The 72,089-nt window shown below is 48.1% G+C and overlaps 2 protein-coding genes across 2 annotated transcripts; both read left to right on the top strand.

The window, feature by feature from the left end:
- The first annotated feature begins 27,794 nt into the window (after positions 1-27,794).
- Positions 27,795-29,930, top strand: LOC125518957 (L-type lectin-domain containing receptor kinase IX.1-like). The gene is made up of 3 exons (XM_048683839.1): positions 27,795-28,560; positions 28,655-29,189; positions 29,297-29,930. The coding sequence occupies exons 1-3, from the start codon at positions 27,795-27,797 to the stop codon at positions 29,928-29,930; spliced, it is 1,935 nt and encodes a 644-aa protein (XP_048539796.1).
- Positions 29,931-36,860: 6,930 nt separating this feature from the next.
- Positions 36,861-37,803, top strand: LOC125525567 (replication protein A 32 kDa subunit B-like). The gene is made up of 4 exons (XM_048690572.1): positions 36,861-37,022; positions 37,105-37,218; positions 37,285-37,382; positions 37,489-37,803. Exons 1-4 carry the CDS (start codon positions 36,906-36,908, stop codon positions 37,532-37,534), a joined length of 375 nt encoding a protein of 124 aa, XP_048546529.1. The 5' UTR covers positions 36,861-36,905; the 3' UTR covers positions 37,535-37,803.
- The last annotated feature ends 34,286 nt before the right edge of the window (positions 37,804-72,089 follow it).

Below are 72,089 nucleotides of genomic sequence, written 5' to 3' on the forward strand. Positions count from 1 at the left end.
ACTATGAACGCCTTCAAGGCCTAGAATCAGTGCACGCGGACTTGGAAGTCGAATTCCAGCGGCAACAGGAGAAGATCGACTCACTTAGCCAGCAAAGGGGGTCTCAGCAGCTACAGCAGCTAGCGGATGATCCAGCATTGGATAGCACCGCCCCATCCATGCCGAGAAGCAGCGTGGGTTCCACCCCGGGCGACGCAATGCTGGATAGATACCCCATGGATGACATCATGGAGAACACTAACTGCGAGCTACACTTCAAAATGAAGAACATATCCATGAAGGTGGCGGACGCCGTTGCTTTTACAAATCCCCCCGAGGCAACATTCCATTGCAACTCAATTCCAGCGGGCTATGCTCGTGTCTTGGTTGATGAGGTGGTGGACCCATATTCGGGGCTACAGCTTGACATTCCTGGAGGTGACGACGAGCACACATTGGGAGAGGCCATACATCGTATCATTCTATGGAGAAAGGATTGCATCATATTTCGAAGGCCACCGACATCGTGTCACCCGACTCCTCGTCGAAGTCTGCCACCGAGTTAGCAGACTCCCGCTCCTCCAAGTCCACCAACGCGTGAGGCCACTCCTCCTCCTCCAAGTCTGGCAAAGTGTCAGGCCACTTGAAAGTGCGTTATATCGACTAGAGGGGGGGTGAATAGGTGATTTTTATGAAAGTCTTCAAAACGTGGAAGTTATGAAGACAAACGATAGAAATAAACCTATTACCATGCAGCGGAAGGTAGACTACACTAGGCAAACCATAGTCAAGTATTCAATGGAGTGAAAGCACAATGACTAATAGTAGCAATGTAGTAAGGATCAGGTAGGAAGATATTATGAAGCCAAACAGAACACGCAGTCACTCAGTGAAGATAAAAGATAGTGCAATCATACAATGACTTCACAAGGACCAACAGTAAGTAAAGGGAAGGAAAGGATGAAACCAGTGACACGTTGAAGACAATGATTTGTTGGACCAGTTCCAGTTGCTGTGACAACTGTACGTCTGGTTAGGGTGGCTAGGTATTTAAACCTGAGGACACACAGTCCCGGACACCCAGTCCTGAACACGCAGCTCAGGACACCCAGTCCTCACCGTATTCCCCTTGAGCTAAGGTCACACAGACATCGCCCAATCACTCTGGTAAGTCTTCAAGGTAGACTCCCAAACCTTCACAGACTTCGTTCACCGGCGATCCACAATGTCTCTTGGATGCTCAGAACGCGACGCCTAACCGGCTGGAGGATTCACAGTCCTCAAGTGTAATAAGTCTTCAGATCACATAGACAAGAAGACTTAAGTGATGCCTAATTCTCTTTGGCTTTGGATGGTTAGGGCTTTATCCTCGCAAGGAATTCTCTCTCAAAGGCTTCGAGGTGGGTTGCTCTCAAACGACAAAAGCCGTACACTAACTCTGAGCAGCCAACCATTTATGGTTGTAGGGGGTGGGCTATTTATAGCCACTAGGCAACCCGACCTGATTTGTCCAAAATGACCCTGGGTCACTAAGGAACTGACACGTGTTCCAACGGTCAGATTTCAACCTCACACGACAACTTTACTTGGGCTACAAGCAAAGCTGACTTGTCCGACTCTGGACAAGATTCGCTCTCATAGTCTTCACTCGAAGACATAGGTTTTGGTTAAGCATCACTTCAGTCATTCTGACTGGTTCTCTTGGACCCCACTTAACAGTACGGTGGTTCCTATGACTCAATAAAGAAGAAAAAGAACCACGAAAGATCTAAGTCTTCGAGCTCCATAGGCTTCATGCGATGTCTTCTCTTATCATAGTCTTCAATGTGAATATCTTCATATACCACCTTTGACATCAATGTCTTCATACATTTTTAGGGGTCATCTCTGGTAGGAAAACCGAATCAATGAGGGACTTCTACCTGTGTTATCCTGCAATTCTCACAAACACATTAGTCCCTCAACTAGGTTTGTCGTCAATACTCCAAAACCAACTAGGGGTGGCACTAGATGCACTTACAATCTCCCCCTTTTTGGTGATTGATGACAAACTAGTTGAAGTTTTCAACGGGGAATATAATATGTGAAATTGTAAAGGATAAGGAATTGTCTTCATAAGTTGCAAGGGCTCCCCCTGAAGATGTGCATATAAGTAATTTGCTTTTGGAATGCAAATGCACATGGCAGGTTGTGCTTGTGGAGATCCTCTTCAACTTATGATGACAATCCACTATGCATGTGAAGGTATGTGAAGATAATGACATGCATAATGGAAAATGGACGTCTGCAAAATGATCTAAGTGCGGAATTTATCGTCGCACATGCGGAATTTATCATCGCATCACAAAATGGCAAATAAGTAGCAGACGACCATCGAGTTTAAGTGTTACAACTCAAAGAACCAAATGTATCAAAACAAGAGTTGTAAACACGAAGCAAAAATATGAAGCACCCACCCATATGGACCCGCTTGAAGACTATCAAACTCATATGCTTCTCCCCCTTTTGTCAGTAAGGACCAAAAAGGTTTGAAGACATAGAGTATCTACTCGTTCCCATGAAGAGTAGGTGAAGCAGCAGGGTCGTCGGTGGTGTTCGGCGGTGCAGAAGAGCTTGGAGCAGTGTCGAAGCGTGCGGAAGGTGGTGGCGGTGAAGTAGCATCGTCTTCATCCTCGATCACTCTGGCATTCACAGTTGCAGCAGAGGAAGAGAACTCAGAGTCTTCAAGAGATGGAGTTCGTCGTAGCACTGCCCTTCGAGGAGGTGTGGAGTCAAACTTGAAGCGCTCAGAGAAGCCATCCTCTTGAAGATCATCTTCAGAACACATCAGCGTCATCCCTTTCCATGTGCGTCGAGAGGTTTCATGAGCAACAAAGGCATTCCTGGTGGCAAGATTGCGAATGCGATTAACATCCACCAAGAGGCTTTGCATTTGACGCTTCAGCCAGTCATGATGCCTATCTTGTTTCTGATGAAGAGCCACAAGAAGCTCTCGGTCATTGAGAACACGAGTGCGCTTCTTGGGTCGTGGGGCAGTTGTACTGTCAGTGGCTTCAGTGAGAGCAGGATGCGGTGCACGTGTAGTGCCAGCCAAAGGATACACACGAGTGACTGCTTCAACTCCTTCAATGTTCTGAGAAAAACTTTGATGCTCTGCATTCTGAAGACTTAGAGGTTCCTTGGCAGGCTCAGGATAGATGGCTTCAATAGACATATCCACATCAGGCAGAAAAATCCAATGATTGCGAGAAGATGGCTGATATGAGATAGCGGAGTGAAGTTTGATCAGCCGCATTACCCATGGGGCGTAGAACTTCAAGCCAAACAGATCAGAGCCTGATGCAGCAAGTTGGCGAATGAAGAAGTCCTGTGTATTGAAGCATTTTCCATGAAGAATATAGAAGACCAAAGTCTTCATTGCACCTTCCAGCTTGGCATGTGGAGAGTGCCCTTTGATGGGCCAGAGAGTTCGCCTTATGATGTGATAAATAGTCCTTGGCAGATACTCTAGGTCTTCAACAAAGAACTCTTTGGGATATGCAGCATCTTGGGGTAATGGCTTCATCATACTGAGCATCTGACTCATGTTAGGTTCAGGCTTCTGAAAGATGCTCTCCGCAGCTTCACTGTGAAGTTGACAGCCAGATTCGTAGAGATCGCCGGGAGTGGGTAGACCAGTGAGCTCAATGATGTCAAAGGCTTTGGCTTCGTGATGAACGTTTCCTGTCATCCACTCCAGGACCCAAGTCTTCGGATCTCTGTTATACCCGCGGATGTGAAGTGTGGCATAGAATTGGAGCAGCAACTCTTCATTCCAATGCTCTTGGTCAGTGACGAACGGCAGCAACCCAACCTCTTTGAAGCAATCCAGAGCTTCTTTCAGACAGGGCAGACCAGCTATTGCTTCAATGTCAAAACGCTTGTGTGGGAAGATGCGACCTTGATTGTAAAGAATGCAGGAGTAATAGCTTCGCTGTGGATAGCTCCAGAACCGATCAGATGATATTCTTTCCCTTGGGTAGGGGTTCCTGGAGCTATTGAAGAATGTGTTGTCTGCTCTGAAGCCATTGATATTGAAGGATCCAGGTGCTGATGCAGGACCTGGGAACCTGGGCAATCTTGGGATTGGCTTCTGTACCTGAGGCCTGTGCTCAACATGATAGTCGAACTGAGGACCGGCAGCAGGCGCGGGAACAGAAGCAGTGGGATCAGTGGCTTCGCTGACTTCTGGTGCTTTTGTTGGTGAGGGCTCCACATTAGCTTCAGCCATGACAGCGTCAGTGACTTCAGTGGTGTTGGTGGTGGCAGCCTCAAGATTTTCAACCTCCACTTGACGAGCTGGAGGGTTGGTCATAACCACGTTCTCCTCGAGAACCGCTTCTTGGTGGGACAGGGGAGTAGCAGCTTGTGGGACTTCTTCTTCATCGGCTGATGCAGCCAGAATGTCTTCAGCAGCTTCAGCTTCAGACGCAGAGACTGGAGGCCTTGGTCCTTTGCGAAGCTTGCGCGACGCAGGCGACGCCTGTGTAGTTAGAGTTGGCTGGGCCTCAAAGTCTTCTTCCTCTTGTGGGCGATCAGCCCATGAAGCATCCTGAGCAATTGGCGTCAGAGGACGACCAATGCTGATGAGTTCGTTGTGCTCGAGCTGAGGAAGGACTACACCATCTTCTACATGGTCATGGTGACCAATGTCTTCAGCAGTGATGGGATCAGCTGCTAGAAAGTCTTCAGCTTCATGAGCCTCTGTGAAAGCAGGCTCATGGATTGTCAGTTGACGTTCTTGAGATTCAGCGTCAGGTAGAACCATGGAGATGGGTTCAACAATCAAGGGCTCTGTGGGAGCAGCCTGTTCTTTCTTGGTCTTCCTCTTCTTCTTGGAGGGGGCAGTAGGAGAGGCTTCAGGGTGTTTCCTCTTCCTGGCTTCAGCCTCAGCAGTCCTCGTCTTCTTCAGCTCTGAAGCGGTTGACCGGGCTTTTGGCTTCGAGCCAGTCATTCTAGTTGGGAAGACAATGGGATCTGCTTCCTGCCTTGGTGCGAGAGGTTCGGCCACAATGGGCCTCTTCTTCTGCTTAGCAGCCATCCTGGGATCAATGCCCGGACGCCCAAGGGTCTTGCGCTTCTCAACTTTGTTGTAGCCTTGCACACACTTGTCAGCCAGGCTCTTCATACGCTCCCGAGAACCCTGAGCTTCTGCACGTTTCTTGAGAAAGGCTTCTTTGAACTCGTGCAGCATAATCTTGAAGTTTTTCACCTCTTGCATGCTGAGATTGGACATATGCTTCTTGAACTGAGCCTTTTCATAGTCAATCTTTTGCTTCAGTTCGACAATGCGCTAAGCGAGGGCTAGCTCTGAAGCAATGGCGCCATGGAAGGCGACACTGAGGCCAATGGGTAGTTGCAGATCTTCGAAGCTGATGTTTGGCGTGTCAAACCACTCATCAATGAAGTTGTGGATGATTGTTACATCAAAGAGAGGCAGATCATTGAAGATTTCTGCTTCTTCTTTGCTCTTGATGAGTTGCTCAAGAGCGTCATCTGCAAGATCTTCATCACTTGACAGATCAACGGCATCATTGCACAGAATGGCAGCAGCTGTTAGCTCTTGGCCGGTGTGTGGCAGAGGCATCTTGACCTTCTGGGGCTTGGAGATGCGTGACAAATCTTCAGACTGCACACTGTCTTCAGGAGGTGCAGTTGCCAGTGGCTTCGCCCGTGAGATTTTTGGTGCAGAGGCCGGCTTTGAAGCTTTTGGCTGCTTCAGCTTCTTTGGCTTCGGCGCTGCAGGCGCTTCATCTGATTCAGCGTCATCTGCAGGCTCATTCACGGCTGTCCCTTGAACCACGATGTGAGTGATGAGACCTTCAAGGTTATAGAAGGGCCCAAGAATATTGGGTTCAGCTTCGCGAGTTCCATCGGCACGGGGAGCAGAGGGACCAGGGTTGAAATCTAAACCCAAAGTCTTCTTGTTCTGCTTTGCTGAGTTCTAGGCAAACTGGAAGTTGCGCTTAAACAGATTGTCGTCACGACACCATAGCAGGGACGATGGGTCAGCATCCGCAGGCTGTAGTCCACGAACCATGCAGGGATAGAAGCCTTGTTCAATGGCTTCATCTCTGGTCCTGGGTTGAAGATTTTTGTAGAGGATGTCTCCCCATGGTCGCTTGATGGCATTCTTTTCAGCATATTCCTTGGTCACAAATCTGTACTTGAACCACTGCTTTTCCCAATAGCGTCGAATCCATTGGATTCGTGTCTTGCGCTGATTGTAATCCTCTTCAGGATCTGTCTTGTACAGCTCTGAGAGGTCATCGGGCAGATCTCTTTGTCTTGTACAGCTCTGAGAGGTCATCGGGCAGATCTTCTTTGATGTTTCTCCTCGACGCTTTCTGCCACCTTCCTTGCTGATTTCTCTGAAGCATGAACTTTAAACTGAAGGCCTTCAATACGTTCAAAGGCTTCAAAGGTTTTTCGCTTGCTGGACAAACAGGAACTGCTCGGGAGATTTATGTGATGCTGTAAGAATTCTGCAAATGAATGCAGACTATGAGAACCAAGGGATTCACGGACATACCTGTGACAGCATTAAGGTGCGAGGGAAGGGGAAGAGGTCATATGCATTCAGGATTTTGGATAAATCAGTTTAAGACAGATCTCATCGCGAAGATATTCACTTAGATAAGGAGTTGGTTCCAGATTTGTACGTACATCAGTACAAGTGAGGTCTAACTACTTTGTGAAGCATGTGAATATACTAGGCATGTTATGAGATGCAGTATGAAAGAGATCCAACTTGTGTGTAGAAACTGCTTGTGGTAGAAAGTGATAAAGATAGGATCAAAGGCCGTAAAAGAAGTTTTATTTACCACACGAAGAACTGCTAGACGAAGTGGAAGAGGAGGCCGAGCAGGAAGAACTGCTAGACGAAGTGGAAGAGGAGGCCGAGCAGTTCGATCGTCCGTGCCCTAACTTGGCGACGGAGGACACCTACGGCGACGGCGGAGAAGACGATGTCCGCGGTCGGCGTGAAGACGGCGTCGGAGAGGTTGCGGCAGCGAAGCGCTTCGTCGCCGGCGTCGTCGAGGGCTAGCGGTGGCGCTAGGGTTCGTGCGAGAGTGGAAGAAGAGATAATGACTGCTGTGAGGTGTGTATTTATAGGTACAGGGGCGGCACTGCGTTATTACACAGGTGCCCCTGGCGATTCGCATCTGAGGAACACGTGGCCATCATGCAGCATATTGGGGTTTGTTCCACGTCCCACGCACGCCTGGATTGTCGGGTGGTCGTTCCCATTTCTCCGGGTTTCAGGTGGAGGAATGAGCATTGAAAACAGACTTAATGGTTGTCTCTGTATCTTCTGCTGACAAGGACGCAGAGAAGACATTTGACAGTTTCAATAGAATGCATATGATTTGGAGAGATAGAGTTTGAGATAGAAAGCATAGAGAGGTTAGGGTCTGATCACATTCACTTAGTTCAAAAGATTCAACAAGAAGACATAACTATAAGTGAATGCTGTAGAGGACAGAACACTAGTATATATATATATATATATATATATCTATATAATCAACATAGTGAAGATAATCATGAAGATATGTTGAGATTGAAGCCAAACCAAATGTGAAGACATAGCAAATGTAACGCCATGAGTGAAACACTTCAAACAGAACATTTGGTGGTGGCGTTACCCACCGTATAGGAAGTATTAGACCCAGACACGGCGCAAAATTATCGTGGCGCTCCGAAGTCAAATTCCACATTAATGTATTCACACTTAGAATGTATGTCTTCATTGATTGAAGATATACTTTAATTCGTGTGTTGCACATCTAAGTCATCAATATGCATAAGTGTTAGGATGTGTGCCTGATCACAGGACATTTGAGGATTCCAGGATATTTAGCTCACATCGTAACTTGCAAAATCTCTTCTCATCCAAGGGCTTGGTGAAGATATCTGCCAATTGCTCTTTAGTGTTAACGTGCATGATATCAATATCTTCCTTCACAACATGATCTCTGAGAAAGTGATGACGAATCTCAATGTGCTTTGTCTTCGAGTGCTGAACTGGGTTGTTGGCAATCTTGATGGCGCTTTCGTTGTCGCACTAGAGTGGCACTTGCTTCAGATGAATGCCATAGTCCTTGAGTGTTTGCTTCATCCACAGAAGCTGAGCGCAGCAAGATCCAGCAGCAATGTATTCAGATTCAGCAGTGGAGAGAGATACACAGTTCTGCTTCTTTGAAGACCAACATACAAGTGATCGTCCCAGAAAGTGACATGTGCCTGATGTAGATTTGCGATCCACTTTGTCACTAGCATAATCAGCATCCGAGAATCCAACCAGATCAAACTCTGAGCCCTTTGGATACCATAATCCTAGAGTTGGGGTGTGAGCCAAATATCGAAGAATTCACTTCACAGCTAAGTGATGCGACTCCTTTGGTGTCGCTTGAAATCGACCACACATGCAAACACTAAGCATAATATCTGGCCTAGATGCACATAGATAAAGCAAAGAACCAATCATGGAGCGGTATACCTTTTGGTCGAACTCTTTACCATTGTCGTCAGGACCCAGATGATGCTTGGCTGGCATTGGCATCGTGAAGCCTTTGCAGTCTTGCATACCGAACTTCTTCAGGCAATCTTTGAGATACTTCTCTTGAGATATGAAGATGCCGTTGCGTTGCTGTCGTATTTGGAGACCGAGGAAGAACTTCAGCTCTCCCATCATGGACATCTGATATTGCTCTTGCATCATATATCCAAACTCTTCACTGTACTTCTGATTGGTGCAGCCGAAGATAATGTCATCCACATATATTTGGCACACAAACAGTTCACCATCATATGTCTTCGTGGAGAGAGTGGGGTCTAGGGAACCAGGTATGAAGCCTTTGCTCTTCAGGAAGTATTTGAGTGTGTCATACCAGGCCCGAGGGGCTTGTTTGAGGCCATACAGTGCCTTGTTGAGCTTGTATACCATGTCAGGATGTTTTGGATCTTCAAAGCCAGGCAGTTGTGCAACATACACTTCTTCTTCAATCTTGCCATTGAGAAAGGCGCTCTTCACATCCATTTGATATAGAAGTATGTTGTGATGATTGGCATAGGCCAGCAGTACGCGTATGGCTTCAAGTCTAGCCACAGGAGCAAATGTTTCATCAAAGTCAATGCCTTCCACTTAAGTATATCCTTGAGCAACGAGACGAGCTTTGTTTCTGACAACTTGACCATGCTCATCTTGCTTGTTGCGGTATATCCATTTGGTGCCTTTTATGTTGTGCTTCCGAGGATCAGGACGCTTAACCAGTTCCCATACATTATTCAGCTCAAACTGTTGAAACTCTTCTTGCATAGCTTGAATCCATTCAGGTTCCATGAAGGCTTCTTCAACTTTCTTCGGTTCTGTAATTGAGACGAATGCGAAGTGCCCACAGAAATTTGCTAGCTGAGTTGCCCTTGAACGAGTGAGCGGACCAGGTGCATTGATGCTGTCAATTATTCTCTCAATCTGCACTTCATTGGCAACACGAGGATGTACAGGGTGAAGGTTTTGCTCTTGCTGATCATTGTCATTGTTAGTGGGATTGTCTTCAGGCTGAGCATTGTCTTCAGGTTGATCAGGTGCGGAGATGATAAGTTCCTCTTCAGGTTGAGCTTCATAGGGTATGATTTCTCCGGTTCCCATAAGCTTGATTGATTCACTGGATGGAACTTCATCTAGCACATTTGGGAGGTGCTCTCTTTGTGAACCGTTAGTCTCATCAAACCGCACATCCACTGTTTCAACCACTTTATAATGAAAGAGATTGAAGACTCTGTAGGAGTGCGAATCCTTTCCATATCCAAACATAAAACCCTCATGTGCTTTTGGTGCAAATTTTGAAGTGTGATGTGGATCTTTGATCCAGCACCTGGCACCAAATACTCTGAAGTAACTGACATTTGGCTTCTTGCCAGTAAGGAGCTCATAAGATGTCTTGTTTAGAAGCTTGTGAAGATAAACACGATTGATTGTATGGCATGCAGTATCAATGGCTTCAGGCCAGAATTTTCTTGGAGTCTTGTATTCATCAAGCATCGTTCGGGCCATCTCAATGAGTGTTCTGTTCTTGCATTCGACGACGCCATTCTGCTGTGGTGTGTACGGGGCTGAGAATTCATGTGTGATGCCCAAGGTATCAAGATATGTATCAAGGCCGGTGTTCTTGAATTCAGTGCCATTGTCACTTCTGATGTGCTTTATCTTGGCGCCATAGTTGTTCATTGCTCGATTGGCGAAGCGTCTGAAGACATCCTGCACTTCAGTCTTATAGAGGATTATGTGCACCCAAGTATATCTAGAATAATCATCAACAATAACAAAGCCATAGAGGCAAGCAGTAGTAGTAAGAGTTCAGTGATGAGTGGGACCGAAAAGATCCATGTGGAGCAGTTCAAAGGGTCGAGTGGTTGTCATGATTGTCTTCGAGGGATGTTTGGCCCTCGTCATCTTCCCTGCTTCACAGGCACCGCATAAGTGATCTCTCTTGAACTTGACGCCCTCGATGCCTATGACATGCTTCTTCTTTGCAAGGGTGTGGAGGTTCCTCATGCCAGCATGCCCTAGCCTCCGATGCCAGAGCCAGCATTCTGAAGCCTTTGCTAGAAGACATACGGCAAGATGTGGTCCTGCCGAGAAATCTACTACATACAAATCATCTTTCCGATACCCTTCAAACACTAGAGACTTGTCAGATTCCATTAGTACAAGGCAGCGATATTTTCCAAATATTACGATCATGTTCAAATCACAAAGCATTGAGACAGACATTAAGTTGAAGCCAAGGGATTCAACAAGCATGACTTTATCCATGTGTTGATCCTTTGAGATTGCAACTCTACCTAGACCCAGTACCTTACTTTTACCAGTGTCAGCAAATGTGATGTGACTCTTGTCGGATGGACGTAAGGTTGAGTCCATAAGAAGGCTTCTTTCTTCTTTTGCCAGTCATATGATTGGTACACCCACTATCAATAATCCATTCTGAAGACACTAGTGTCGTACCCTTGGCACCGCGTGCCATGAAGCAGTAGGTAGGAGCGGAGTAGTCCTTGTCATTTGCATCGTTGTCGGTGATGAGGTCATTGTCTTCAGTGTTGAAGACGGACTTGGCAACGTATGCTGTAGCCAGACTTGCGACGCCAGAATCGGACTCCTCCTCAAACTCCACCTCCGCCTTCTCAGAAGCGGACTCCTCCTCTGAATCCATTTCCTTGCCAACAAACACACGTGCCTTGCCAGATGAGCTCTTCTTGTGTGATGAAGACTTTGAAGAAGACTTGGAAGAAGACTTTGAGTATTTCTTGTTCTTCTTGTCGTCAGAGTCATATTCCTTGCTCTTCTTTTTCTTTTTGTTCTCATTGTCCCACTGAGGACACTCAGAGATGAAGTGGCCAGGTTTCTTGCACTTGTGACATGTTTTCTTCTTGTAGTCATGAGCAGAAGCTTCATCATTCCTTGAGCTTGATCGTGAAGACTTTCTGAAACCTTTCTTCTTGGTGAATTTTTGGAACTTCTTTACAAGCATAGCAAGTTCCCTTCCAATGTCTTCAGGATCATCAGAACTGCTGTCAGATTCTTCTTTAGATGAGGAGAAAGCTTTTGCCTTCAAGGCACGAGTTCGCCCATAGTTAGGACCGTAGATATCTCTTTTCTCAGAAAGCTGAAACTCATGTGTGTTGAGCCTCTCAAGTATGTCAGACGGATCGAGTGTCTTGAAATCAGGACGTTCTTGAATCATCAGGGCTAGGGTGTCAAACCCACTGTCAAGTGATCTCAGTAGTGTCTTGACGACTTCATGCTTGGTGATCTCAGTAGCGCCAAGGGCTTGAAGCTCATTCGTGATGTCAGTGAGTCGATCAAATGTGAGCTGGACATTCTCATTGTCATTTCTCTTGAAGCGGTTGAAGAGGTTGCGAAGGACACTGATTCTCTGATCTCTCTGGGTTGAGACGCCTTCGTTGACCTTGGACAGCCAGTCCCAGACTAGCTTAGATGTTTCCAAAGCACTCACGCGGCCATACTATCCTTTGGTCAGATGACCACAGATGATATTCTTGGCAGTAGAGTCCAGTTGAACGAACTTCTTGACGTCAGCAGCAGTGACACCTTCTCCAGCCTTGGGAACGCCGTTCTTGACGACATACCATAGGTCGACATCAATGGCTTCAAGATGCAAGCGCATCTTATTCTTCCAGTAGGGATATTCAGTTCCATCGAAGACGGGGCACGCAGTGGAGACTTTAATTATCCTCGCAGTCGACATAGCTAAAACTCCAGGTGGTTAAACCGAATCACACAGAACAAGGGAGTACCTTGCTCTGATACCAATTGAAAGTGCGTTATATCGACTAGAGGAGGGGTGAATAGGCGATTTTTATGAAAGTCTTCAAAACATGGAAGTTATGAAGACAAACGATAGAAATAAATCTATTACCATGCAGCGGAAGGTAGACTACACTAGGCAAACCATAGTCAAGTATTCAATGGAGTGAAAGCACAATGACTAATAGCAGCAATGTAGTAAGGATCAGGTAGGAAGATATTATGAAGCCAAACAGAACACGCAGTCACTCAGTGAAGATAAAAGATAGTGCAATCATACAATGACTTCACAAGGACCAACAGTAAGTAAAGGGAAGGAAAGGATGAAACCAGTGACACGTTGAAGACAATGATTTGTTGGACCAGTTCCAGTTGCTGTGACAACTGTACGTCTGGTTAGGGTGGCTAGGTATTTAAACCTGAGGACACACAGTCCCAGACACCCAGTCCTGAACACGCAGCTCAGGACACCCAGTCCTCACCGTATTCCCCTTGAGCTAAGGTCACACAAACCTCGCCCAATCACTCTGGTAAGTCTTCAAGGTAGACTCCCAAACCTTCACAGACTTCGTTCACCGGCGATCCATAATGTCTCTTGGATGCTCAGAACGCGACGCCTAACCGGCTGGAGGATTCACAGTCCTCAAGTGTAATAAGTCTTCAGATCACACAGACAAGAAGACTTAAGTGATGCCTAATTCTCTTTGGCTTTGGGTGGTTAGGGCTTTATCCTCGCAAGGAATTCTCTCTCAAAGGCTTCGAGGTGGGTTTCTCTCAAACGACAAAAGCTGTACACTAACTCTGAGCAGCCAACCATTTATGGTTGTAGGGGGTGGGCTATTTATAGCCACTAGGCAACCCGACCTAATTTGTCCGAAATGACCCTGGGTCACTAAGGAACTGACACGTGTTCCAACGGTCAGATTTCAACCTCACACAGCAACTTTACTTGGGCTACAAGCAAAGCTGACTTGTCCGACTCTGGACAAGATTCGCTCTCATGGTCTTCACTCGAAGACATAGGTTTTGGTTAAGCATCACTTCAGTCATTCTGACTGGTTCTCTTGGACCCCACTTAACAGTACGGTGGTTCCTATGATTCAATAAAGAAGAAAAAGAACCACGAAAGATCTAAGTCTTCGAGCTCCATAGGCTTCATGCGATGTCTTCTCTTGTCATAGTCTTCAATGTGAATATCTTCATATACCACCTTTGATATCAATGTCTTCATACATTTTTAGGGGTCATCTCTGGTAGGAAAACCGAATCAATGAGGGACTTCTACCTGTGTTATCCTGCAATTCTCACAAACACATTAGTCCCTCAACTAGGTTTGTCGTCAATACTCCAAAACCAACTAGGGGTGGCACTAGATGCACTTACACCACTCCTCCTCCAAGTCCGACACAGCGTCAGACGTACACTCCTCCTCCAAGTCCGGCATAACTTCAGGCCACTCCTCCTCCAAGTCCGGCACAGCTTCAGCCACTCCTCTTCGTCCAACTCAGCCACGTCAGCCGTCTCCGGCGCCTCAGCAATCATGGAAGAGAGCCGCCGCAACTATGGTACGTAGCAGTACAAGTCGAGGTAGTACGGGAGGTACAGGCGGAGGCAAGCGATTTCAATATGGTCCAAGCAGCCTCGCGCCTCTTCCGCAGAGGCCTTACGACAAATCCGAGGAGGAAAACGCAGCCATATCGAAGGCTGAGGTGGAAGCCCATTTTGCACCGAAACCGCCACCGCCGCCAAGGGAGAAAGTGCCTGAGGAAAAGATTGACCACTTCATTCGTATGGCTAGACCACCAGCTCCCAAGCCTGTTGACACAGACTATGAGCGCCACCTTAGGAAGTTAAATCGAGCACGTCTACAGAAAGAGGCGAGCTTGAGCTCGAGCAAATCAGTTGGCAAAAAATGTGGTAAACCCGTTCCCCAGCTGGGAGAACAGGTGGCGCAATCAATCCCCCCGCTTGTTGTGCCAACAACACATGAGAGTACACACGCCCAATATTATTGTGGGAAAACCATTAACGTTCCCGGGCTAGGCGATGTGGTAATAACTGAGGAGCATATTGAGCAGGCTGAAAGGCTCATGATCACTGTTGGACAACTCCTCGATATCGAGCCCATGTCTCTGCTTAGAGAGGAGGAAATAAAACGGAAATATGTCCGGGGCCAACCTTTGGTCGAGCCAGACGAGGCCAAGAAGCTCCAAACGAGAATGTATGAATTGCATCAATGGTACATGGACATACCAAGATTTCCAATCGAGAGTCCCTCATGATGAATGTCAAGAAGGATCATTACTACCATGAGAAAGCTGTGTCCGTTGAGTATTCAGAACTATTTTAGTTATACAATCAAGACGCACTCGACAAATCTATCGTCAGTTGCTATTGTCTGTAAGTGATTTCTTTCTGTAATTTAAGTCTCAAGCTAGCTGTAGTGATCATTTTGATCAATCATTACCTGTAATTATCCTCACTATATTATTTTTTGTGGTATTATGCAGGATGAAGATGTATGAAATGAAAAAAGGTGGACGCTATGGCATTGGGTTCATTGACCCAAGTACCGTTAATGAATACACATGGAAATTAGATGCATATTATGAAAAAAGTGTAGAGGAAAGCATGCTAGAGTTCTTGAAGCGCCTCAATACCAATGAAGATAAACTACTTCCTTACAACTTCCAGTGAGTCACACTGTCTTATACTACAAATTCTCTATTTTTGCTTACTAGCTAGCTACATGTTTTTGCTTACATATGCCCGCTTAATTAAGACATGCAAACGTGTGTGCATGCAGATTTCACTGGATCTTGTTAATCATTAAAGTTGATGAAGGAACAGTTGAAGTACTAGACTCACTACTTAAGAAAGCAAGTGACTACACCATCGTGAAGGGGATAGTCAACAGGTAATTTCAATCATTATTAACTATATCTCGGCCTATTTAATTAGTTCGTCATTTCCTGATAACAACTATTTAATAACCCATTTATTCATTTTCTTTGTCGGCGGGCAGGGCTTGGGCAAAGTTCATCAGCGTCACTCCAGGCCAATGGAAAAGAAATCTAAAATGGTATCGACCCAAGGTAAGTAATTAAGTAGTACTAGCTAGCTGCCATCTCTTTAATTATCATGCTTGATTAATTATTATCTGATCAAATTCCATTCTCGTAAAGGCCCTGAAGCAGGCGTCGGGGAATAATCTGTGTGCATACTACGTTTGCGAGAACATTCGCATGATGACGTCCGAAAGGAGCAGATCTCAAAGACAGGACTGGGTACGTTTGTCAGAACACTATTCAAATTTTTTACACCATTATCGATATATCTAGTCACACAACTAATACACATGCATATTGATCTCCTTCTTAACAGTTCAGAGAGGTGCGGGAGCAGCTCCTACCAGAGGAGCGCTGTCGGAGTCAAAACCGACAGATCTCGGGTAGGGGGTCCCGAACTGTGCGTCTAAGGCGGATGGTAACAGGAGGCAGGGGACACAATGTTTTACCCAGGTTCGGGCCCTCTTGATGGAGGTAAAACCCTACGTCATGCTTGATTAATATTGATGATATGGGTAGTACAACAGTAGATCTACCACGAGATCGGAGAGGCTAAACCCTAGAAGCTAGCCTATGGTATGATTGTTGTATATGATCTATCGACTAGCCTGGCCTCGGTTTATATAATGCACCAGAGGCCTAGGATAACAAGAGTCCTAGCCGAATACGCCGGTGGGGAGGAGTCCTTGTCTTGATCACCAAGTCTTGTGGAATCTTCCATGTATGCGGCAGCTGTCCGAACTGGCCCATGAGTATACGGCCATGGGGGTCCTCGGCCCAATCTAACAGATCGGGAGACGACGTGGTGAGTACCCCCTAGTCCAGGACACCGTCAGTATCCCCCTGAACCATTCTTCAAGTTAGGGACGCTCCTCGATTCTTTCGAACTGTTCTTCATCTTCGGTTGTCGGTCTTGAAAATTGGTTCAACAAATCTTCTCATCTTCGATCTTGAGGATCGCCGAGATGCATTCAACGAGTTTACACGTCGGGTATCCGAGGAGCCCCTTTAAGTTTCCGTCCTTTATCAATGCCTTGTTATTTTTATGCCACACCTCGGGTTTGAAGTTGTTCCCGGGAGGCAGTGTCCTCTTGCGTCCGAGCTCTAACGCGGGACTGCATTCGAGGTATCTTTTGCAGCCGAGCACCAACGTAGGACTGCTTCCGAGCTCCAATGCCGAAATGTATCCGAGCTCCAACGCCGGACTATGTCCAAGCTCCAACGCCGGACTGTATCCGAGCTCCGACGCCGGACTATGTCCAAGCTCCAATGCCGGACTGTATCCGAGCTCCAATGCCGGACTATATCTGAGGTGTCATAAATCACCTTGGTTCAAAAAGGTTGAAGGAGTTTAGCCGAGCTTAATACCGGAAATGCCCTCTATGGAGCCAGCCACTAGCGCCCGATCTTTGTGCCGGAGTGCTTCCGAGGTGGTGCACCACCCCGACTGTGGGCCGATTTTTTGTCAATATTTTTGATTGGTGCAATTTATTCTCTGCCAAGATATATAGCCAGTAGCCCTCAAGGTGTGTATCGATTTAAAACCCGAGATGCACCTGAAGGATGACGTAAGACCGCTGATCCCAGTAGCCGGTGAGACTCAGGTTGATTTGTAAAATCGGCCTGAGGATCAAGTCCTAGCTCGGCAGGATACTTCAGGACACAAAAAGCGGCATGCTTAGTCCTCGAGACTCAGGTTGGGTGCGGCCGACCAACCCGAGGATCAAAATCTCCTCGGAAATTGTATTGCACTTAAAATTTTCTGCATTGGATAGGCAATGTAGTAGCCCCCGAGACACTAGTCGGGTGGCAACACCAGATCAGGGGATCGATGTGCCCCTTTAATATTTGTAAATAATAAGCCTGAAGCCCAGTAGCCCCCGAGCCTTAATGCGGGCACGGGTGGCCGAATTAAGGATCAATATCCATAGTAAAATCACAAATTATGTGTAATGACTCTATGTATCCAAGTACTTTACGTCATTAATGCTCGGATCCGCATTGTACAAAACTTTGTAGACCGACCATCGGCTTCCACCTCCTCGGCCAGTAGCCGAGGAGTGTTTGTCCTACTTTATAAAGCTTTTATGAGGGCAAAGATTTACGACAAACAAGGCAATCTGGTCATGCGGTTTTATAAACAAAGGTACGCAGAGAGATATGTTATATTACTGTTTAACATAAGAAATATCTTCCAAAGAAAATAGTCCCGCTATCGGTTCCTTTCTTTGGGTTGTCATGCTAAGCATGATCATGAAACCTCACCTCTAATGTAAGAGAAAAATATCAAGGATTTAGTTTGGGAGGCCAGTTAATAACCCACGGTAGTGTTGGGCGACAGTCGAGGTCAAGCCGTAAACACTTCGGCCATTGTTATGAGTGGCCCGTCATTTAACACAGTCATCGGATCGCTGACCAGTTTACGCTTATTGTGACAGTCAGTTTTCGCTTTCTCCACTGAGGTGCTTAACCGTGTGAGCTGGAAGCACAATCGCGGTGGTTCTCCCTTTGCACGCCTAGCTGAACAAAGCGGAACATAGGAAGCAAGTGCAGGAGCCGGGCAACCCAACTATTGACTGAAGACACAATTCGAAACCGATGCATATATAGCAATATCCAAGAATATTTTTGCCGAATCTATAAAGGTGTCCGGCATTGCACTGCGAGACTTGTGCTGAAAACACACAAATAGTTTAAAAGTGCCATAAGCTTGGAAAACCAAAAAACGTCAGGAAAAAACTTGACGTCCGAACAAGATCAAGTGTTCGGTGCCAATCCGAAAATTGGTCTTAGAAAAAAAGAGTGCTTCTGTCGTGCTTTAACATTACACATCCGATCTCAAGACTTCAAGCGGGTCAGCCTACGACTGCAGCCTCCTATCCCGAAGGCAGAGTGCTTCTCGTTAGACTAGTTTAGCGAACTAAACTCGAGCGGTCACTAGAGAGCAAATGGGTTATCTGGCTATTGACCACACACTCACGTCGAAAAAGGAGCGATAGAAAAAGTCTTTGCAACGACCAAGAAGAAAACACATTTACTATAAAATAGCTCGTATAAATTTTAAGAGCCCCCCAAGTGACTTGGGTGAAAGATTTTATGTATAATGATTGTATGTACCGAAGTACTTATATCATATCTTTGTTCAACCGAACTTTAAACGAGTCTTAACCGACCGTCGGCTTCTCCCTCTTCGGTCAAGGACCGAAAAGTGTTATGTACTCCACCTGTCGAGAATATCGACAGTGTTTCCGATAATCAGACAACCGGACCATAAGGCTGTAACAGACAAAGCGCGCTCAGGGAACTTATGCTATATTACAGACGAAGTGTAAGAAGCATCTTCGAAGAAAATAGTACCCCCACCGATACCTTTCTTCGGTGCTCATTATTACTATGAGACTTGTGCAATAGATTTTTTGTACTCATGACTTCCATTGTGTGCCGACCATGATTGAAAACAATAAGAGCGCTAGCTTTCGGCTTCACCCAGTCTGAGGTCAGAGCTCGGAGGCCCCGGTCGTGACAATCGCAGAGGTACTCCCTTTACTCCCTAGCCGAACAATCGGGAACGTAGGGGTAAGCACAGGAGCCAGGCAACCCAGCTTGCAAATTGCTTAAGTCAATATGGTGCATATTGTGGCGTAATACACGAACAAGGAACGAAGCCGTACAAGTATAATCATATGCAAGAGGAAAAGCTTCATAAAGGAAGCCCCCAAATAAACGGGGTATTTGAATATGTGTGTCACAAACAAAGTTTTGACAAGGAAAGTTTTTACAAGCAACTTCTTTTCAAAAAAGTATAATGCTTGGTCGAACCGAACACAAGTTAAAAATTAAAACTTTGAGCATGAAAGCGACTTAGCTGGTTAATGTGTTCGGCATTGATGACGCGGTCCGAGCTTGATGCGGGACGAGGTTCCATCCCCCAAGCCAGTCCCGAGGTGGCGGAGCGGAGAGCTCGACACGCCGAAGTGGTGACATAGAACGGTCAATGCGGACCGGCAGAATGATGTGAAGTCCCCGGATCATTTTCCTGTGCATAAAAAATAGTGCAAATCGGAGATGATAGTAATAATAATTAAAAAAATTATTGCATAATAAATAATTTATGCAAAGTGAGTAATAAAAAAATATGACCTGCGCTGAAGTCAATGTCGATGCAGGGCGTCGGCGTGATGCGGTAAAGGCGTGGCAAAGCCTGAATTCACAGGTCTGTCCGAGTTCCGGATGCGGTGTTCGCCGGACTATGTACGGAAACTGACCGAACCACCACGCGACCGTCGTTAATGCGGCCATCATTTGATAGACCTGTGTACAGATGATGGACGAACCAGAGTAATAATTCCTTGGGAAAAATAAACCCAAACAAGCAAAAAATACTAGAATTAATAGCACCTGGTTTATTTGTTGTAATAATCTGAAGAAAGGTGATTCCCAAAATTGGGACTCGATCCGCACACCCATTGCCTGATGGGCGATAAAGCGACGGTATGGCGATGCTGGCCAAGGTTGCCTCGCCGAGGCAAAGCCCTCGGTCCAGCTATCATGACGGAGCTGGTCGGCTAGTGACGCCGAAATTTCCGGAGTAGGTGATGAAGAGATGGCGAAGCCCCCGGTCCAGCCGAGATGTCGAAGCCTCGATGTCAGCCGATGAGTCGAAGTAGGTCGGCGTGATGGACACCAGCTTGAAGAAGCAATAGTGCGGCCCTGCCGATGCAGGTCGTGACATGGTCGATGTCGGCTTGATGAAGTGACCGTGCGGCGATGCCGGTATGCCCGCTTCGTGTAATCCGTGGGGCGGCGATGTTGGTGATGATTTATCCTTCGCGATGCCGGACTCTTGTTCGGCTTGCCGAGATGATGATCCAAAGAAGTTGAGCTCGGCTCAACGAAGTGACGACGTGTCTAGTGCAGGTCGGCAGCCGTGGAGCAATATTGCCGGACTGGTTTGACACCAGCATGATGTTGAATATCATGTTCAAGAGATCTTAAAGTTGGTGGGATGTGTTTGGGAACAAAACACAATACCCCATACAAAACTTCCTTCAAAAGGAATGTCTGAAATCCCATTTATAAAAAAGATGAACTCGGGTCGGATTCGTTTTCGCGCAGAAAATAGATCCGAAAAGTGATGCACTAATCGGAAGGTTCCCGGAGTTTGGACGGTCAGATCGAGCTGAAATTTTGAGAGGTGGTAGATATAGGAATTCTGCAGCCGATCAACGGTTGGATTTTCCAAAGGACGTCCGAGCTAGAAGCTGGACACCACGACCTAAACTCGTCCAGATTCCCGTCCAGATTCGACGGGGCTCCGGTATATCGTGGATTGCCAAAGATTCCTCCATCGAAACTCGACGAAATTTTCCAGGGTTGTTGTAGACTCAATTCCGCACAATTCCACTGAAGCAATCGTTAAAAAGACACTTGAGGAGGCGGTGGCGGCGGACACAAGTTTGCTGTCCAGAAAAACAATACGGTCGCCCGAGGGCAATGTTGACATTGAGCCCCCGGGCTCCCTGGATGATTCCTCCATGATCTTGATAGAGATTGGAGTTGATGTTTATAAAGGCCCTCATCCGAACATGATGATCGGAGGTAGGGCGTAGTCCTTGGTCGAACCAAGGTGACCAGTCAAGCTGGTGACGAAGATGCCGAAGTCGCAGTTGATCTGCAGGCTTGCCATCAACCTTTTGCCGAACACACGGCGGAACTCTCAATGAAAGCACCAATGTCGGAGTCAAAATCGGCGGATCTCGGGTAGGGGGTCTCGAACTGTGCGTTTAAGGCGGATGGTAACAGGAGGCAGGGGACACAATGTTTTACCCAGGTTCGGGCCCTCTTGATGGAGGTAAAACCCTACGTCCTGCTTGATTAATATTGATGATATGGGTAGTACAAGAGTAGATCTACCACGAGATCGGAGAGGCTAAACCCTAGAAGCTAGCCTATGGTATGATTGTTGTATATGATCTATCGACTAGCCTGGCCTCGGTTTATATAATGCACCAGAGGCCTAGGATAACAAGAGTCCTAGCCGAATACGTCGGTGGGGAGGAGTCCTTGTCTTGATCACCAAGTCTTGTGGAATCTTCCATGTATGCGGCAGCTATCCGAACTGGCCCATGAGTATACGGCCATGGGGGTCCTCAGCCCAATCTAACAGATCGGGAGACGACGTGGTGAGTACCCCCTAGTCCAGGACACCGTCAAGCACATAGAAGCAATTCAAGAGGAAATAGCGGGATTTTTGCTCGACCAGGTCATAGATCCCAAAGGAGAATACATTTAGCCGCTATCGCCCTCATGAACCACTTCTAATTGTCATCGTGCTCCGAAGGCACGAATTAGGCTAATGCCACTGGCTCCGAAGACACCAATTAGGAGAAATTGTATATAGCTACCTAATTGTATACATATATACATGTTTGTATATATGTGTGAATTAATGGTGGTTGTGAGACATTCGATGATATATATATATATATATGATCAGTTCTACTAGAAATTCTATTTATATATATGCATAACGTGTACAATATGTAGCATCGTAAAATACCAGCAAACGAAAAAGAATTAAATGGAAAACACAAAATTAAATGAAAAAGAAATCATAAACCCAAAACCCCCCAACCTTTTAATACCGGTTGGTGTCACCAACCGGTACTAAAGGGCTCCCTGCCCCCGGAGCTGGCTCATGCCACGTGGTTGCCCTTTAGCACTGGTTCGTGCTGAACCGGTACTAAAGGGGGGGACCTTTAGTGCCCACACTTTAGTGCCGGTTACCGAACCGGGACTAAAGGGCCTTACGAACCGGTGCTATTGCCCGGTTCTGCACTAGTGTACATAGACAGAAAAAACCACTTAACCGGACCTGACATACTCAACCTAAATGTCCGTGCTGACTGACACTCCAATATCCAACCCATATGTGGGGCAGATATAGGGACACCCGGACATGCCGCAATAGACCCGACAGGCCGGGCCCATCCAAATCGACTTCAGATTGACCAAGTCCCCCAAATCGACCGCACTCCTCCCGTGTTCGTCCTTCATGTCCCGCGTTTGTACTGCCTCCCTCCTCCACCCTTGCTCCACCTCCACACCGCCACCCCTGTCCTCCATCGAAGATGTCGTCTCGAGTACCATGTCCGCCACCATCGGCATGGATGATGCCTTGGCGGAATTCATGGGGCTCCCGACCGAAGCTGCCAGTTGCAAGCTAGAGAACGTTACCTGAAGGGAGCACCGCCGGAAGCAGTGCGAGTGTGAGGCCATGGGAAGGTAGTAGCGGAGAGTGTCGGTGCGGAGATAGACTTGGGCACATCAGGTCTGGCGAGTGCAATCGATCTGTCTATCGTATCCTCAGGAAGGAAGAACTCGTCGACAAAGCCCGACTTTGTTCCGGAAGGAAGATGCTGACGGTGTAGTACACTTGGGTTGGCCTCTCCAAGGGGAGCTGGGTAGCCTGCCTACCACAGGGCCCAGAAGGCCCACCAAGGAGCTAGCGACATGAAGGAACCCAACGGATAAGATAGACTTCTGGAGACCATCTTAGCCTCCAAGTCAAGATGATGGCGGCCAAGATTGGATCTACCTCTTGTAAAACCCTAGCCCCCCACCGTGTATAAAAGGTGGAGGCTATGGGTCTCTCAATCCCATCTAATCTTGTAGACCTAGACTCTCGGCAGCAAAACGCATCATCCCATTGTAATCCCTTGCACGAGGTATCCCACCAGGAATACAAACACAAAGTAGTACATAGGGTATTACTCCTCTGCGGAGGCCCGGACCTGGGTAAACTGCCAGGGTGGTCTTCGTTCTGGTACTTTCGGCCATGTTCGCCACCCTACTAAGGGTATTGACGAGTTTCTGCTCAGTCAGTTGGCGCACCAGGCATGGGTTATGCTGGTCAGAGAATGAAAACCTAGATCGGAGAATTATACATGCCTGAAGACTCGTGACAGGGCCAGACCTTCATTGTTGGCTCTTTCGAGCTCGAGGTTGACAATCAGGGACTACTCTACGACATGATGCCCCTCCCTCCATCAACTACATCCGCTTCGGGAACATCGAGTTCCTATTCGACGACCACGGCGACAACACGGCAAAAAGAGCTGCGTCGATCTCGACCGATCTCGGGGTGGCTGGACCTTCATCAACTCGTGAGGCCGCACGAACAGGAAGAAGGTTGCTCTGGTATTGAACACTTCAATGGTGAAAGTAGTAACTCCGGCAGTTCTGGAAAGAGCTGAGGGCCTTTTCTCCCCCCCCCCCCGGCGCTGCCGTACATGAAGGAGCCATCGTGATCGGCCGCCTCAACCCTCAACATCCCAAACACGTTTGATGAAATGACCCAAATGTAAAAAAACTTTCTCTGACTTTTCATTCTTTGTCATGAGATTCTACATTATGCAATTGTGATGTGATTGCGTGTATGTTCTTCAAATTTAGTGTATGTAGTGTGGATGATCAAACTTTTTTGGAGTTAACAAATGTTGCATCTCAAAATTTTGCCTCTCAAGAATATGAAACACAAGATGAGACCCTTCTTGACATGGATGATGAGAGTTTACTTGATGCAACTCCAAAGGGACGAAGTGGAAACTACGCTACAAAAGAGGACAAATTGTTATGTGAAGCATGGAAGAAAATGAGTCTTAATTCGGTCGTCGGTGTTGAGCAACCAATGTCAACATATTGGCACTGTATCCATGTGCACTTCAATGCACACAACAATAGTAGCATCCATCGAAAGCAAGCTTTGCTCCAACATCGATGGACAACTACATCATCAGATTGTCAAAAGTGGGTAACTAGCTTGTTACACCTTCAACGTATGAACCAAAGTGGTACAAATGACCAAGATGAGGTGATTGTATGTTCAAATTCAACAATTATTTCTTCATATCTTGTATTCCTAACTTTTGGTCTCACTTGTGGTTTGTAGGTTAAGATTGCTCAAGAATGGTAGAAGGGGCGAGGAAAAAAGGCACAAAGAAGGAAGGCAAACCATTCACTTTGCACAGTTGTGATTCCTAGCTTGAAAATGTAGAGAACTAAAAGAACCGCGAGTAAAACAAAGTTCCTCACAAGAAGAAAAAGTCTGTTGGAGATGCAACACAAGTTGGTGATGATGATGCATGAAGTGGCGAGGATGAAAAAAGAAGCCCCACTCCCAACTCGGTTCCTCCTAAGAAGAGGCCAGATGGAAGAAAGAACAACAAAGATAAGTTGAATAAGGGAGGAGACAATGACGTGAAGGAATGGACGCTATCACGATTATTAAAATATATTGCCGAAGAAAGGAAAACATTGAAGGTTAAAGAAATAGAAGATGGGAGGGCGACTGCCCAGGTGGAGAAGAGGAAGGTGGCCATGGAAGAAAGAATCAAGAGTATTGATATTGAGCAAGAGCAAAAACATGTTCATCGACACAATATCATACGTCGATCTTTGTCACAATCAAGTGTTGGCGATGGGGTCTATGGGAGGCTTCACGATGAGAGGATTAATGGGAGGAGGCACGGGTGGAGGCATGGGAGGATTCATGGGTGCCATGGGAGGCATGGGTGGTGCCATGGGAGGAGGCATGAGTGGTGCAATGAGTGGCAATGAAAACAATGGTGGCAATGGAGAGGAAGCAAGCCATGGAGACAATGCAAGCACTAGTGATGGCAAATGGAGGCAATGACATTTTGACATTTGAGAGGCTACGCATTCATGTTCTATTCACTTCTGTTTGTGGTCGTGGTGCCCAAACTTGCAGTTTGAATTTGAATTTGATTAGTGGATTTAAATTTGAGTTTGATATGTTCTGATTATGTGTGTTGTGTGATCCTGCAAAGTTTTACTTGTGTCATGTTATGGTTTTTGTTTTAATATGTATGCAATTGTTGATTACATAAGAAGAATAATATTTTTTGAGGCACCAAATTTTCATCATCTAGAAAAAAACAGCAGCTGCGGTGCCCAAAAATCTTCTGTCTCCTACCCTAAAACCATTTTTGGGCACCAAACTTTTTCAGCATATGTGGAGATGCTCTAAGAACGCGGGTCGGAGGAACACTCCTATATTTGGGCTCAATAAACCTAGTAGAATAAAACATCTTGGACGGTTGCTCGAAAGTTGTCCGTCTAGTGGTAGGAAGCGAACACCCATGGAAACACACACTTCTATTGGCCCAGTGGCTCGATGCGGCTCAATCCATCGCCGGAGGGGACGTGCTGCTCTAGCTCTGCTTCTCAATCTTTTCATTTGATGAAAGTATAGTTTTCACCCTAAAATCAATCAAGATGGATCCCTACCCCTTGAACTTTGTTGATGCATTTTACGGTTGGGGCTATTTTTCGGGTGTTAACCGGGGTGCATGTATGAGCCGACAACCTACCTGTTGTTGTTTCTCCGTCTGTTAATCATTTGAATCAAGAGTAGAAGGCTGATGATTCCACGCCCTTTTCTTGAGACCTCGAAACATGAGGACAAATTACTTCTCTTAGGAACACATACAAGAAAAAGGATAACGGTAACGCAAGACTCAAAATCTCGTGCTGAAGAGCGTGGAGGTTCGAGTCCTCTTCAAGGCAAATGAGCATTCCCCGTAGAAGTATTCCGGAAATCTGGGCCTGGCGCTCTCCTCTATATTTTGAGGTCCTTAACCATCTCCCTGAGAAAAGTAGACCTATCTATTAAAAAGAAGTGAATTAGCGCCAACAGATTTAGTAATGTGCTAGGAAAAATTGGTACAAGAAGCCGTGGATACACTTCTTGATAGTGGGTCCCGCGGGCAACCGACGAGGGCAAGAATCTTGATGAACCAGATATGTCTTCCACTAACAGATATGCTATTTGCAATTCCATTGATTCTGCTAGTCTAGTAAAATCTGCTGTAGATAGTGGTCTAGTGTTGGGCAGTACACAGGAGGAAATTGACAGGTCTATAAATTCTATTAAAGCAAGAGAACTTGCTCAAGCATTGCTTTATGAAGCTGCTCAGAAAAAGAAGTTAGCTGCTCATGAGAAGGAGCAGTCTTCCAGTGTCGAGTTAAGCTCCTTTCTTTTCCTCTGGCTACTAAGATGTTTCAGTTCGCCAGGTTGTCTCTTGCCTGCTCATGGATTCAGCAGGCAGTTCAAAAGGTTGACCTATTTGGGAATCTCCGGATCTATGCTTATTTTCAAGAGACAACCTGGCGAACTGAAACATCTTAGTAGCCAGAGGAAAAGAAAGCAAAAGCGATTCCTGTAGTAGCGACGAGCGAAATGGGAGCAGCCTAAACCGTGAAAACGGGGTTGTGGGAGAGCAATACAAGCGTTGTGCTGCTAGGCGAATGACTATTCATGATTCCATCACTTTGCAATGAAAAGAGGAATGTTTGTTATGGTAAAACTTCGTTTAAAATGATGTGGTAGAAAGCAACGTGCGACTTGAAGGACATGATTGATTGTGGATTTTGCTATCCATCATTTTTCATAGTAATGAAAATGCTCTTGGTTCGACATAGCCATTATAATAAAGAGTAGGTGAATCAACTTACTAATTAAAAAAATTAGTAGAACTTCCTCTTTGGAATAGAAATTGGCTATTTCTACATAGGGAAAGTCGTGTGCAATGAAAAATGCAAGCACGATTTGGGGAGGGATTTTTCTCTATTGTAACAAGGAAGAATTATCTACTCCATCCGACTAGTTCCGGGTTCGAGTCCCGGGTGATCAGGGTTGATGCTGTGATGCGAAGGGAAGGGGCCACTGAATTCAATTCAATGTCGTAATCCGACCTGGCTTCTCCTATCCGCACTTGGGACAGATTGATACTCGTTTTTTGCTGGATTTGAACTTGCTTAAAAAGAAAGGGCTCAGCTTCCGCAAAAGTGATCGATGGAGAAGCTCAAAAGTCTCGAGGCAATGAAGTAGAAATTGTTATTTCGGTTTTAGTTCTCATATTATTACCCCAAAACTTTCATGTTTCATACAACCAAATTTTATTAAAATATATTGTAAAACATTCCGTCAATGACGTGACGGTATCTAGTAAAAAATAGTAATCACCACCTTCGGCAACGACGTCCATGTAAATAGATGTCATGGCTTACACTAGCAAAGCAACCAGCAGGCAGCATTGGTGCATCCGTCACCGGAATAGCTGCATGCATGCATTCCTCACAGAACGAATACTAAACGCGCATTGTAGTGTCCTCCTACGGCTTGCTTGTTGATTTCTTTCTTAATTTGATCCAAATTCTCTTCTTAGAAGGAAGTAGTATAAATAAAAGACTCGACTGTCAATGCCAGCACCAATTCCAAAGCCTGGCGCTCACTGAATTTCGATGTCATGGCAATGGACAAGCTAGAAGAAACACACTCTGGCCAGCCAGCCATGGCTCCGCGCCGCTTCTTGCTCCTGGCCGTGGCCGCCTCGCTCGGCGCAGCTAGTGCTGCCGCCTCTGTTGACTACACACCGTATGTCCGGGCTTCCGTCTGCTCGGACAGCAACTACACCGACGGCAGCCCGTACGAGGTCCAGCTCGACAACCTTCTCCACGACCTCCGGGACGGCGCAATTGGGAATGGCGGCTTCTTCCAGACCGACAAAGGCCACTGGCCAACCCATGTATACGGCCAGGCCATGTGCTACGTCGACTGCGACTGGTCAATGTGTGAGCTCTGCCTGCAGGTGGCGCCGTCCTACGTGATGACCAAAGGATGCCCGAACAACAAAAGGGGCGCCATCATGTACGACTGCTGCTACCAACGCTACTCAGACGAGCAATTCTTCGACCACGGCGACTTCTTCGAACATGGGATGAGCGCACAAGGTGGGAGCAACGGCGACGACGCGGTCTCCATGAACCAGACGATGTGGGAGCTGGTGACCGGGCTCATAGCGGAGGCTGCGGGGTCGCCGCGGCGGATCGCCAACGGGAGCCAGACGTACGTGGACTCGAGAGGTAACTCCCAGGTGATGTACGGCCTGGTGCAGTGCGCCCTAGGCTTTTCGCCGAGCGAGTGCACCAACTGTCTTAACACCACACTGGCGAGCATGCCCGGAACCGCCACCACCGCTAAGTTCAGGAGGTACGGCTGCTACATCACCCACGCGCCCGATCCCATCGACGTCTCCACGCCTCGTCCGCAATCTGCAGGTAAGGTCCTTGTTCAAAATGTACCTTGTACGGTAATCTTCACAGACGCCTTCATGCATTTTCGTTGAGCTCTTTTCGTTTGTGCATTGATCAGGAGGTCCGCGCCGCCCAAACCGACGGCTCGTCGTGGCGGTGTGCGCCGCTTCGGGTTCCGTCTTCATGTTGATCTGCATCAGCATCTCGGTACGGCTCCTTTTGCGCCGTCTAGAGAGAAGAACTCATTCTCCCAGGGTAGCGTCTAACGAAGCCGATGAGGCCATGGAACACGAGTTCAGGCAAGGGACCGGGCCCAGGCGATTCTGCTACAGCGAGCTGGCAGCTGCCACGGACAACTTCTCGGACGCCAAGAAGCTCGGAGAAGGCGGGTTCGGCCCAGTGTACAGAGGGTTCCTGAAGGACCTGAGGATGGAGGTGGCTATCAAGAGAGTGTCCAAGGGCTCTAGGCAAGGGAGGAAGGAGTACGCCTCCGAGGTGAGGGTAATAAGCCGGCTTCGGCACCGCAACCTCGTGCAGATCATTGGCTGGTGCCACGCCGGCCGCGAGCTCCTCCTAGTCTACGAGCTAATGCAAAATGGCAGCCTCGATCTTCACCTTTACAGTGCGGACAATGTACTATGGTGGCCAGTCAGGTCAGGTGACCTTCCTCCTGATGGTATAATTGTTCGAAGTATAGTGTAAAAAACGTTTTTATATTTTGGGATGGAGGGAGTAGTACTTAATGGTTATTATGGTTCAGGCATAGGATCGTGCTGGGGATCGGCTCTGCGCTTCTCTACCTGCACCAAGACTGGGAGCAGTGCGTCCTGCACAGGGACATCAAGACGAGCAATGTGATGCTGGACGCGTCGTTCAACGCCAAGCTCGGCGACTTCGGGCTCGCCAGGCTCGTCGACCACGACAGAGGGGCGCACACGACGGAGCTCGCCGGCACGCTGGGGTACATGGACCCCGAGTGCACCATCACCGGCAGAGCCAGCACCGAGTCGGATGTCTACAGCTTCGGTGTCGTCTTGCTCGAGATCGCGTGCGGACGGAGGCCTACCACGGCTCGACCGGACGGCACGCTCATCCACCTGGCACAGCGGGTGTCAGAGCTGCATGGGCAAGGGAGGATACTTGACGCGGCCGACCCACGGCTGGATGGCAACTTCGATCTCCAAGAGATGGAGTGCGTGCTGGTAGTCGGCCTCTGGTGCGCGTGCCATGATCAGAGCCTAAGGCCGTCCATAAGGCAGGCCGTCAATGTGCTACGACTGGAGGCGCCGCTCCCCGAGAGGATGCCGCCGGTTGGCCAAGCGGCCGGCCCTCTTCTCATGCCGGACTCCGATAGTACGGGTCACAGCTCCAGCTCCACTCAGCAGCTAATATGATGGATGTTACTGTGTGCTCGGTTGCATTTGCAATCACACGCTCGCTTCAGTTTGGGCAGTTTGGATGTTGTACAAAAGAAAGGACAGAGCCACGGAGACGGCAGACTTGTGTTAGCCCGCACAAGCATCTGTCTTTCCTTTTTTGTAGTACAGACATCTTTGAGTCATCGTTCGTTCCCCCCGAGCAACCTCCGGAACACAAACAAGATGAGCGTGGTTTTCATTGGTCCGGATCAGACAAAACAACAGGGGTCAAGTGCAAGGTCAATTTAGATTTGGTTTGTCGTCCTTTTGAGCAGGGAGGACTCGACGTGCTCAACACTACTAAATTCACAAGAGGGATCTGCCTAAGATGGCTTTGGTTCGAGTGAACGGAACGCTCAAAGATGTGGGTTAGTTTGGGCAACCCATGTGACGAACATAATCTTAACCTCTTCTATGCTTCAACAACTATCACATTGGGAATGGTGCGAAGACGCCATTTTTTGGATGCGCCATGGATCAATAACCGGAAGACAAGGACATTGTGCCCATCATTTTTGAGGCACCATCGAGGAAAAGTTGGAAAATAAAGGAGGCTCTTTCCGATGAGGCTTGGGTGTCCAAGGTCAAGTTGTCAGCGAACTTCACCTTCAAGCACATTCACCAATTTGTGACCCTCTCGACAACCATCCATGGCTTTTAACTTGACGCTCATGCCGAGGCCGAGATTGAAAGCACAGAGACGATGGGTATTAATCCGCAGTTTCCGCTTACGCGGCCCAATTCATGGGCACCTTCTACTCCCCCATGGAGCATGCAGTGTGGAAATCTTGGGCCCTCCTGAAAGTAAAATTATTCGTTTGGTTGGCCACTCAAGATAGGCTTTGGACTGTGGATAGGTTGGCCGAGCGTGGCTGACCGAATTGTGGGCTTTGCCCTATGTGCAAGCGAGAGCAAGTATACAGGGCGCATATTTCTTCAAGTGTCACTTCACTAAACCGCTTTGGATCTTGGTTAAGGATTGACTTCATTTAGTGAGCATCGACACCAACAATTGGCATCTCGAGAGGTCCGTCAAGGACTGGTAGGTCAAGTAGTCGAACTCTTCCAACCTCGATAGGAAGGCAATGACTTCCATCACCACGCTTGTGTGTTGGACTATTTGGAACGAAAGAAATGCACAGGTTTTTCACAACAAGAGTGCACCGCCGCTGATTTTGATATGCGCCTTAAAAGATGAAGCTTGGCTGTGCGTGATCGCGGGCGCAAAGAAATTAGGTGCCATCTTATCAGGATAGTAATCCCATTGTTTGTTGGGTCTTGTAACTTTGAAGTGTTATCTCTCGCTTAGAGCATCTACAAACCAAGCCCATATATCCTCCTCAAATGTTCGGGCGGCATACCCAATCACTATGCAGATAGAAAAAACCACCCAACCGGACATGTCATACACAGCCAAAATGTTCGGGCTAACCGACACCCCCATACCAAACCCATATGTGGGACGGATATAGGGACGCCCGGATGCTCCGCCACATCGGACCCGACAGGCCAGGCCCATCCCTAATCGACTTCAGATTGACCAAGTCCAGCAAATCGACTGCACCCCTCGCGCGTTTATCCTCCATTTCCCGCGTCTACGCCGCTTCCCTCCTCCACCCTTGCTTCACCTTTGCACTGCTGCACCTGTCTGCCATCGTACATGTTACCGCTGAGCACCTTGTCCGCCACCATGGGCATGTATGATGCCTTGGCGCAATTTGTGGGGCTCCCAGACATAGCTATGGTTGCAAGACAGAGAACGCCACCTGAAGGGAGCGCCGCCAGAAGCAGCACGAGCGTGAAGCTACGAGGAAGGTAGTAGTGGAGAGAGCTGGTGCGGAGATGGCCGCTGAAGAGATGGACTTGGGTGTGTTAGGTCTGGTGACTCAATCAATCTGTCCGTCATTGCCGCAAGAAGGAAGAACTCATCGACAAAGCCCGACTCTATTTTGGCCTCCTAGTGACCGGGCATCTTAGATAGCTTTACGAAAGACACTTACGATGTAGTACACCAGGGGTGGCCTCTCCAAGGGGAGCCTGGCAGCAGGTTTACCACGGGGCCCATAAGGCCCACCAAGGACCTAGCGACATGAAGCAGGAGCCCGGAGGATCGGATAGATTTCTGGATACCATCTTGCTCCCCAGTTTAAGATGATGGCGTCCAAGATTGGATCTAACTCTTGTAAAAACTCTAGTCTCCACCGTGCATATAAAGTGGAGACTACAGAGCTCTCAATACTATCTACTCTTGTAGACCTAGACTCTCGGTAGCAAAACACATCTCCCCATTGTAATCTCTCACACAAGATATCCCATCGTGAATACAAACACAAAGCAGGACATAGGGTGTTACTCCTCACCAGAGGCGCTAACCTGGATAAACTGTGCGCGCGGTCTTTGTTCTGGTACTTGCGGGCGTGTTCGCCACCCTACTGAGGGTACTGACGAGTTTCCGCTCCTTCAGTTGGCGCGCCAGGCACGGGCTACGCTGGTCGTAGAACGAACCCATACTAGAGAATTATACATGCCCGATGACTTCGTGCTGAGCCAGACCTTCATATTCTGCTCTTTTGAGCTCGAGGTTGATGATCAGGAACTGCTCTACGACGTGATGCCCCTCCCTCCATCAACTATATCCGCTTCGGGAACATCGAGTTCCTGTTATTTGATGATCATGGCGACACCACGGCCACCAGTGGCGAAAAGAGTAGCGTCGATCTCGACCGATCTTAGGGTGTCTGGACCTTCGTCAACCCGCCAGCCCGCGTGAACAGGAAGAAGGTTGCTCTTCTATTGAACCCTTCAATGGAGAAAGTAGCAACTCCGGCAGCTCTGGAAACATATGAGGGCCTCTTCCTCTACCACACCACTATCGCATAGAGGAGACATCATGACCGGTCGCATCAACCCCCTACATCCCCAATATGTTCGATGAAATGACGCAAAGGTAAAAAAACTTTCTCTGAATTTTTCATTCTTTGTCATGTGATTCTACATTACGCAATTATGATGCGATGTGCATGTATGTTTTTTAAATTTGGTATATGTAGTGTGGATGATCAAACTTTTTTGAAGTTCACAAATGTTGCATCTCAATATTTTACATCTCAAGAATATGAAAAACAAGATGACCCCCTTCTTGACATGGATGATGAGAGTTTTCTTGATGCAACTCCAAAGGAAGAAGTGGAAACTACACTACCAAAGAGGATAAATTGTTATGTGAAGCATGGAAGAAAATGAATCTTGATCCAGTCATCGGTGTTGAGCAACCAATGTCAACGTATTGGCACTATATCCATGAGTACTTCAATGCACACAACACTAGTGCCTTCCATCAAAAGCAAGCTTCGATCTGACATCGATGGTCAACTACATCATCAGATTGTCAAAAGTGGGCGGCTAGCTTGGCACAGCTTCAATGTATGAACCAAAGTGGTATAAATGTCCAAGATAAGGTGATTGCTTCTTCAAATTCAACAATTATTTCTTCATCTCTTGTATTCCCAACTTCTTCTCTCACTTGTGGTATGTAGGTGAAGATGCTCAAGAACTGTAGAAGGGGCGACGAAAAAAGGCACAAAAAAGGAAGGCAAACCATTCACTTTGCACAGTCGTTATTCATAGCTTGAAAATGAGGAGAAGTGGAAGAACTACGAGTAAAACAAAGTTCCTCACAAGAAGGAAAAATCGATTGGAGATGCAACACAAGTTGGTCATGATGATGCATCAAGTGGCATGGAAAAAGAATACCCACTCCCAACTCGGTTGCTCCTAAGAAGAGGCATTAGCACAAGATCTATGTGCAACTGATGAGAAATATTGGGACCAATAACATTGAACTTTTTTTTGTTAAAGAGAACAAGCAACCACACATGGTGTAAGATGAGTACCAATCAAATACTAGCTACATCAAATTGGTGACTGGCTACTCAGTAGCGGTACTGAGGATAAAGAAAAGGATTATGTAATATCTTACTAAAAAGAGTAGCAGTACTTGGTATCGAAACAATTAAATACTAGTGATTTGTGCGTGCTTTGCACGTGAGGTATTAGTGCACCACAACAAGCCACAATATTTACATATGCATAATGAAAAACGCAGAGTTGTTCCTGATGATAGCTGAATTAATTTTAAGAAAGTAATTGTACCCACATAGTGCAGTGTACATGATACATTAAATGTATGGACCTTAAGAACAAAATTTCATGAGCATGCATAGTTAGTCCAGGATGCCCCATAAAAATAGCTAGTGTTCTGATATTTGGTAGAAACTATCTGAATGCTACATAGAATTCAAGAAGTGGTTGATAACAAGTCTTTCACCTTGGAAAAAGAAATTCACAAGGTAATCTCATAAATGACAACACTTGTATGCAAGAGGAAGAAAAACTACTAGAGCAAAAGAATGCATGAAGAGTCTAGGATAGAGGAGTGTCCGGACAGAAGTAGAAGGGGCAACTACACCCCATATTATAATGTGTTTACAACAGATTTTTTATTCATTCGTTGGAAACTTCTAGATACTAGTACACATGTCACAATCTAATGAATGAATAGGAAATTGAACAATCATCAATGTTGGGATTTGCCACCTCTCTGCCATCGGATCTAGTTCATTCAACGATCCATATTCAAAATTATTCCTACACTATATAGGAGTATAGATATCTGATGTCACACGAAGAATAAAAAGGCGGGGTTGCATTACTTAGATATTATAATCATGGTGGGATAAGACAAACTTTTTTATAAGTTTTCTTGAGCCGTTTGGGGGCATTTTTTTAATCAAGCCTCTCCAAACAAATTCCTTCACAAAGTGATCGAAGGCTGGGGGGCAGTGCCCCCCCCCCCCCCCCGCCCCCCCCCCCCCCCCCCCCCCCCCCTCAAGTTTCAACATAGGTCTACTATTAGTGCAGTTTGATACCGCCGTTGTGTATTTCCAAGACAACATCCTATACTTGTGAGTGACCCAACACATACAAGTTGTCGTGCCGGAAATATGACGAAGCTGTGTCGTGGCGAGCGCCTACCAGATCAACTTGCAGCCACCTCTTTGGTTTCATGTTTCCATTTTCAGGCGGGAGTGGGAGTATCCCATGCTTGCCAACAATCTTTGATCCTTCACCGGCTTTGAGGAGCATGTTTTGTTGGCTGGACCTTGAGTCCTTGTAGCCCGTTGCAGCGGTCGTGTCGAACAGCACCGCCACGCTCGCAGGGACAGGCACGTGCACATGGGGAGGGACCGAGTGGACGACAAGTGCTCGTGAGGAAATTAAAGCTGGTGAAAGCTGGTCTTACCTCCTGCGTCGGCCGCTCTAGGCGTGGAGATGGACGGAACTCATGAACTGCAACATCGCCTAGTTTGGCTTGGGCCCTATTTGTTTGTGCTTTTGCTTCTTCTTTTGCAGTTTTTTCACTTTGATCAAAAAGCCATAAAAGCTTCTAAATAAATGTTTTAGAGCTTTCATGGCTTTTGAAGCAAAATATTGGTATATTGATTCATCAGAAGTCATAAAAGCTCAAATAAATTATAGCTTTTTGTCAAAGTAGAAAAGCTGCAAAAGCAGAAGCAAAGTCCAAACAAACAGAGCCTTAAGCACCTATCAGATTCTCGCACAATCTTCTTCAAGTTCTTCTCTGCCTAGACCTGTGCATATATATATATATTGTTATTCATCACCCAGGGTGTAGAATAAGTTATTCTTCACCCGAGGTAATCTTACGATCGCTTCATAAACAAATTACGTTTGGAATACAAATAGTTACATTCATATTGATTCACTACATAAAATTTGGTATAAGAAAACAAAAAAATAGGTTATAAGACCAAAAATATTGCATTTTTATGTATGTTTTTACGTTCGTAACTTTACATAACATAAAATATTTTTTATGGCGAGTATATTTTTTTACATTCTCTTTTTACGTATAAAATAGGACAAAATTTACGAAACCTAAAAATACGGTGCATTAACGTAAAAATAGAGAGGGGGTGAAGAATAACTATTCCTCACCTAGGGTGACGAATAGCGCGACCCGATATATATATATATATATATATATATATATATATATATATATATATATATAGGAAGAGGATTTTCGATCATAGCTTGCCCTAGAAATAGCTATCAGTACCGTTGGCTGTGGTTTGTGATTCCTACTACCTGTGTGCTGTAGTACAGTTTGAAGCCCATGTGCTCTGAGATTTAGCTTTGTTGGCAGGCCGGTTCTGGCTACTTTATGCCTAATTGGCTGACGAAAAGCCTATCTAGGCGCGTGCGTACGAAAGGGTGGCCACCAGTAGCATTGTGTATATCAGGTTCCAACTACTGGGCAACACTTCGTGCAGGTTGTTATGTGTACGGCGCGCCGTTACGTCCCGTTTTTCTCGCACGTGACGCCCACCACGAGACGGGCGCAGGTTCGGTCTGAAATCCGTGACGGGTCCATGCATATGCCCGGAAGGAACCTATGTGAGCGACGTGTTGAACCTGCTAGCTGCTACACTATGTATACGTACACATGAGTGTCTTCTCGCGTGCAGCACGTCCACGTCGCTCGCATGTTGCGCAACACATGTGGTCTGCCATCGTACGGCTCATGTGATATAGTCTTGTTGGTTTGAAAAAGTCGTACGTGTGTGTAATGGAGCTGTACTTGTCACACGCCTGTACGTATCAATCCTGCTGTGGCTTCAGTTTCATGAGATTGGGTTGGTCTTTGAATGCATGTACACAGTTTCACGACCTGCCGTAGTAATGCATGCCCATTTAGGCTGGTGAGCGAGCACTTAAGACGCGTGCGTACAGGCCTGTGCGAGTGTCAGTTGACTCGTCCGGCGACGCAATTAAAAGCCATCTGTAAACTTTGTTTGTATAATATGCTCTCACGACCTCCCCTGTCGAGCGGTGCAGCCATCATACTAGTTCCGCGCGTACGGAAGTATGAGCCGGGATCCTTCAGGCTTCATGGTGCCGAGCGCGCACGGCGCCGGTGTTGATCCCCTCCTCCGGGCTGAATGGATCCCGGACGGCAACGGAGGCGGCATTACGAGGTGGAAGGTAAGCTTTCATCCATGCCCTCCCCGGCGCTCCGGCTGACGTACATTAAGCTCTTGTGTTTTGACGCCACTTCTCCGCTAAGGATGCACCGCCGGACACCTTGATTCCATGCACCGCGAAGCAGATAAAAGACATGGGCACAGGGATCATTGACGCGTCGAACTATCTCACTGCAACGGGCGTGGAGGTGACTACGGTGAGTATTGAATCCTATATCACCAAAGGTAACTAGACATATGTCTAACTCTTTCGCTAATTGCAGGTCAGGCTGCTAGGAAAAATGGTGAATAAGCAAGTGTCTGATAACTCCGTCTTCTTCACCCTGGCCGACGGGACGGGTTGCGTCAAGGCACGCGTCTGGTGAGTGTGTACAGCAAGAACAGCTTGTCCCCCCTCCCCCCCCCCCCCCCAGTTCACCCATGTCTGGCACTTTGTTAGCCTGACCAACATATCTGCCTCTTTTCAGGTTCGAGAACGACATCGATGTCATGTGTTCAGCGAGCATCAGGTAACCAAAACAGCGAGTGTGATTGTGGGCTAATTCTCTATGGATCCAAAAACATGCAGATTGATTAAGTTTGTGGATGTCATTGTTCGTGCCTTTCTATCAAACCAAAAGTGATGGCGTGTACGTCAAATTAACCGGTCGCTTGCGTGCCGAGCTCGGCCTGCCCGTAGTTGCAGCCTATTCATTGAGGTTAGCATGACTTGTAAGTTGTTATGGTAGTGCTATCATATTGAAACCATGTGTTCGTGATTATTAACCCCGCTTCAGTGTGGTGACAAATTTCAACGATATCACTCATCATTTCCTGGACTGCATCTATGTTCATCTGATGATGCGAAGCGACCATGCTAAACGCGTCGTGCACTCTCTTGCTCTCGTCCCATTTGCCGCATCTGCACCGCTGGCTAGCACTGCACGCCGTGTCCCAGAGGTTGATTAAAATCAGATCAAATCGTGTAGTGTGTGTAGAGTCCAGAGTAGCAGGTTGCTCACCATTCTTTTTTGTGATCCATGCCAGCGTCGTCTGAGTGTGAAGGCCGAGGAAGAAAATCTCACTGATATGATAATGGGATTTCTGGACCAGCCGGGGATCGGGTATGAAATCATCACAAAACGGCACGTGTTAAATCACATAAGAAACAGACATTTTCAGTGTTCTGAATTTTTTTTATTTTTTTGCAATGGCTATTTATCAGCGCACTCGAGCATGGAGTTAGTGTGAACCTGGTGGTGGAACGTCTTGGTATACCAGAATCAGAAGCAAGGTGAGTTTAGTCCGGCATGTTATATTGTGTGCTAATTTTATCACACTGCCTAGCTGACAAAACAATAGTAGTTGTGTGCATTCTTATTGATACTTCTAAAATCACTTGGCAAATGACGACAACCGTGCATTCTTATCGATACAGATCGATGCTCGACAAGCTTGCTGATCTCGGATGCGTGTTCCAGACAATTGACGATGACCACTTCAAATCTTGTGCTGAATAGTATGTCATTCAGTTGTACAATGCTGTCATTCTGAATCGTCGCTTTGAACCAGTTCAAGAAGGCATTGCCCGAATACCTTGTCTTTCTATTAATACATCAGGCATGACCCTACAAATGGACTATGCTTCAGACACGACGGCTTAATTTAGTTTAGATAGAAAAGATACACATCAAGTTCACTCGCCAGCCTCTTTTAGTTCACACGAGGGTTAAGTCTGAGTGCTTGAATGCCGTCAAAAACACTAGTAACTAGGGTGGTGAGGTCAACATCCATATAGGTGTTGAATAAATTCAGTACAAAAAAACTAGCCGATGTTCATGAAAAGTACTGAAACTCTACTCCTTTTGGCACCGATCGAAGGGCTTCGGCAGCTGGATGGGGTTGTCCTTCATACCAAGCACTTCAAACAGCAAGATCATCTTTGTATTGTCAATGTCGCCACCGATCTGCAGAAATACCGAGTAAACATGTGTTAACCCCCCTACACCTTTATTATTATCACCTCTCCAATTCCTTACTCACCGAAGACAATTCGCGTTGCATTTTAGTCCCCATCCATTGCCTTGCAAAGTGCAAAGCGAATATCCCACTCGATTCCTGATTAATACACAAAATGACATATGTTGTCATCCGGTAATCTCATTGAACAGAGTATTCTGTAAACAAGTATTGTCATCTTACCTCTTGCATACCCAAGGTCCTGTGACATTCCTAGGGAACCAGTTGTACCAGCCTGCTGTCTTTGGCTTCCAGCCGTCGAACTAAGCATCAATGCATTTGATTATGGCAGCCAAAAGCTCGTCCGCCAACCGGCCATGCTCCCCTTGTAGCTCATCTATTGGCTTGTCGCCATTGCTCATCATCGGGTCCAGTATTGTAGTTCGCCTTCTCTGGAAGTCGAAGAAGTATGTCGCCCAGGAGTGGTTGTGATGGATGAGCAGAACAAACTAAAACAGGGAAACAAACCATGTTACAATATATAGATCATCCCTCGTCTTCAAGTAGAATGCTTATAATCGCCAATGGAAAATCTGAAGACATGTACCATCGTGCATAGATGAACAGCATGCGCCAACTGGTCGCCCACAAAAAGATCTCTTATATAATCCTCATCGACGTACCCCCCATCCCTGAACACATGATTCTACACACATAAAATCGGATACAGAAATGTCAGAGAGCCCCGTATCTATCATTACTAATTGATTGCCTGATACGAAGGCACGACACTTCAAAAAGGAACAACCCTTACCACAAAATCAGGTTCCAGGAAATGACGCCAGCAAGACTCTCCATACTTTGCTGCAAAGTCAATGTCAAGCTGCTGAAACCTTCTCATGAATATGTTCATCATCTCGAAGCTGACTACTCCATCGACCACCAGCTCTTTCTGTATTTCAATCGCGGTAAATTCAATGTAGTTGGCAAGGCAGAGATGATCCAATTGCTGCAAAAAGAAAAAAAGCATAATACCTAAATTAAATGCTTTCCCTAAAAATTTAACATAAAAGCAATAAAAAAGGGCTTCTGATCCATGTGGATCATACTTTTTAACTATCTCCCCTGCCAAGCTCATAAATTTCAAATACAAATGGCATATATCTGCCGGCGCGCGTTCTGGCAGTTTGTACTCCATGACGAATGGGGAACTGGCCAATGGACCTGGAACGACCTTCCTCTTTGGTCTCGGCGCCGACCGAGAGCTTGTCTCGGTCAATGTCACGTTTAGATTAACTGTAGACACAGCAAGCTCCTCGCGGATATCAAGCTCTGCGATCATTATATTTTTGGTCCTGGTTACTGGCGACAGAGAGGGAGTGCTCGCAATTGGGATCAGGCGTGCTTGGCCTGATCTTGGGACGCCGATCGGTGGCGCAACCCTGATAGGTGCCATCGGTGTCTCTGCACAAGCCAGCTGATCTGTTCGACGATAAGAAAGGGTTAGCATAATTAGTACCAGGATAATCACAGTCAACACAATATGGAAAAAAATTGTGCTGAAAATTAACACCTTCCGCTCCGATGGCTGCTGTGAACTCCGCTAGTAAAGGACCACGCCGCACGACATGATTCGTTTGGTTTTGTCTGTCCCCCCTTGGTGATATTGGCCTGCCCGGAACATTGATTGTGTTGTGCTGTGGCGGGTCGTCTATGCGAAGGTCAAACTATGGGCAACCATCGATATCATTGTGTGTGTCCGTCTCATGCTGCACGCCATTGTACGCTTGGTTTAGCCGGTCCCTCATTGCTGGCAATGTCCTGTTTTGTGTATGGACTGACATGGCCTGCGGCGGGGCATCTTTTTCAAGGTCAAATGACGAGCAGACATTGAAAACGTCATGTGCGTCCACCTCGGTAATACGCAAGTTTCGTCCCCCCTCGGCATCCATTGGCCCTGGCTGTTCACAGTGCACTGGGTAGCTGTCCTCAAGAGCCTGTGAGATGACCAATTCTCTTCCGTCAGATGCATCTATCTCCTCTATGTGTGTGATTGGCTGCGCGGCGGTGGTGCTACATCCGGCCCCAATATCTCTTTCGGCCTCCTCTACGAGCTTTCCAAGAGGCGTCCACCCTCTCTCAGAGTCGCTGTCATCCTCCACAGCCTCCACGTTTCTCATTCTTTTTCTGTGAGATGTCTTCTTTATCCTTTTTGGCGTCGCTTCCGAACCATTTCGTGATGGCTGAAGCGGCGATGCTCCTTGAGCACCATGTGACATCCTTGGGGCGGGGCTTATCATACATGGAGATGCTGCGTTTTGCTTATCTGAAACATCTGAAAAAAGATTTGTCGTCAGTGAACGAAAATATTGAAACGTAAATATGAAAATTTAACACGTTCGGGGGTCGGACCGGGTGAACTCTCTATACCTGTGTCATCATCATCAATGTTTATGATGTCCCTTTTTGATGCATTTGTGTGTTGGTCTGCCGTCGCAAACACACGGGAGATGTCTTCCCTTGATTTCTGAGCTTCGAGGCATAAGCGATGTCTCATCCCTGTGCGGAGCTGTGCCCATTCGTTCAAATGCCTGTTGTTCTCCGCATTCATCTCCCTGTCCGATGCCGCCAAAATTTCCTCACAGTTCTGCGTGAATTGACTCACTTTCTAAATGCACAGAGCTCTCAGCTGCATCACATGTTTGTATGTTCAGTATAGCAACGCACAGAAAGTATACCCACAACCCCTAGGATGCACAGCGTCAATAAACAAAATGGTGATAGTTATGCGTCGTAGACTTACAATGTCATTCGTTTGACGGGGGCTGCAGTTTGCGCGTCCATTCCGTGCATGAATTCTTCCGGCGCCTGCATCGATGTTTCTCCTTTTCGATGGATTCCGCTGATAACACACGGAAGTAGGAGCTCGAGGCTTCAGAAAAACATATCAAACAAGCTGGAGTCAGTATGCGTGTTCAGACATTAATCTTTTGTGGACCTAATATATCAACGTGACACCAATATCTAGCACGTGTCTTACCAGCAGCTTCCCATACACATGATTAGGAGATCCCTTTTTAGTGTATGAGTCAGCTAGTATAATTTTGTTGATGTCAGTGCTCGTGTACGCCTTCACCCTTGGGAATACATCATGAGGAATGTTGGGAATGCCACCACTTGAAGTGTCTAGATTGTCGATGTAGAACACCTGCCATTTGACATGAATATCAGAGTTAGGATGAAGGACATTCAGGTCAGAGTTAGGATTGTCGAAAGGACTCCCCACCCCCCACCCCCCACCCCCCCCCTACTGACCTGCAGAAAAGGAAGACACCCAGAAATGTTCGGCTTCGATTTCCCTGAGAACAGCTCAGATTTCACCCTTGATGCTGATCTTAGCACATCAACACGCACGTACCCGGCCCAGTTAAACATATTTATCAAATCTGGCTCACATATAGCTCCCCAGTAGTCTGTCGTGAAGTACTCATTCTTCAAATTGGGAGCCAGCACATACAACACCGCACAAATTACGAAAGCCATCTTGAAGGCCTTGCTCTCAGCCACAGTCATAGGACGGCCATGCTCCATGAGCACCACCTTTGCTACAGAGGCCGGGCTGTGTTCATTCTCTGAAAGGCTGAGTGCCATCCTGATGGTTTGCACAACCTCGTCCGACACGATTGACCCCGGCGTCATCACTGATGCTCCTCCGCACGGTATCCCCATGACTGTGGCCACATCTTCATCATAGAACGGCGTGTCGCGGCGTAGGCCTGCGATGATGGAGCTAGCTTCCTCATCAACTTTGCTATACACCCACAGCAAAAACTCTCTGTCAGTCCTTGTAAGCTTCGGTATATCAAGTAGCCCTCCAAATCCTATCTCATGCACTAACTTCCTCTTCTCAGGATTCAGTTTGGATATCAAATCATACAGTTTCAGAACGCTGCACCTTGGCCCAACCATGGGCTTTTTCCTTTTCCCCTTTCTGTTGTCATCCGAGCCGGATTCAGATGAGCTGTGCGCGACCATGGACGGGATGCGAACCCCCTCACCGTCGTCAGACGAGATGTCATGATGGTCTTCATTCAAGCGTCGGTGCCCGGATGGGCCAACGCCATAGTCCATCCCCCTGTCAGGCCAACCAAAGTCAATAAGAAAAAAAAATTGAATGAAAGGGGTTCCCCCCTGCCCCATTATATTAGAATGAAGCAAAGCAGCAGTACAGAACTGAGTTCAAGAAAACTAAAAACCACAGCAACATAATGGTTCCAGGCTTACTAAACCAAATGAGACCAGAAGTTCTCTCAACTACTCAAGTCCGTAACCGATCGGTTCCACAAACGAACGAGTGCACGTGCATCGAGGTTAACTTCGACAGACCCATCACTTATTTTTGGCGGTTCCTGTACCAAGGTTACCGGCCCTCCTCCCCCCTAAATCCACCGGCTCCACGGTTGATATCTTCGGTTCCACCTGAGATGGTTTGCCTGGTCGGTTCCGAGTGTGTGATAAGGTGGTTGGCGTCCTTCGTAACCGATATCGGTTCCACAAACAAATGGGTGGCCGTGCATCGAGGTTAACTTCGACGGACCCATCACTGATTTTTGGCGGGTCCCTTACCAGGGTTACCGGCCCTCCTCCACCCTAAATCCATCGGCTCCCTTTTGATATCGTCAGTTCCACCTGAGATGGTTTGCCCTCGTCGGTTCCGAGTGTGTGATTAGGCGGTTCACGTCCTTCGTAACCGATCAGTTCCACGAACGAACGGGTGCACGTGCATCGAGGTTAACTTCGACGGACCCATCACTAATTTTTGGCGGGTCCCGTACCAGGGTTACCGGCCCTCCTCCCCCCTAAATCCATCGGCTCCATAGTTGATATCGTCAGTTCCACCTGAGATGGTTTGCCCTCGTCGGTTCTGAGTGTGTGATTAGGCAGTTCGCGTCCTCCGTAACCGACTGGTTCCACGAACGAACGGGTGCACGTGCATCGAGGTTAACTTCGACAGACCCATCACTTATTTTTGGCGGTTCTCGTACCGACGTTACCGGCCCTCATCCCCCATAAATCCACCGGCTCCACGGTTGATATCTTCAGTTCCACCCAAGATGGTTTGCCTTGTAGGTTCCGAGTGTGTGATAAGGCGGTTGGCGTCCTCCGTAACCGATATCGGTTCCACAAACAAACAGGTGCCGTGCATCGAGGTTAACTTCGACGGACCCATCACTGATTTTTGGTGGGTCCCGTACTAGGGTAACCGGTCCTCCTCCCCCCTAAATCCATCGGCTCCATGGTTGATGTCGTCAGTTCCACCTGAGATGGTTTGCCTCGTTGGTTCCGAGTGTGATAAGGCGGTTCGCGTCCTCCGTAACCGATCGGTTCCTTGAACGAACGGGCGCACATGCATCACGGTTAACTTCGACGGACCCATCACTTATTTTTGGCGGTTCCCGTACCGAGGTTCCGGCCCTCCTCCCCCCCCTAAATCCACCGGCTCCACGGTTGATATCTTCGGTTCCACCTGAGATGGTTTGCCTGGTCGGTTCCGAGTGTGTGATAAGGCGGGTGGCGTCCTCCGTAACCGATATCGGTTCCACAGACAAACGGGTGACCGTGCATCGAGGTTAACTTGGACGGACCCATCACGGATTTTTGGCGGGTCCCGTACCAGGGTTACCGGCCCTCCTCCCCCCTAAATCCATCGGCTCCATGGTTGATATCGTCAGTTCCACCTGAGATGGTTTGCCTCGTCGGTTCCGAGTGTGTGATAAGGCGGTTCGCGTCCTCCATAACCGATCGGTTCCACGAACGAATGGATGCACGTGCATCGAGGTTAACTTCGACGGACCCATCACTTATTTTTGGCGGGTCCCGTACCGAGGTTACCAGCCCTCCTCCCCCTTAAATCCACCGGCTCCACGGTTGATATCTTCGATTCCACCTGAGATGGTTTGCCTAGTCGGTTCCGAGTGTGTGATAAGGCGGTTGGCGTCCTCCGTAACCGATATCGGTTTCACGAACAAAGGGTGGCCGTGCATCGAGGTTAACTTCGATGGACCCATCACTGATTTTTGGCGAGTCCTGTACCAGGGTTACCGGGCCTCCTCCCCCCTAAATCCATCGGCTCCATGGTTGATATCGTCAGTTCCACCTGAGATGGTTTGCCTCGTCGGTTCCGAGTGTGTGATAAGGCGGTTCGCGTCCTCCGTAACCTATCGGTTCCACGAACGAACGGGTGCACGTGCATCGAGGATAACTTCGACGGACCCATCACTTATTTTTGGCGGTTCCCGTACCAAGGTTACCGGCCCTCCTCCCCCCTAAATCCACCGGCTCCACGGTTGATATCTTCGGTTCCGCCTGAGATGGTTTGCCTAGTCGGTTCCGAGTGTGTGATAAGGCGGTTGGCGTCCTCCGTAACCGATATCGGTTCCACGAACAAACGGGTGGCCGTGCATCGAGGTTAACTTCGACGGACCCATCACTGATTTTGGGCGGGTCCCGTACCGAGGTTACCGGCCCTCCTCCCCCTTAAATCCACAGTCTCCATGGTTCATCTCGTCGGTTTCCACCTGAGATGGTTTGCCTCGTTAGTTCCGAGTGTGTGATAAGGCGGTTCGCGTCCTCCGTAACCGATATTGGTTCCATCATTGATTGTGTGATAAAGTGGTTAGTGTCCTTGGTAACTGATATCGGTTCCACGAACAAAAGGGTGCCCCTGCTTCGAAGTTAACTTCGACGGCCCCATCACTGATTCTCGGCGTTTCCGTGACGCGGTTACTAGTCCCCTCCCCTCAAAAATCAGTCGGCTCCGTCGCTTGTCTCGTTGATTCCACCTGAGATAGTTTGCCTCGTGTGTTCCGAGTGTGTGATAATGCGGTTCGCATCCTCCGTAACCGATATCGGTTCCACGAACGAAAAGGGTGCCCGTGCTTCAAAGTTAACTCTGACGGGCCCATCATCGATATTCGGCGGTTCCTGATCTGCGATTACCAGTCCCCCTCTCCTATAAATCCATCGGTTCCGCCATTGGTCTTGTCGGATCCACTCCCAGCATCAACCGGTTCCGGTTCTTCACGAGGTATTTCCTCGGTTCCGAGTGTGTGATAAATCGGTTATTCACACGACTTTTACGGCCCCAAAAAATGGAATCGACTGGGCTTAAATGCCATCATTCACGCAAAATGTTGTCGCGCGCATTCGCCGCAACGGTAATGTGTACGCTTGGCGCGGATGGCTGCCTGTCGCGTGCTAGAGGGGACGAAAACGCTCAAAAGAAAATCTTTTTTCTGGGCAATCTTGTGAGTTGTGACGACATGGATTGATACCCCACTGGTTATAAAAAGGCTGCAAGACTTTTTCATGGACTCGTCCACTCCACATACAAAGCCACAGCACAGGCTCTCCAGAGAGCGCGCAGGCCATCTCACTGCTCACAATGTCATCCGGTAGCCATGGCAGCTCTGCCTCTTCTCGTTTTCGGAGCAGAGGTACATTTCCCATCCCGTACCGTGTGCACCCCATGGACTACGAGCCTTCCGTTAACTGCTACTGCGGCCGAAAGGCACCGCTCCTGACCTCTTGGACCGACGCCAATCCCGGCCGGAGGTACCTGTGCTGTTCACGGGCGACAGTAAGTGAGATCTAACTCTTATAGCCATGACTTTATCTTCTGTGCGTGTTCTTGATATGATAATATTGTGTGGTATGGCAGCAGGGATGCGGGTTCTGGCGCTGGTTTGACCCGAGGGCTAGCCCCTACCTTAGACAGGTACTCCTCGATCTGCGAAGCAAGATCGTTCGCATTGAGGGCGAGAACGCACTGTTGCACATGTCTCTGGATCAAGCCCTGTGCAAAGCAAGGCGCCGACAGAGCTTCAGCTCGCGGCTCGTTGCGATTCTACTGATGGTAATTATGTTCTTCATCTGCGTCTCGGCTTGGTCTGGTGTACCGTCTGCTTGATGTCGATGGTCATAAGTTATGTAGGTCCTAAGGCGAGTAATCAAGGCTGTGAAAACACCCAAAAAAATGTATCTGGAAGCTGTGTCGTGGTGGGTGCGTTACTAATGAGAGTGAAACTTCTATGACGTGACCGTGAGGTCCGTTGCCACACACAAAAAACACATACTGTATTCGCTGTGTAAGCTCATGTCGTCGAGAGACTTGCCGCACGCAAGAACGCGACGCGTGCCATGAGGAGCAAGATGGTGACGGGTGCGGCCATCGTGGTCTGGCTAGCTACATGGGCGGGTCTTCTCTTTTTGATCAACTCGCTCGCGGCGCTCGTGTGTAACCCATCGGTGTTAAAGTCCAGTTGTGTCTGGGTCGTGGCTTCGTCGGTTTATCCAAGCCACATGTATCGGTCGTTGTTAATTCTGTCGAGTGTGTCCATGGCATTTGTATCACCGTTTCGTTCCTGCATCTTACCAATCTTTTTTTTAGAATTTTTTCATTCAAATTACAAAATAGTACAAAGTAGTTGACCCTTACAAACACACTGAAACGTAAACACAAAAGATCATGAACATCTAGAGTATCCTAAGGGCATCTCCAACGCGGGCGCTAGCCGCGGACGCCAGGATAGATTCCCCAGCCGTTACGGTCATATCCCGGTCGATCCTGAGATTTTATCTGGCATCGATGCCTAGTGAGTCGCCGGGCGCCAGTGGAAGATTCAACGTACCGGTAGAAGGAAAAATCAGCACAGGCGCCCATTAGATCGTCCTTGGCGTTGGAACGGGAGGCGCTAACAAAGCCATCAGATTAAAATATTATTTACTTATATATTTTAAGCGCCTGTCCAAGCGCTTTGCATTGGACATGCCCTAAGACAAGCATAACACAAGAAGATCTCCGAAGCCCCGTGTCATCATCCCTGAATCTTAAGAGAAGACCCCTGCAGCAGAAGGATCTACAAGCAGGTCATCATCTTCGACCACGGTACAATTGCCGTCACGCTGCTTCCTCCTTTCTTGACACCAGCGCTGAGAGGGCATGGGTATCAATCCAACACCCCTGAAACAGCCGTCGCCATCTTTGGCTTTGAGTACCGCGAAAAGTGTCCCTTCCAAAAGGAAGAGAACTCGAGTCATCCGACCGATCCAACACCGCGGCTGGGCCAACCGCCCGAACAAAGCAGGATCTCCCACCAGCATCGGTGCAGAGGAAGGAGAAGAACAGCAGCAGCAAATCATACCGACAAGAAAGAAGAAGGATCTTCGTCTCCCTGCATCCATCGCCCATCTGAGAACCCAAACGGCCAGTGCCAATGGACCTCCATCCACCATAGCCCGCGACCTCGACGAGATCCGAGGATCCCCCACCCCGCTGGCTCCTAGACGAAGGCAAAAGCCTCGCCTGACCGCGAACGGAGCCCGGAGAAACTTATTCCGACACGACACCACCGCAACGGCCTCGGCAACGTCTTCCTCAACCCTAACCCTACCACACACACCCACCAAGCGAACAGACCCTAGGTTCCCCCTCCCCCCGCCGCCGGAGCGGCCAACGGAGAGAAAGAGGGAACAGGCGGCGTGCAAGGGAACCCTCGTCGGCTCCATAGATCGCCTCGTGCGATCCTACTTTTCCGGAGCGGAGCAAAAGCAATCGGCCGATCAAAAAACAAGTAACATTTCTGGATCTTACTAACTGGTGCGTGTGGTTTCTAACGTGTTATTTTTTGTGGTTAAGTAAACGCAATCCGACCCATTGGCCTGCATGCCGCGCCTCCGTAGGCCAGATCGAACTTCTTTTTTTTTAGTGTGGCCAGATCGTGGGAGTCTGTGTCGTGAGATGCCCGTATTACCAGTTTACCACGTACGACCACGTCTATGCAAAAACGATACTCAGAACGTAATGCCCACGATTTGTACGATATATTTTTGTAAACGAATCCCAAATTATGGAGACAAAAAAAGCACTTCGTGGTCGGGGTCCCCGGCATGCCGCTTCCGGTGGGTGTCTGTGAAAACTAAAAAGCCGTGGTGTCGCTAACCATTTTTGTGCGTCCTCGTTTGGCATCTACAACACCGATTGCTGAACGGGGATCTGCGAAAAGACGCAGCCCAGTTGAAGCTCGTCTCCATCGCCGTGCTCGGTAGTGGCGGCTGGAATGGATAGCCCGCATTATGCTACAGCCGGAGGTAAGTAGTAGTTGATCTTCCATTCTATATTCCCTAGTGTTTTTGCTGGTTAGGATCCTCGCATCTGGTATCTTAGCATCTGCCACTCCGGCTGTAGTGTTCTCGGCAACGCCGCCACCATCGACCGTGGGTACCTCCGAGGGAAGCCAGCTCGCCGGTTCATTACGCGCGCGCGACGTGATCCTGCCGGAAGGCGCGCGTCGCGTCCACTTCATGGGGGCCGGCGCGGGGGGCGAGCCTCTCACGTTTACTGTAGCGTCTGAAGATACGGTGATCGATTGCAATGGAGGGGCTATTCCTGCACCTCAGCCCACTCGCACGGACGGCGGCACGGCCGGCATGCCCTCGCCGCGGTCTCAGACCAACGTCGACCACGAGTCGTCGCCCCCTACCTCTGTCGCCACCGAGGGATACGCGCGCCGTCAGAGGTGATGTGGCGCCCATCACTTGTGATCCAAATTCTGGCTTCCCATATATTGTTATTTCATACCTACTTGATCTTTTATCAGAAACCGCAACGGCAGCTCCTGCAGCCGATCGACAATGGAGGGGGGAGGTCGGACCAACTCAATCCAGCGTGCCTTTAGCCTTGCCGCGGAGAGAGGCTCGCCTGTCGTCTTCGAGCCGGCCGTGGGTATGGTCTTCTCGTCAGAGCAAAAGGCGCACGAGTTTTACAACGCCTATTCTTGGAAAGTTGGGTTCGGGATCAAGCGGGGAAACAAGTATACCACGAAGCCCGCATGCTACAAAACAATGCAGGAATTCCTCTGCTCGTGCGAGGTGGGAAAAACTCTTGAATCATACACAGGATTCCATTTTTTATGCATTTTTTGCTTTTGTTCTGCGCACAATAGAGCTTATTAGTGTGTTACATCCAACGCAGGGATCCAACAAGGAGGAGAACACAAAATCTGCTAGGACAAAATGCAAGGCTATGGCCAGGCTAAAGAGGACTACAGATGATGGATGGTACTTCTCCACAGTCGTCCTGACCCATAACCACGAGCTTGCAGACACTGCCGGAGAGAAGAAGGTGTGTAAGTGCCACAATACCATTGACTCGTCCATCAAAGAACTGATCAAGCATATGCGGTCTAACAACATCCCTGTGAACAAGGTTTATGGCGTGATGTCCGATATACACAGGCGTCACGAAGAGGTTCCCTTCGGCAAGCGTTGTCTGAAGAATCTATGCGCAACCCTCGCACATGATTCAAGCCTCGACGACATCACGAAGACGCTCGATATATTCAGTAAGATGCAAGCGCAAAACCCTGATTTTTTTACGCGGTGAAGGTCGACTCAGAGAGGCGTGTGCATGGCATTCTTTGGTGTCACTCGAAGAGCCGAGCTGACTATCATCTGTTTGGTGACGTGCTGACCTTCGACACCACTTATAAGAGTAATCTGTATGAGATGCCTGTGGGTCTTTTCGTTGGAGTGAACAATCACTACCAATCTGCGCTGTTCGGGTGTGTTATTCTCAGAGAAGAAATAGAAGACTCATTCAAGTGGGCATTTTCTACCTTTGTTGAAGCCAACGGCGGAAAGACGCCGCAGACGATACTCACAGGTACCAAGCAACTTGGTGTCATGTTTGTCTGTATATAAGGCAGACGATACTCACAGGTTCTGTGAATTATCAGATCAATGCCGGCAGATGGAAGTTGCTATCGCTCATACAATGCCCTCTACAGTCCACCGTTTGTGCAAATGGCACGTTATGAAAAGTATAAAGGAGAATCTTGGGGCATTATATAAGAAAGGGACCCCATTCCGAATTGACTTTAATCGTCTCACGAATGAGATGATGACTGTCGATGAGTTCGACCGTGGATGGGCTTATCTGATGGACACCTATGGACTTGCTGGCAACAGGTACATGGCACATATATATGATTGCCGTGACAAATGGTCCAAACCCTACCTCAGCTCGAACTTCTGCGCCAAGATGTGTAGCACGCAACGTAATGAGTGCATGAATAATGTGCTGAAAAGCTATGTTTCGCTTTCAGCACCTCTCAACCGTTTTGTGCTGCAGTATAACAAGCTCATAGCACAGCGGTGCGAGGATGAAGACTTTGAGATGGCACACACAAAGAAGGTAAATAAATTTTTCATCGTAAACTCTCCGCCCCCCTAGTGGTTCATTGTTTGGAATCTGCTTAATGACTTGTGGTTCCCATGGTTTCTTACAGGATGGTAAGGTCCTCCATACAAACTTTCCTATCGAGCGTCACGCGTCTAAGGTTTACACGCGCTCCTTGTTCAAGTTGTTCTCCGCTGAGTTGTTCGAGTCCGGTAATTACCTGTTCAAGGGCCGCAATTAGATGGACATGTTATCGTGGAGCACGTGGACTCGAGTCGCCGTGCTCACTGGTGTAAGGTTAGCTATGAGATCATGGTTGACCGCGAGAGTGATACCTACAGTTGCGAATGTGCCATGTTTGAGCACATGGGTATCCTTTGTCGGCATGCTCTGAAGGTATTTTTGTTACCATAAACATTTCCAATCACATTTGATCCACCCTTAGTACACGAGAGATTTGATCCAATTGCTCTCCCCATTTCAGATGATGGTGCACGTTGGTGTGTGCCGAATCCCTAGTCATTACATTTTGAAAAGGTGGAGTAGGGATGCACGTGATGTTCTTCCTGATCACTTAAAATGTTATCAGAAGGACTCGGACCTGGGGGTGTCTAAGACGTTTAGGCACAACATTCTATATGTGCGCGCTCTGCAGGTTGTCAAGCTTGGCAATATGAGCGTCCCGCTCTTCAACCACGCCGTGCAGCGACTGCTAGCCCTGGAGAAAGAACTGAATGCCATGGCTGAGGAAGAAGCAGAAAACAAATCAGCTGGCTTGTGCGGGTCTGAAACTTTGAGGTGCACGTCTCCTGCTACCCTTTCTGAAGAAATTCCGAACTCAGGGGCATATGCCGGTGAAGCTGCGCCCCCTGATCTCATGTCTGAACCGGTCGACGTCCCTTTGTCACCGCAGAGAATGCCCCCTGACCTTGCGTCTGATCCGGTCGATGCGCCTTTGCCGCCGCAGAGAAGGCCCTCTCGTGGTCGTCCAAAATCTCAGAGGATGAAATCGGTGCTAGAGCAGAAAGGGAAGAAGCCAGCGGCGACCTACGTCGTGTGCGGTTCTGAAGAACACCATACCGAGGAATGTGAATGTATGCAGATGCCTGAGTGCAGCGATAGCAGCGAAGACAGCGAGCCTGAACATCCGGACCCCGCACCGTCAGGTTCGTGTGTTCGTAGGGCGCAGCCGATGAGGCCCAACAAAAGGCAGTCTGAAATTGAAGCTTCAGATGTGTGTGTCAGTAAGACTGCCGCTGCACCATGGTTTTCTCGAGGAACAATGCAGCATCATGGTCTCCGCCACAATGGGGCGTCTTCGTCGGCCAATGCCATTGATCGCACACCAAAGATGAAGCCTCCCGCTCCACCACGTAGATGCAGCGTCTGTGGCGAGAAAGGACACTAAAAATCTTCTTGCCCTGATCACGATGCCGGTCCAAAGCCGGCCCAAACTCGTCGATGCAAAAAATGTGGGATCGGAAAGCACAACTCCAGGACCTGCATTGTGCTCCCCCAATTCAAACGACCTCGTCGCGGAGACTAGATACAAACTGGACACAACTGCCTTGCTTTACATCTTTCTTCTAGTTCTTTGATCAGCATCAGACCATGGTATTGGGTGCCGAACTGAGTTGTTGTTTTATGAGATCTCTTGTTTTATCCACCGCGACTGTGCTTGAATATTTGTATGCTTGCCATTGTTGTATTATGCATGACCGACTTTTATGACCAAATACTTTGTATTGCTTGCACTTAGTTCTCTGAAGTTAAGTGCCTAAAACATATTTGTGTCTACTGTGATGGCCCATCAGAATTCATCTAAGTCTTGTTTGAAGGGCGTCGTTCTGGAAACAGGTAGTCACCTGTGTCCAGATTGGATGGCGCAAGAGCAAGGGAAAAAAATATTATGCATATCTTTCCACCTCGTCTATGCACTTGTCTCCAGCTCGGAAAAACATGATGGTTCAGAACTTTGGAGATTGTAACTTTGGAGATCCAATAAAGAGCAGAATTCTGACAAAAGACAGATTGGTATTTTGAGACTGACTGCATTTAGATTCCAGGGTTCAGACAAATAGCTCCCCCCGGTCGCTTTGACAAAGAGTGATGGTCGTAGTGTCTTTGTGCGAATACAGGAAGTTTGACTAGCTAAACTAGCTGGTACATGAACTTACCTAGCTAATACAGTAACTTATAGCTAGCTAGTACTCCACGCGCACCGGTGTCCGTATTACTTCTGTTCACATAAACGTGCTTGTGCAGTGCAGAAACTGCAGAAAATCGGCAACTTCAGACTGAGTGCTCGTTGCCGTATCTCTGTCCATTGCCATTTCGCTGCTGCAACCACAACTTGCAATGACTGGTCAAAACGCGGCAGCTCGCATGATTAGGCGTAGCACCACAAACGCAACTAATAAAGTGAAAAGAAAATCTGCAATTTGTTAAGTAAACTAGCAGTGAAGCACCTGAAGTTGCTCTGAAGAATGGATGGCACTTGTACCATTCAGAAACTTCAGAAAAAATGGACGAGACCACATGTGCTCCACATGCAGAAAATTCTGAAACGTCCCCGGCTTTCTCCGTTTTGGCTTCAGGTTCCAAAAATGCTGCTAGCGTCATTGCACATGGAGCCTTGTCCCCTCCTTGTACTCACGTACAGCAGCATGGACCGCTGCATGCTGACAGTTGCATAGCTTTTCTCTGACACATGGGCTGCAAAACACACCACAAACACCTCTTTAGTTTAACCCTCACATGGTCAGCACGGATCACGGCGCATGCATTGTGTGGCTATGATAGCTATGTCCCTAGCAAGCTATGGTAGGCACAATTTTGCCTATATATATATATATATATATAGCATGCTCTAGTGCCCCATTACTAACCGCCCTAACATGTGTCCGCACAAGTTTGGCTCCATCTGTGAATGTGAAAGATGTGTACCATAAGAGCATCCTGACTTGGCAAATCCGATCTCTCAAATGCCCACGGACGCGTCCGGGAGCGTCTACGGATAGTGATCGGTCACGTCTTAAAAAATGCATTTCACATACGGATACCTCAAATCCATATTATTAAATGCAATTCAGCAATCTTTGAGCGGAGCTTCGTCCGGTTCTGCTCCTCGGAGTGTTGGTCCGGTCGCCGGCAAGGTAGAGTAGGGCACGGGACACAAGTCGGCTCATGGGACTCAAGGCGCCGCCGCCTCCCATGCCCTACTCTTCCTCGTCGGAACCCAGAAACCGAACGGTGCTGGTGGACGTCATTATCGATGACGGATCCGTCTTGACACGAGCGGCGGACGTCCATCATGATGTGGTTGCGGCGTCCGGACTGATGCACCATACGGGGCGCTAGAGAATGCGACTCAGCCTCGTCGACATCCACCGCCGCGAGAGATAACGCCACCTCCCGCACCCTGTGCCGTGCATGGTGGGCACGCCGTGCCATGGCCTTGTCGGACGAAGCCCATGGTGCGTCCTGATGCTCGGCGCGCCAACGGAGGGGTTGCACATCCACCAGCGCATTCGGACACCAGACAGACCGCATAGCCTCCAGCGAGGCAGCTATGGCTGGCCGAGTGCCGGATCCATGCGCCATTTGGGCGGACGCAGTGGATTCCCGACGAAAGGAGTCCAAGCGCAGCTGTGCATGGGACTCCTCCCGGGCACGGCGGAGCGCAAGCCGGATGGACATCTCCTCCTTGGGGCCGCATGGGATGAGCTCGGGGTAGACGGATCTGAAGGTGAAGGACTCAAATCCACTGTCCGCCATGCCGGAGATGGCCGGAAGTCGCCGGAGATGAGTTTGGGTGGCGGAGGGAAGTGGAGTGAAGTGGCTAGGATTTGGTCCGACGAACGAAGGGGGGGGGGGATTTATGTGGGGGCGGGTGGGCCAGTTCCAACATGATGGGCATGCCCGAGTAGCCCTATATCTGTCCCATATTTAGGCTGGATATAAAGGGTGCCGGTCAACTCAGGCCTTTGAGGGCCATTTGAGGGGGGCGTCTGAATCAAAAAATCGTTAGATGAAGAGTACAAACAACTCAGACAAGTTTTACCACCAAAACAGAATTAAATGCATAGAAGTAACAAGACTGTCGTCTGTGTCAGTTGAAGTCTGATACTCTCCTTCAGCTTCCAAAATACGTGCATATCCAAGGAGCATTGGGAAGTGAGGTGGGATAGAAAGGCATTTTGGAGGCCGAGCTTCATGGAGGTCAAAATTTTGAAAAGTCTAACTTTTCAGTTTCAAAAAATTCTAGCAACAATATACGTGTATACAACAATGTAATGTATATGTGTGTAAAATTTCATGATGAAATACCTTGAATTGTGAGCTGCACCAAAAACTTAATCATGAACTTTAAGAATGAGCAGTGCATGTGCTGAAATGCTCGTGATCCATTTGTCATTTTGAGGGATATTGGTGCAAATATCAGAAAGAGCCAACTGCAAAGCAGCTTCTGGTACTGAATGTTCCTTTCTCATGCTCAACGAAACGTGTGACACAGTCCAACGAGTCAATTCCCACCGGTTTCCTAATTATCTCGCTGAGTGTTTTTTCAGTCTTAATCCGGACAGTGGCGATATGAACACCATGCTTGGTGCCGGATGAAGGATATCCACCTTGCACGTTGCACCACAAACAATATAATGGCACCAGAGTCGTCTTCGCCAGCATAATCCAAGCACATCCTTTCCCCCTCCCAATCCATATAGCATGAAAATGTCAGAAAGATCGGGTGGCTGAGGAACAGAGAGTTACCTTCCGGAAAACTCTTTCTTTAAACCGACTGATCTTTGCATGGTTTAAGCCTCGTCCCGAGCCATCCGATGAAGTCGATCATGCGGTACTCGCTTCTCACGCGCATGGCTTCACCGGCCTCTAAAACAGGCCACGTTTTCCCATGGGCCGGCCAGTCCCCGAACCTTATCTTTTTTTGACGCGAGCATGTGAGCCCCTCGTCATCTCTTTCCTTTCGTACAAATCGGGGTCCTCATTTTCTTCTCTAACATATTACTGGCATTCTCCGCCATGAGCGCTGCTGCAAGTGCATGGGCTGCGACGACTGCCTCCCATCCCGTCCAGCAGCCCCGTTGCAGCATCCGCCGTCGCTGCCACGCGCTGCATCGCAGCATCCGCCAGTGCCGCCGCGTGCTGTCGCTGCCATTTAGTGTGTCGCAGCATCCGTCGTCGCCACCAAGAGCTCCATCACAACATCCGTCAGTGTTGCAATGAAGCGTTGCCAAGGCGCCGGTGCTCTGATGAAGCATTGTCGTGTCCGCCAGTGTTGGGATGTCGCATCGTGCTGCAATGAAGCACTGCAATAAAGTATCACCGGTGTTGCGATGAAGCATTTGTCGGACCGCCGGAACATCACCGGCACTGCAATGGAGCATCATAGGCACTCCGATGGAGCATCGTCAGGTCGCCGGGACATCCCCGATGCCGTGATGGAACATTCGTCGGACTGCGGGATCATCGATGACGCTCAGAGGGACCATCATCGGTGCTATGATGGAGCATCGTCGGGTAGTCGGGACATCGCCAGTGCCATGATGGTGCATACGTCAGACCGCCGGAACATCGATGGTGCTGCAAGGGAGCATCACCGGTGCTATGATGGAGCATCGTTGGATTGCAGGGATATCGCCGGTGCCGTGATGGAGCATTCGTCGGACCGCCAGAACATCGACGGCGCTGCAAGGGAGCATTATCGGTGCTACAATGGAGCATCGTTGGGCCTTCAAAACATCGGCGGAGCTGCAACGGAGCATCATCGAGCTGTTGGAGCATCACCGGCGCTGCAATGGAGCAATCGTCGGACCGCCGGAACATTGACGGTGCTGCAAGGGAGCATCACCGGTGCTATGATGGAGCATCGTCGGATCACCGGGATATCACCGCTACCATGATGGAGCATTCATTGGACCGCTGGAACATCGACAACGATGCAAGGGAGCATTACCGGTGCTACGATGGAGCATCTTCGGGCCGTCCAAACATCAGCGGAGCTGCAACAGAGCATCATCGAGCCATTGGAGCATCACCGGTGCTGCAATGGAGCATCGTCAGGTCACCGAGGCATCCCCGATGCTGTGATGGAAGATTCCTCGAAACGTCGACGACGCTAAAAGGGAGCATCACTGGTGCTATGATGGAGCATCGTCGGGTCGCCGGGACATCGTCGGTGCCGGGAGGGAGCATTCGTCGGACCGTCAGAACATCGACAGTGCTGCAAGGGAGCATCACCGGTGCTATGACGGAGCACCATTGGGTCGGGTCGCCGGGACATCATCGGTGCCGTGATGGAGCATTCGTCGGACCGCCGAAACATCGACAGCGCTGCAATGAAGCATCACCGGTGCTACGATGGAGCATCGTTGGGCCGTTGGAGCATCACCGGCGCCGTGATGGAGCATAGCCGGGTGGCTGGTGTATCGACAGTGCAGAATGGAGCATCAATGGTGGTTGAAAAGTTGTTCACAGCAGGAGCGTTGCTGCAGCCCCAGAGCCTCGTCGGCGCTGCTAGCATGGCCGAGGTATGGCATGCTCGCCGGCTGCTGGTAGGTGACTGGCGACGTGGCTGCTGCCACATGCTCTAAGCCGGCTAGCTGCTGCTTTCGCTAGAGTTACGCGCGTGTGCTGATGTTGCGTTGGTGGATGGAGGCTGCGAGGAGCCATGTGCAAGTTAGGATGAAAGTCATGCCGTGATCCAGCCATCAGCGAATCCAGCGGCTTGAATCATCCTGTATTGGCGCAAATCAACAACAGGCAAGGCGGCGTATTTTCCCGCGGCATCATCCGGATGACGCGTAGTAGGCGCCCTTCCTCAAGTAGCTCATAAGCAACAAGCCCTCCATCATCACATGTGTAGATAAAACCATCAGCAAACACACATCTGCCATTTAAAAAGGGACTTCCAGGCAAAGTGCTTGCTATGTGTAGTCCACAAAACCTATATGCATCACAAGGCATGACAACACGCCATTGTTTGACACTGAGGTCAAACAAAAGACACGAACTTGTGACAGTATCATTAACTATGAATGAATCATCACCCAAGACTGCATATCCGGACAGCTTAACCTTCTTGTTCGCGAGATGAGACAGATCTATGCTGTAAGGTAACCACATGGTTTGCGTACTACACATGTGGAAAACTTGGAGAGCATCTGTGACAGCAACATTCTTATGCCCAACTCGGATAGCCATAATGAAAGGATCAGCACTAGTCCGCCGTGCACCTGGATCAAAAGCTGAACATTTGTTCCTCAAACCAATCAAGTGTCTGCCCTGTTTGATGCCTGAAATAGCATATATGTATTCGTTGCCGCAAACATAGTGCCACAGTGGAGGAGACTGTTCTTCCAACGTCTGACGAGAACATCACCATCATCTGATGGTATAGAGTAACACGGTTTGAGAGGCCTGCCATCTCTTTCTAACCTTTCATCATCTTCTTCCATGATGCTAGTCTTGTAAACAAATGATTGTGAGCCAGCTTGGCAAATATAAAGAGATCACTGTTCATGTGGGCTATAGCAGGCTTCACATGACTTGGGTAACTAGTTTCTTCAACTAAGAGGTTCCGCCTGCAACAATTAAGGACAAGGGAGACCGTGGCTATGTCGGAGCTGATTGGATCCTCTTCAGGTTCCAGCATTGCAGAGTGGCCCGCTCAACTCCTCATCTTTGTACGCCTGTAGAAAGCAGAATTGCGGGGTGTAAAGATGGGGCATGCATGCTGGGCCTGGGCGACATGTCTATCCGGCGGCAAGTGGAGTGCAAGACACTGATTCCTCCTCCTTGAGCTGGGAGTTGGAAGGTTGTGACGATGGCGTGTAAGTTTTTACATGAGCACTTGAGCCTCGCACTGATCCATACCGAGCACATGAGTCGGCCACCGAGATGGGCGAGGAAGCCGTAACCTTTGTCGTGCAAGAAAGGACACACAGAGTCGAAAACATGTTTTAGAGCGTATGCACCGGGTACTCCTTATCCAACCACTCATTCCTGCATCATGATTCGTGTAAATAATTTTCTCTTTTTTGTTTCTCTCATAACATGTATTTGTACTTCAACTTTGCAACACAACAAAGCTTTCTATGTAGAATGTGGGATAAAACTTACAGATTTTTTGGTCCAACATAAATATACAAAATGAGATTTGTTTGATTAAAAAAAATATTATTTTTCATATTTATGTCGGACAAAAAAATCTGAAAGTTTTATCTCACATTCTAGTTACAAAGTTATGTTGTACTGCAAAGTTTGAATTTCAAAACATGTTTTATATGAGAGGAACAAAAAAGAGAAAATTCCATGTAATAAGGTAGTTGTGTAGCACAGATCTCAAAGCAACATTGGAGTGCTAGAATAGTGAGGCCCGGGTGCATAAGCTCATAAAATCTGCATTCCATACAGAGTCAATCTTGATAGGCGGCTCCAGATTGAGCCTGTGTTGATCCTCGTCATAGTGGAGCTTGTATGTGTAGATGGTGTTATCGCAGAGCATGTAGACAGCATCATCTTCTTGTATATACACACCATGGCCCGGGATAGGGAAGTGGAAATGGTACGAGTTCGAATACGGCGAGGAGGTTGGGCTGCTGTTGGTGGATGCCTTGGTCCAGCAGTGAGTGGAGCAATCGAAGGTGAAGAAAATGCCACATTGATTGAGAGACACCAGTATTAGTGTGCGCTTGCTGCCAGAGAGCGGGAGCACGGTGCATCCGTGCAGGTAGCGGCCATCCCATGTGCTGAACATGTCGTAAACGTCAGGGCCGACGAAGGGGTCGCCGACCTTCTCCCACCGGCCGGCGTCCTTGTCCAGGCGATGCATCGCGAGGGTGAACTCGCGAGACTCGAAAAGATAGTCGGTGGAGGCAACCCAGGTGTGGCCGGCAGCGGAGACGGGCCAGCAAGGCGCCCAAGGATCCAGCGGCAGCGGAGGTAACGGCAGCTCGAGGCGAGAGGGGTCCGCGTGCAGCTGCAGGGCCATGGCCTGAGGCGGCTTCTCGTGATCGTCGTGGTGCAGGAGGCAGAGCGAGCCGCCATCGGGGGTCAGGGCGGCGGTGGCGTAGACCACCGGACTCCCCAAGTCGTGGAAGACGTCGACCACGTCGTTGCTGCGACCGAGGATCCGGCCGCACCGCGCCACGCGGAGCAGGTGCAGCCGCAGCAGCTCACCGTTTTCGGTGCGGGAGTTGATGCCGACGAGCAGTGACCAGGAAGGCCGCCGGCCATCCGCGTCGGCCGGCGACGGCGGATGCACGTAGTCCCTGCCTCAGGGTAAACGGTACGAGCGGCCTTTAGAGCATGTCTAGTAAAACCCTCAAACCCTTAAAGCAGTTTTAAAGGTTGAGAAGGGTTAGTTTTTGATATTTTTAAGGGTTGAAAAATAGGGGTAAAGATTAAAACCCTCAAACCCAACCCTTAGGCGTTGTTTGCATAAGAGGAATATAAAGAACGCAATCTAAGTAAGCCAAGGAAACTGCCTAACCGTAAAAAATCTTGTTTGGCTCATCCAACAACCCCGTGGATAGGGGAAACTCGTTTCCCAAAAACCCATAATTCCGGGTTTGTGAGAAAACTAGTATCACTCATTTTTCCACAAACGTGATTATCATATACAGATGCAACTGCCTTTCTCCGCCCCCGCCTATTCCTCAACAACCTCAGATGACGCGAATTCTGCTTTTTGCGTCTCACCTCGCGCCCTTTTCACTGTTTATAAAAGACAGACTTTGTTTCCCGCATGTTATACACCCAGATTGCAAAGGGCTGTCTGTGATCCCCGTGACAGGCACTGGATGGGAGACGTTGACTTGGATCTAAAGTTGGTCATCTTCAATAAGGCTCCACATCTTCTTCAAGCTTTTCGTGTATCGTCTTCCCACCTTCAATCAGTCTTCCCATCTTCAATCAGGTTCCATGGCTTTACCATCCTACACAGCAGTACGAATTTGTATTTGTAAATATTTTCATGGTACTGTTGATTGAATTAATCTATTTGGTAGTGAACCCTATTTTGCATAAAACCTCTGATAATTTCATATGGGCAATTCCTAGGACATAGTAGATCCAACAACCTGGTAATCTGTTAATCTAAATGATAACACGTACTGTTGAAGGAAAAATTAGAGGCAACTCTGATTAGGGAGTATCGTAAATATGAACATGTGGCACATAAGAGAATCAGATTGCACTATGAATGCCTATATAAATGCTAAAATGATCTAACACCGAACCACAATTAGATTATCGATGACTATATGTATCAAGTGCAGTAGTTAATTTTTCATGACAAGGATGCAGTTTAAAGCACACTGTAAGGATAATTTTCCATAAGTATCAATCATATTTATCCAGAATATATAGTGTGCAGTAAGAGCTAAGCAGTAAGCAGATGAAGATTAGAATACCCTGTGATGTCATCTGATGTTGATAGTAGTACGTGGGGCAAGCGAGACCAAATTTAATAGCAAATTAAAGATCTTGGCAGCAACATAGGAAAATAACTGATAAGGGATGTGAACATCCCGTTAGACAGACAAGCGACAAAAATTCAAGTGTCCAGTCATAGCATGAACAAAAGATTAGTGGCATGCTCATTTTCTTCCACTTCGTAGAGTTATTCCTTTTGAACCAAATGACTCATCTTCCATTATTGCTTCTTGTATCCCCTCTGTAGAAAAATATGGATGATGTGACGGAAAAAAAATTAAGAAGGAAAACACAGATAAAGCTAAGCGACATGTATGGAAATCTTCAGAGGACAAAATACTGCTGAATATATTAAAAGATCAAAGCCTACATGGAGGAAAAGAAGGAACATGTTACACAAACAAAGCATGGCGTGATATCTTAGAACAATTCAATGATTCAAGGGTAGAAAAACTTGAATTACAACAACTGAAAAATCGTCATAAGTACTACAGGAATTGCTACAGTACCATGGACAGACTTCTAAAACTCACGGGATTTGGTTGGGATGACGATGACAAAATGATAAAAGCTCCAGAAGATATTTGGGAAGAACTAATTAAGGTAAGTTTGTTCAAGTAGAATTCATATAAAGTTTTCATATCCTATTATTAACAAAAACATTAAACAACTTGCAGAAGGATAAGGCTATCCAAGAATATCGAGATAAGGTGTGGCCTAGTTGGATAGATCTTCAAGCCATATGTGCTAGTTCAACAGCATCTGGAGCTGGTGCTGTATCTAGCAAAGGAAAAGATGGTACATGTATGACCAAATCTTCACAAATTGATCTCAATACGGAAGTTGAAGTACATAACATTGATTCTGATGAAATCAATGCTTCCCCTGGTGTCTTCACCAAGAAGTCAACTATCATTGAGCCAGAAAAAAAGAAGTCCCCTGGAAGTGGATCCAAGGAAACTGCAAGAGGACAAAAACGGACAGTCGATGATGCCATAATAGCAATTGATTGCCTTGCAGATGCATCACTTAGCATTGCTGAAGCAAAGAAAACAGTAGCACAACAAACTGAAGCTTACTCGGTTAAATCTTGTATGGCAATATTAAATAGTATGAGTAATCTAGATCCCAAAGAGAAACTAAAAGCGGTAAAGGCATTTACAGATGGTGATAAACGGGCCATTTTCATTGAGATGGATGAAGAGACGCGGAAGCTCTGGATTCTTGATCCTTAGAATTTTTGTAATACACCTTTGAGAATAGTATTTTATTTCAGTCGTTGTCGCACTTTACAAGATTCAGAAAACAATTTCACTTATATTTTGTCAGTTTGTGTGAAGTAATAAATATTGTTTTCAGTTTGGTATTGCTCATTGTCCGGTTCAGCACTATTACATTTTAAAACAATTATCCAGAGATGATATGGTCAACTGTGCAAATCGTGCAGGGATCTATGAACATTTCGGATGTGCCAGATGATGAACTTTCTGATTCCGAACAAGTTGCGGAATGTTGTTGAACGAACTTTTGGTGTTCTAAAAGCTCGTTTTCCAATTCTAAGTAGGAAAGGAGGAATTCCTTATCCATACAGAACTCAAGTGAAAATTGTTATGGCTTGTTGCATTATCCACAACTTCATAAGGAAGGTTAATCATCCTGATGAGTTATTCGAGCTTTATGAGCATGGGGAAACAGAACAAAATACTGACCATGGTGATCAACAAGTTCATGGGCAAGCAAGAGAAGATGATAGAGTTGCTGGTGAGAGAGTTCGTGCTGCCATCGCCCGAGAGTTGTGGACTAAACATCAACAACGTAGTGCTCAACCAGAAGATGATTAAATACTGTAATATTTGTTTTCCATCTTCAATTGCAGATATATCTGCATAATTATTGTTGCAACTTTTAATTCTTTATATGGACATGAACTTCCCATTCTTTTATAGGCTTATATGCTCTATCTCTCTCTCTCTCTCACCCTCTGCCTCTCCCTCTCTCTATCTGGAGCTACAAGATGAAATGTTATTGTCTACCAATCTTTTCAGCAAGCAAAGCAACAAATAAACTACTTCAAATTGGTGCATTTTTATGTGACATTCAAGTGTTCCCCTTGTACCTACGCACCAGATTCTTCAATGGACCAAGTAGATATGTAGCTAATTGCTAAGTCCTGTCAGTTATGAAGTAGTATACTCTTCGCAAGTGCGTGATGTAGACCATGAAAACATGCTAAGAAACCAAAAAGGGAGATAATTGTAGCTTCTCTCGTCAAGTGCATGATGTAGTTCATGTTAATTTACTAGTACAAAACTTGAAAATAATAATCAAACATACCTGCTCCTCTGAATCCCCATCCGCTAGCTTGGAATCCCCATCCGCTACAGCTGCCTGCTGCCCCCGGCGCCGCCGATACAGGCTGATGTCGGTGCAGCCTGCACGACCGGCGATGAGGGGAGGCAGGCCTGTGCGTTGACCTGAAGCAGGACCGCTCGCTAGGTACAACTTGTGCGGGGTCGACGGCCGACGAAACGGAGTACGCCTGGGGACCTAGCCGTCTAGGGGAGGAGAGGCGAGCAGCAACCAACATCCAGGGGGCGGAGGCACATAGTAGTAGGCGTCCGCGCGCGGCGGCGTGTACCTGGCGACCTGGGAGTCCAGCAGCAACCGGTGTCCAGGACGGCGGAGGCGTGCTGTACCCGGCGTCCGCGCGTGGATTCTTCCACGGGCGAGACGAGGGAGCAGCGGTGTGAGCGAGCGAAGGAGGAATCGGAGGGCAGCAGCAACTCAATGAGCTTGGATGGATGAGGCCATGGTGTGTGATTTGGGGGAAGTGACTCACTCACGGGAGGAGAATAGGAATAGAAGCAGCTAGTAGTCGTGGGCATCCAAACAAGGAACTGGGCCGACCAGTTTTCCAAATTTCCATACCAAACGTAGTTATTTATAAACTGGTTATTTGTAAAAACTGACGTAAAACGGGTTTTCCTAGAAATCGGCTAAAAACTCATTTTCTATAATCCTATCACTAATCTTCACTATCCAAACAACGCCTTAAACTGGTTTGAGTTTAAGGGTTGGGTTTGAGAGTTCTAGTCTTTGTCTCAACCCTAACCTTTAAATCTATCATTTGACATCTCACAATTTATGACTACAAGAACATAATCAACCTCTAAACAAACTACCAAATGATAATCATTGATGCATGGCTTAATAGTTTACATCACAAAATCATCATCTTTCCCCTCTCATCGGCACCATCACCAAAAAGTTGCACCTCGGCGCCATCTCCTAGACCACATGCGGGCTCCATCAAGCATCTCCATAGGCGCCGGTGGAGTCTTCCACACCGCCATCGTCACAACTACTCATCGAAGTGTCACCTCGAAAAGTAGAGGACGCACCATGGAACATCCTCTTCCTCTCTGCGATGTCCTCCTTGTAGTCCTTCCACCATTGCAATTGGTCTTCATCCATGTCCTTCTTGGATATCATCATGTGCTCCTTCTCTTCCACCATGAGTTCTTTCCATACCTTTGCCTCTTTGAGCTTGATCATCCTCTCCTCCAAGTCGGCCTTGCGCTTTGATTCTTCACACTTTGCTTCAACTTGTGCAAGCTTGACCTCTTTCTTCTTCTCGGTGATAAGAAGTTTCGTCTTCAATGTCTTTGTTGTCAATTCCTCTCTTGCCTTCATCATGTGCTCCATCTTCTCCCTTAGGCTTGATGCCTCTCCTTCCATTTTCACCCTTAGCTTGCCCTTCTTGGTTCCCTCGGGCTTGCCCAAGTTCCTCTCCTCCTCATCTTCACTATCATCCATCCTAAGCATTGCCGACTTCTTGGGTACGGTCTCTTGATCCCTCAACTTTCACTTGTCAAAGATTTGAAGAATTGCCCAAGCATGCTTAAATGGGAATGGCTTTCCCTTGGAAGCGGCCATCTCCTTGTACCTCATGCCAGCAATTGTCTCCTATCAACCACACATAATCACATAAGAACCCACCAATAGCATAGTACACACACATAATCAAAATAGTGAAGATATATGTACTCACATAGTCACTCTTCACGGTTCCACTAGGTGGTGCATCCCTCACTTGGTCCATGGCCGCACTCCAACGAGCACAAGCGGGCTTCATCAACTCCCACCGGCCTTGAAGCGACCGGTAAGTGCGAGAGATGAACCCATTATTCTTCGGCTTGATCCTACAATAGTTGTCCTCGATCCTTCGCCAATACCGTTTACTGGTTTGATCGGTGCCCGTGGTTGCATCCATCCCCACAGCTGCCCAAGCACAAACCAAGAGGATATCTTCCGCCTCGGTGTAGTTTGTCGACTGGGCATGTGGGCGGGAAGCGGCGGTGAATGCCTCCTCCCCTATCTCGGCCACCTCCTCCTCGTCATCCCCTTCATCCTCCTCATCTTCCTCCAAGTCATCACCAACCCTCAAGGGTTCTAGAGGCGGAGCCCCGAGGTCCACCTCCACGTCTTGGAGGAGGTCCATGAACGAGGATGGGGTTGCCATTTCCTCGAACACCTCGTGCGCGGCGGGAGGAGGTTCGGCGACGGTGGCAGGCGGGGCCGCGGGCTTCTTCTGCGGCTTCTTCACGGCCGGGGACGAGCCGGCGACCTTGGAGGAAGCCCCTCGTGGCCCACGGGAGGCCGCCTTCGGCCGGTTCTTCTTGGGGGCGGGCGCGGCGGTGGGGGCGGGCGCCGGGGCGGGGACGAGGGCCGGGGCGGGAGCCGGGGAGGCGGTGCGAGGCCCGCCCGCCGCCGCTTGGCCCCGACGTGGGTCGTCGCCACCACGTCAGCAACGGTCTGGTGCCGGGCAGGTGCGGGGGCAGGGGCGGGGCGGGCGCAGCGGCAGGCGGGGGCGGCGGAGGCCTCCATGGCCGGCGCGGGGCGAGGCGACGGGAGGAGCTGGGGAGGCGGGGTTGAAATTTCCCTCCCGCGCGAGAGGAAAGAGGAGTGCGGGTTGGGGGGAGTTTTTCCTCCCAACCCTCACTTCTACAGGTTGGGAAACAGTTTGAGGGTTGGGCCTCTAATTTTTTTACGGGTTTGAGGGTTTAGAGGTTCTAGTCTACGGCTTTTTTTGACGAAAACTGTAAAAGAAAAGCAGTTATTTTTAGGGGTTTGAGGGTTTGAAGGTTCTATTAGACTTGCTCTTAGGACCGGCTCGTGGCCTGCTCGGCATAAAATCCAGCCGGTCCGAGCCCTGCAAACGGGACCGAAAGTCCCTTGGTTCGGTCCGGTTAAAGCTCGGTCCGATCGAGCGAACCGATGAACACGAGCTGTGGCATGGCGGGGGCGTGCCAAGGGTGTTGCAGGGGCGTGGCGGGGGCATGTCGAGGTCGTGGCGGGCGCGTGGCCTGAGCTGCATGGTGGGCGCGTCGGTCGTGCGCTGGTCTGTGCCGCCGTCGTTCATCCGCGCGGCCACCGGCCTCCCTGACGCCAGAAAGCATGTCTACTGGATGCGCCATGCTTGGATCTATCACATGGAAGCTAGAACTTGAAGCGGGAGGCCCTACACCGCCGTTGTACACTGGCTGTCGTGCACCGGCCGTCGTGCCAGATTCTTCGTCGCCGTTGCTGCCCTAGCTCTGCCTGGCCGCCGTGCCGTCCACCATGAGTCACAGAAGTCGCCGGACACCTCCACGACGAGCCCTGCTGCCTCCAGCGCCCTCTCCGCGTCGCCGTGCTCCGGCGTGACCTCTGGGGTGACCATCGGCCGGTTCAAACGAGCCGCTCGGTCCGGTTCGGGCTTTTGTCGCTGCGCTCCGGCCCCTGAAAACAGGACCGCGACGCTGCTCGGTCCGGTCTGGTCCGGACCGCCGACGGCCGGTCCAAACGACGGCTCAGTCAGGGACCGGACCGGCCCGGACCGTGTCCACCCTGATCCCTGCCGGGGGAGACGTAAGGGATCTGAGGCGAGCACTGAGGACGCCAGCAGCACATGCAGGCGTACAAAATCGCACCTATCATCCTCTTCCGCCATCCCACCGCTACCTACCTAGGGTTAGGGTTAGGGTTTGCTCTGCTCTGCTCCACTTCAGTCCCCGCGATTTGATTTGGGGACGGAGATTCGTGTGAGTTGAGCTGCGTTTAAAAAAAACGAGGGTTGTTGCACATGTGTTTACGTTCGATATCGGCCTGCGTTTTAGTACATTTTTGTTCTTCTGTTGGGCTGTTGGGGTTTTCACATCCAGTATGGGCCGCGTGTGCGGAGCGGGGGCCTGCTCCCACGTAGCGCTTGCTATTATACGTTATTATCCCCTCAAAAAATGCTATTTTTTTAGTATGCCCCTAAAAGAACATAGTGCTCTGTAGGAGGTTGAGAATCTTTTTTTTTTAACATCAGTACAGACACAAGCGCTCATATACACGCGTATACACTCATCCCTATGAACGCACACACATACACCCTATCCATATAAGCACCTCCGAAAGACTGAACCGTCATATCATCTTGAAATTTACAAAGTCACTGTACGCACCTCGTCGTCAACGGGAGCGTCTCCTCCCACTGAATGCACATCGCCGAAAATCCTGAAATAAACCCAAGAATAAATGCGACCACCAGGATTTGAACCCTGGTGGACTGGGGGTACCACAGTTTCTCTAACCATCCAAACACATGTTGGTTTGCTAGGAGGTTGACAATCGATAACGCAGTACAAGACACGCTTGATTTTGCATTGTCATTCATGTACTACTTTCATCATTATTATACGGGAAAAAAATTAAAAATCTGAAGTTAGATTTTTAGGCAAGACAAATCTGAGATTTTTCATGGCAATTTATATCGGCATGATAATGAAAAAAATATTGATAGCACGGCAGTTTTCTGACGAAAACAAAGAGCCTTTATACAGTATAGACATTTTTTTTGAGTTGTTGATTGTTTTTGAGATAGCTGACCGCTTAAAAATCATAGTCAAAAACTGTATGACAAAGACCAAAAGAAAATTTCAACCATGCCTGCTTGTATTTTGGGAAGGAGGGCATTCATTTTTTACTTTTTATTTTCCTGACATTTTAGTTCATGAGCGGTTATTAAAGTTTGTGAACGTTAAATGGCACAAACATTTTATATATTCACATTATTGTTTTTGCAGGGTCACATTATTTCAGATTCACTATTATTTATTAAATTCACAGATATTTTTAAAGTTCATGATTACTGTTGAAGTTTGTGGACATTTTAAATTTGAAAACTAACTTGATTTGCGAATATTTTTTATTTTAAATTCATGAACGTTTTCTAAATTCCATAATTATTTAGATCTGTAATGTTTTCTAAAATCCTTGAACATCCTTTAATTTAACTAACCCTTTTCAAATAAAAAAGATAGTCTATTTTTTCCGAGCTAGTGTTGGGACGAGCAAAAAAATGCTAAATGTCGTGGTTTTGTCACGACAATTGCCCTATGAAAGGACTTAGGTGTGGAGCCATCACAACGTAGGTTAGCTTGAAGGGGTTGAACGGGACAAAGGACACAGGGTTTACCCAGGTTCGGCCCCTCACAACGACGTAAAAGTCTACACATGTTTTTTTACTATTGCTTGAATATCGATTACAAAGGAACGGAATCGCTTGAACTTGCTATCAATCAATTGTTTCTTGAGTTAACCTGCCGCAGGGTCTTGCCTTTATATACACTGGTCGAGGCCCTGGGCTTACAAGAGTCCAAGTCGGGTCACACAACGTGACCAACTCGGTTTCTAAGTCGCCTTGCCTTATCAGACAAGTCACCATCGGGCGGCTCACACCTCCGGGTTTTGGGCCTTCAACAGGTCCGCCTCTCAAGCCGCATCTACACTACTAAGAAAAAGCCTAGTAGTAGCGCGGGTTAAAAGCTAGTAGTAGCGTGGGTGCCTGCGCTACAGCTAACTAGTAGTAGTAGCGCGGTGCATCCCAGTAGTGCGGTGCATCCCGCGCTACTACTACTAACTATCTGTAGCGCGTGTCGGTGACCCGCGCTACTACTATTAATTTGAAAAACCAAAAAAAAATCTCGACCCCGTGCGTGTTGTCAATGGTATCAACGGTTCGTTCGACGGTGCCGACGTCCATGGCGACAGGGCGGCGGTCGGCGGCGACACGCACGTTGGCCGGGAGCAGGGAGATCTCCACCATGACGCGCGCCTCTTGGAGGCCGCGGAGGCCAGCCCGACATTGGCCGGGAGCTGGAGGACCTGGATCTTGGTGTCATGCGTGGGGAGCAGCACCTCGCGGCGGCCCTCGTGCTGTCGGAGGAGGAGGGGGATGGGTAAGCTAGGGTTCCGGATCGAATCAGAGAGGGGGGGAGGAGGAGGAGGAGGAGGAGGGCTGACCTGGAGCGAGAAGAAGACGGCGAAGGCGGTGAGGAGGAGGATGCCGAGGTCGTGCTTCCGCATCTTGGCGGCGGCGAGGAGCTCCGACAACCTCCCACCGAAGGGATCTCGGAGAGGGAGGGAGGAAGAAAGCAAAGTGTACCAGCGGCGGCCACCGCTGGAGTACGAGGGAGAGAGGTGGAAAGTGAGAGAGGGGAAAAGTGAGGGAGAGACGAGGGATTCGGCCGAGGATATGGGGATTTCACCTACCTCGTACTTAGTAGTAGCGAGGGGTATAAAACCGCGCTACTACTATCAACTTAGTAGTAGCGTGGGTTTGTATCCCTCGCTACTACTATGGCATGTCCCGGGAGGGCACGGTAGAGACCGCTTAGTAGTAGCGCGGGTTAAAAACCCGCGCTACTAGTATCAACTTAGTAGTAGCGAGGGGTAAAAACTCGCGCTACTAGTAAGTAGCAGCAGCGAGGGTTATAAACCCGCGCTACTAGTAAGAGTCTGCCTATAAGCTTTTCCCTAGTAGTGCTAGTCTTCATGTCTTCTCAGGCCCATCTAAGCCCTTTATTCTTGAGTTGCCAACAGTGTAACCCGGCCCCTCCTGGGGTGGGTCACACCGCAGGGTTATATCCCCAACACTAAACGAGCGAGAGGAGCAGGGAGCCAAGCTGGGTGAGCGAGAGCTTCGTAGGCTGGTCATGTGAGCGTTATAGCAAGAATTTCATGGTTTCAATGTTGAATAGGAGCTCCCAAGAAGCTTAAACAACCACCAACCCGCTCACCCGAGGCCGAAACGTGTAAAGAAACCGTAACCATGCAGCAAACAACTCCACTCTCCTTTCGAAACAAATAATGTACCCAACAACGACCCAACACGATATACAGATGAATATAAACACCAACAGAATATAATTAAAATGCAAACCAACACAAAAAAAATCAAAACAAAACAATCAACCGTAATAATCTATTATAAATTTATAAAAAATCCCACAAGTGAAAAATGGCACAGTGAAACATGCGTTAGCCACCAGTATGTTTTGACCACACGTATTGTCGGCACTCACCGAACTAGTCCACGTCCGCGTTCCGTGGTATGAGTAGGGTTGGGCACTACTTTCAAATCGACAACCGAACACCAAATCCGAACCGAATAGTTTTAACCGAAATATAGGCTAAATTGGTTGTTGGTTATTCAGTTCCGTTTAAAAAATAGACACTATTTTGTGTTTAGTGTTAAATCGGTTTTCGTTTGAGAGAATCCGTATATGCGAAGTAACCGAATTATGAGTCTCCCACCCTCGTTTCTCTCTGGTGCAAGAACAACCGACTAGCGGATTAGTCTAAGGCCCCGTTTAGTTTAGATTTCTTACCCAGACTACGCTGCTTCGCAGCCGAATCTTAACCAAAAGGCGAAAAAACGAGCGAGCCCTATTCGGTGGCTGCGCAGCCAAAATGGCACGCACTAGTGAAAGCAGCCCACAAGATGCTTCCTTGGATTTTGCTGCATGGCCCATTGAACATACCCTAGAGTTGATGGGAAATTACCCATGTTTTTACTGGGGATGGATTGATCCATCCCAATTGAGAGGAACCCACCGAGAGCACACATCGGCCACCCTTTCTTCCTCTCCCCTTCTGGCGACTAGGTTCCCTTCCACTGCCACCCCTACTGACGGACACCGGCCCGCCCCTCCGCCGCTAGCTAGTTTGTTGCTTATTTCCAGTTGTGCATAGATTCATGCAAGCACAAAGCACATCCGTCTAGTGCATCGATTATAGAATCTTGATTACATGCAAATACTAATCTGCAGCTATATTATTAGTTAAGATGATTGACGACTATTTTTTTTTGCGAGGATGAAGGGAGTTTTATTCCTTAGGTAATAGGATTACAATCAGCTGTCAGGAGCTCCTCAATACAGGGAGGACCTCTTTGAAGCCAAACAACAATACACGACTTAATATTTGACGACTATGACTGTGAAGTATAGCAAATCAGTATATGACACAGCTGTTTCGACTCATGATGGTGCATACGTATTTCGGTTTTCTGGTTAACCGCCAAATCGAACCGATAAAATTTTGGCTAATAAGGTTCTGTGGCAATTT

Source organism: Triticum urartu, chromosome 7, assembly GCF_003073215.2.
Source record: "Triticum urartu cultivar G1812 chromosome 7, Tu2.1, whole genome shotgun sequence".
NCBI lineage: Eukaryota > Viridiplantae > Streptophyta > Magnoliopsida > Poales > Poaceae > Triticum > Triticum urartu.

Bases quoted from the DNA above. Each gene is read 5' to 3' on its own strand.
- LOC125518957 (XM_048683839.1), top strand. From the start codon at position 27,795: ATGGCTCCGCGCCGCTTCTTGCTCCTGGCCGTGGCCGCCTCGCTCGGC. The intron at 28,561-28,654 runs GTAAGGTCCTTG...TGCATTGATCAG, and splicing joins GCCTCGTCCGCAATCTGCAG to GAGGTCCGCGCCGCCCAAAC. The intron at 29,190-29,296 runs GTCAGGTGACCT...ATTATGGTTCAG, and splicing joins GTACTATGGTGGCCAGTCAG to GCATAGGATCGTGCTGGGGA.
- LOC125525567 (XM_048690572.1), top strand. From the start codon at position 36,906: ATGAGCCGGGATCCTTCAGGCTTCATGGTGCCGAGCGCGCACGGCGCC. The intron at 37,023-37,104 runs GTAAGCTTTCAT...TTCTCCGCTAAG, and splicing joins GCGGCATTACGAGGTGGAAG to GATGCACCGCCGGACACCTT. The intron at 37,219-37,284 runs GTGAGTATTGAA...CGCTAATTGCAG, and splicing joins CGGGCGTGGAGGTGACTACG to GTCAGGCTGCTAGGAAAAAT.